The sequence below is a fragment of the Salvia splendens genome, chromosome 5, assembly GCF_004379255.2.
Source record: "Salvia splendens isolate huo1 chromosome 5, SspV2, whole genome shotgun sequence".
NCBI lineage: Eukaryota > Viridiplantae > Streptophyta > Magnoliopsida > Lamiales > Lamiaceae > Salvia > Salvia splendens.
Window position 1 is genome coordinate 31,370,962 of NC_056036.1, and position 72,089 is coordinate 31,443,050.

The 72,089-nt window shown below is 41.3% G+C and overlaps 3 protein-coding genes, 1 non-coding gene and 1 pseudogene across 4 annotated transcripts; 2 read left to right on the plus strand and 3 right to left on the minus strand.

The window, feature by feature from the left end:
* Positions 1 to 14,040: 14,040 nt before the first annotated feature.
* Positions 14,041 to 14,147, minus strand: LOC121806093. Its single transcript, XR_006051626.1, has one exon. It is a non-coding gene; the product is annotated as a small nucleolar RNA R71 (small nucleolar RNA).
* Positions 14,148 to 23,466: 9,319 nt separating this feature from the next.
* On the plus strand, positions 23,467 to 24,800 carry LOC121802305 (mitogen-activated protein kinase kinase kinase 20-like). The gene has a single exon (XM_042201943.1). The coding sequence runs from the start codon at positions 23,590 to 23,592 to the stop codon at positions 24,595 to 24,597; it is 1,008 nt and encodes a 335-aa protein (XP_042057877.1). The 5' UTR covers positions 23,467 to 23,589; the 3' UTR covers positions 24,598 to 24,800.
* Positions 24,801 to 27,246: 2,446 nt separating this feature from the next.
* On the plus strand, positions 27,247 to 37,864 carry LOC121805383 (DNA polymerase alpha catalytic subunit-like). Its single transcript, XM_042205208.1, has 31 exons — positions 27,247 to 28,500; positions 29,889 to 30,083; positions 30,154 to 30,237; positions 30,407 to 30,481; positions 30,646 to 30,710; positions 31,083 to 31,173; positions 31,263 to 31,451; positions 31,663 to 31,826; positions 31,949 to 32,063; positions 32,363 to 32,545; positions 32,619 to 32,732; positions 32,924 to 33,043; positions 33,138 to 33,449; positions 33,582 to 33,674; positions 33,951 to 34,069; positions 34,156 to 34,228; positions 34,301 to 34,357; positions 34,457 to 34,549; positions 34,764 to 34,886; positions 35,019 to 35,116; positions 35,207 to 35,252; positions 35,390 to 35,503; positions 35,577 to 35,660; positions 35,776 to 35,889; positions 35,987 to 36,076; positions 36,182 to 36,258; positions 36,535 to 36,745; positions 37,079 to 37,132; positions 37,208 to 37,327; positions 37,416 to 37,490; positions 37,559 to 37,864. Exons 1-31 carry the CDS (start codon positions 27,373 to 27,375, stop codon positions 37,703 to 37,705), a joined length of 4,623 nt encoding a protein of 1,540 aa, XP_042061142.1. The 5' UTR covers positions 27,247 to 27,372; the 3' UTR covers positions 37,706 to 37,864.
* Positions 37,865 to 65,153: 27,289 nt separating this feature from the next.
* Positions 65,154 to 67,553, minus strand: LOC121804108. The gene has a single exon (XM_042203650.1). The coding sequence runs from the start codon at positions 67,551 to 67,553 to the stop codon at positions 65,154 to 65,156; it is 2,400 nt and encodes a 799-aa protein (XP_042059584.1).
* Positions 67,554 to 68,494: 941 nt separating this feature from the next.
* Positions 68,495 to 72,089, minus strand: part of LOC121804109 — a 21,578-nt pseudogene continuing 17,983 nt past the window's right edge.

The window sequence follows — 72,089 nt, forward strand, 5'->3', positions numbered from 1 at the left end:
AAGGATGGTAATCGAGAGATAGGCGATTCATACTACAATTCTAGGCAATAGGAGAGCTTTTAGAGGAATATGATTGTTGTATATTTGATATGTGATGTTCTCGGCTCTTCCCTCATAATATAGGGAAGATGTACAATGTAAATTAGGTAATAGATCAATCTATTCCTAGACTATGTACTACACATTTATTCCATATCAATTTAATATCCTTTCCTCTAATCATGCTTCTATATTTGGTAATTCTTTGATTTGTGATCTTTGACACTCCCCCTCAAGTTGAGCAAGGGTATCTCCAATGCTTAACTTGGACAATACTTCTTTGAACACAGTTGGGTGGACAGCTTTGGTCAGGATGTCGGCCAGTTGTTCCTCTGAACGGACAAACGGGAATTCAATGATGCCTCCTTCTAGCTTCTCCTTGATGAAGTGTCGATCAACTTCCACATGTTTAGTTCTGTCGTGTTGAACTGGATTTTCTGAGATACTGATGGCGGCCTTGTTGTCACAGTACAACTTACTCTTTCGAGTAGGTGGAAAACCAAGTTCTGCGAGTAGTCTTCTTAGCCATAGGATTTCCATAAGGCCACTTTTCATTCCTCGGAACTCGGCCTCGGCGCTAGATAGAGCAACCACTTTCTGCTTCTTACTTCTCCAGGAGACCAGGTTTCCTCCTATGAACATAAAGTATCCCCATGTAGATTTTCTATCCACCGGATTACTTGCCCAATCGGCATCGGTGTAGCCATCAATCTCCAAATCTTCCCTCTTGGCTAGGAATACACCATATCCTATAGTCCCTTTCAAATAGCGCACGATTCTCAAGGCAGCCTCCATGTGATTAGTCTGAGGTTGGTGCATGAACTGACTTACAATGCCAACGGCGTATGCAATGTCGGGTCTCGTATGAGAGAGATAGATGAGTTTTCCGACAAGTCGTTGGTACCTGTCTTTGTCTGCGAGTTCTGCTCCTTCCTCTAGTTTCAAACCATGGTTGGCAACCATTGGAGTTTCTGCCGGTTTACATTCAAGGAGACCAGTTTCAGCCAACAGATCTAGGACATATTTTTTCTGTCTTAGGAATATTCCGTGTTTGGACCTTAACACTTCTATCCCCAAGAAGTACTTTAGTGCTCCAAGATCCTTCATCTCGAATTCCTTAAACAAATTCTCCTTCAACCTCTGTATCTCTTCTACATCGTCTCCGGTGATAATCATGTCGTCAACATATATGATTAAACATGTTATCTTGTCGCCTCTCCGTTTCGTGAAGAGCGTGTGGTCGGAGTGACTTTGCTTGAATCCGTGTTTGAACATAGCTTGACAAAATCTGCCGAACCATACTCGTGGAGACTGTTTCAGGCCGTATAGAGTTTTTCGTAATCGACACACTTCTCCTTTTCCAAATTCAGCGGAGAAGCCTGGTGGGACTTCCATGTAAACTTCCTTGTTCTGCTCTAGTTCCCCATGGAGAAAGGCGTTGGTCACATCAAACTGGTGCAAATTCCAGTCCCTGCTTGCCGCTACGGATAATAGTGTCCGCACGGTTTCCATCTTTGCCACTGGTGAGAATGTTTCTTCATAATCCACTCCGTAGACTTGGGTGTATCCCTTTGCCACAAGTCTTGCCTTGTACCTCTCGATTGAACCATCTGCTCGTCTTTTTATGGTGAATATCCATCGACATCCAACTGGCTTCTTTCCCTCTGGTAGTGTACATTTCTCCCATGTACCATTCTTCACCAATGCATCGATTTCCTTCTTCATGGCTTCTCGCCAGTGTTTATGTTTGCTTGCCTCTTCAAACGATTGTGGAATGTCTTCTTCCTCATACAGAGCAGTTTCAAAAGCCCGTGCCATTTCTGACAAGTGACTCTGTGTGAGGTTGGATATAGCGTATTTAGCCTTTCTTCCTTTCCATTCTGGTGAGTACCGTCGAGGAGGCACCCCTCTTGTTCTCCTCGGGGGCAATGGGCTTCTTTGGCCACTGATTTCACATTCTTCATCATTTCCCCTATTAAGGTTAGTTTCTTCCAAAGGGATATTATCAAGATTGGAACTATGTACCTCAGGAATCGAAGACGGGGATGACGGTAGGATGATGTCACGTTGCTCGTCGTTCTGTACTATTGGATTTGACGGCCCGGCGGTGTTGCTAACTTCCTCAGGTGGACCAACCTCTGTGACAAGGCTTGGCTCGGACTCTCCCCCTGTCTGTGGTTCCCCTGGTGATTCTTCCTCTAAGTGGTGGTTTTGAATATCGGGTAGCCAATCTAGGAGGTCACTATTTTGACTATTGTCTAAGGTTTGTGTCTCCCCCTGACCGCTAGATTGGTAGTAGTACTCCCCTTCCACAAAATCACAGTTCATGGTTGTGTGTATTCTCCTGGTTTTTGGGTCATAACAACGGTATCCCTTTTGGTTTTTTCCATAGCCAATAAAGACACACTTGAGGGCACATGGATCAAATTTCGAGCGTTCATGTTTAGGAATGTGGACAAAAACAGAGCATCCGAAAATTCTGGGCTCGAGGGACAAAGAGGATGGTATTTCAAAGTGTTTGGAAAAGGTGTCTAAGGGGGTCTTAAAGCTAAGAATGCCTGTGGGTAGGCGATTTATGAGGTAAACGGCTGTGGCTACGGCTTCTGGCCAAAAAGATTTTGGTACTTTGGATTCAATTAGGAGGGCTCGGGTGATTTCCAGGATATAACGATTTTTTCGTTCGGCTACCCCGTTTTGTTCCGGGTTATAGGAACACGTGGTTTGGTGGACTAGCCCTTTTATTCTAAAAAATTCTTGCATTTTTTGGTTGACAAATTCCCCCCATTATCGGATCTAAGTGTCTGAATGGTATGTTTATATTGAGTGTGAATAAGGTTATAAAAATCTACGAACTTGTCAAACACATCATTTTTATTTTTCAAAAAATAGATCCAAGTCATGCGGGAATAGTCATCTATAAAAAGCACAAAATATCGAAAGCCTTGGCCCCCTGTGATAGGAGCGGGTCCCCAAACATCCGAGTGTATTAATGCAAAAGGAGATTTGACTCTTGTATTGTTTAACTTAAAAGAATGTCTATGGTTTTTGGCCAAAACACAAGTATCACAATGAAAAGAGTTCAGAGTTCTAGCTAGTTCAGGATAAAGTAAACGAAAATATCCCAAGGATGGGTGCCCTAACCGACGATGCCAAAGCCAAGCCTGTCTGTCAGTCAGTCCGGGAGTCAGGATCATTGCAGCACTCTGTTGAGCTATCTCGTCCACATAGTACAGTCCGCTTCGCTCAGTGCCACGCCCAACTATCGTCCCCGTCCTGATATCCTGTAATAAGCAAAATCGGGGCTGCATTAGTAATTTGCAGTTTAGTTCCTTAGTCACATGACTAATTGATAACAATTTATGAGATAATGACGGAACAAAAAGGCAATTAGATAGACGTAGAGTTGGCGAGATATTTATGGTGCCTGCCCCCATAACTTGTGCTAGGTCCCCACTGGCAGTTTGGACATAGGATTTTTTTGAAGTGGTGAGGGTAACAAAGTCGGAGGCTTCAAATGAGATTGTATCGGTCGCCCCACAGTAAAAAATCCAGTGGGTGTCCTTGGGTCCTGAAATTGAGGTAGATGAACAGGCTAGTGCTTCGAATGAGTTACGACATGCTATGGCTGGCTGATAGGTAGGAATATCGGGCCTCGGGGGAGCAATCTGCAAATTTTTCGCAATTGGGGGGTAATTTTGCAAGAAGTGTACACTTTGGGGTGAGTTCGGGAATATATGCATTTATGGGGGTAGGCGTGCGATATTTGACAACTGTTGGGGTCAATTTGAGGGGTATTTTCTGCTCGGGGGTCCATGTGGGATTTAGGATATCTTTGGGGTGAGAAATCGGTAAATCCGGAAGTAGTGGGGTGATTTGGTAGTTTGGACAAAAGGTTTGGTATATTTGGTATATTTGGGTTTTGTGCAACCCTAGCCGCCTCGTCTGTGGGAACCCTAATGCCTCCTTCGTCCCTCCGATTACTGCATCTGCCGGCGATTTCGCCTGTGCGGTCACCAATTGGTGATACATTACCTTCAGTCCAGGTCCGAGCCATTGAAGCTGATGCGATTGAGGGTGCGATTGGTGACTTTTCTCCGGTTCGGACCTCGCCACTACTGCTTCCGGAGACACCACTGCCACCGCTGCCACCCGTCGAATTGTCGGCGTAGGAGGCGCGGTCGGTGGTCCTGAGGTCGCGGTCGTGAGCTATGGTGACCGAGGCCCTTCCGCCTCCCCTGCCTCCTCCGGCTCGTCCTGCGTTCCGGGCTTGCCTCGCCTTTTTCATCTCCTCCCACCACTCCGGGAACCCGTGGATGTGGAAACATGTTTCTCTGGTATGCTTCTTGCCTCCACAATGACTGCAGACCAATTTGCTTTTGTCTTCGTCCCTTGAGTAGTTTGGGTTCCTGGATGGGTGATGGAGGTGTTGAGGCGGTCGACTTCGGTCGTGTATTGCGAGCCCTAATCCGATTCCCGATTCTTTTCCTTCTGGGTTGAGCAGCTTCTCGTTGACCGATTCTCTTCGGACTAACCCGTATGCTTTTCTTGCCGTTGGTATAGGATTCATATTCAGGATCTCTCTCTTTATCTTGCTGTATCTTTGATCGTCTAGTGCCCATACGAACTGGTATAATCGATGCCTCTGTGTGTTTTGATAGTACTTTTCAATACTTGAGGCATCCTCCATGGGATTTGGATCCCTGGTATCGATTGATATCCAGAGATCCTGTAGTTTCTGCCAGAGACTCTCTAGTGATGATTCTCCTTGTTTGATGCTATATGCCTGTCTATGCAGGTCTGAGATCTGGAATTGATCGGCGCCGCTCCCGTACGTCGTGGCTAGACTATCCCATAAGTCATACGCTGTTTCGTATTGGGACACCTCATTCACGAGGCTGGCGTCGATGTTGTTGATTATCCAATTGAAGCAACAATCATCCCGTTGCTGCCATCGGTTGTAATTCGGGTCTGTCTGAGGAAGGGGATCTGTAACTCCATTTATGTGAGATGCCAGCCCCTTCCCTCGGATTGCTCGGCTCATTAGCTTCGCCCATAACGGGTAGTTATCCCAGTTAAGTTTCTCCGCCAGGCGCAACTCGCCTAGTGATTCGATTGATGAAGGCTGTTGGGGTTGAGGTTTCTGAGACATGCTTAGTCTCATTAGTTCAGCAAATTGATCTGCTGAGAGGGTAACGGCTGTATTGGTTTTTTGTGGGTCGGAATCTGACATATTGGTTGTGTTTTTGCAGGTTCAAAGGGTCGGGAAAGGTATAATGAGACTATGATGAAATTTTTCTGAGTCTCACCCTAATCACCTGCTCTGATACCATCTTAAGGATGGTAATCAAGAGATAGACGATTCATACTACAATTCTAGGCAATATGAGAGCTTTTAGAGGAATATGATTGTTGTATATTTGATATGTGATGTTCTCGGCTCTTCCCTCATAATATAGGGAAGATGTACAATGTAAATTAGGTAATAGATCAATCTATTCCTAGACTATGTACTACACATTTATTCTATATCAATTTAATATCCTTTCCTCTAATCATGCTTCTATATTTGGTAATTCTTTGATTTGTGATCTTTGACAATATAGATATAAAATTCAGACCACACATATTGGCTGGGTCTACCCAAACATAGCAACGCAACTTATATACTTGTATTACACACTGTCAACCCAAAAATAAGAGCATTCTTTAATGACTACATAAACGTAAGCATAAATTAAAATAGAAACTAGGAAAGTAAAAATTTTACAAAAACTAAACTATTTTAATTTATGCTTAAATTTACACACTGGATCTAACTGAAGCGCACGAAGCATACGGCGAGTGGCCAATACTCGTCTGGTGGTGACACCGCTGAGGGCATCAGCCAACCTGAGGCTGAATCCCAGGAGTTTGCGGGTACGGTCGGCGATGCTGGAGGATCCGCGAGTGGGCGCCGTCGGCCGCAAGGGACGAAGGCGGCGAAAGAGGCTAGAGCAAGGAACGGCCGAGGCGAATCAAGCCAGCCGGCCTCGGGATCGGCTCGCGGGGAGGCTCGGACACACTTATGGTGGCGTACATGACCGCCACAATGGCGGACACTTCCCGCTTCTCGTACGCCCAATTCACGGCCTGGTGGAATGGAATTGTGCATATGGCAGCACAACTTGGCCTTCCGACTCCCCCTCAACCTCGACCGCCTCCGGAGGATGATTAGCCGGCGGAGTAGTTTTTTTATTTTTCTTTAAATTTGTATTTTAAATTATGTTGTGTGTGTTTTTATGTTGTATGTTTTTTAATAAAGTGTGTTTTTTTAATAAAGTGTGTTTGTTTTAATTGAATTGAGTTGAGAAAAAAAATAAAAAATGAAATTGAATGAATAGTAATTAAGGGACGGTTAAGGGACAGAGCGTTGTAGGTTCTGTCCCTTAGTTAAGGGATGGAGGACAAAAGGACAGTGAGGCCCTCAAATAGTGGTCAAATAGTAGTTAAGGGACGGTATAGTGGATGACCTTAAGCATCAAGGAAGAAAAAAATTGCTCAAAAGAAAAGAAAGAAATACTAAAATAAAATTGTGCGTGAATGTGAATGTCTCCAATAATTATGTGTTATACTATTGCATTTTTTAATCTCACTCAAAATCGTTAGACATCCAACAACTCAATTAATTAATTACGTGATGCATCTTTCCTTTTCTATTGCACATCTCAGTAGTTTATACGGATGCACGATCTCACACTTAACACATATTGAGAATAATATATACACGTGCCTATATACAAATTATCACAATATATGTATATATAGAGAGAGTTCTATGAGATTGCTAACTACGCATTAAACTAACTATTACCATATCAAGTTCACTCTATCCAAAAACAAACGGCCTAACATCAATTTCCACGCAACGTCAACTAGTTGTTGTACAATATCAATAAGAGGTATTAATTGAAAGAGAAATGTTTTAGAGACCTGATGGCAATGCCATAATGAGGATTATATAGTAAGTATACACTATAATTTTATTTTTAATTAAATTTATATTTTGTATATATACTTAAATAGCCTTATGATGTATTAAAGACACCTATTTATGGACATAATTCTAACTTAGGCGTGTACAATTTTTTTGGCATCATAGTAACCACAAATTTAAGATTAACAATTTTTTCTCTCCCCTTTTTATTGCATCTATTTAATGACTTATCTTTAAAATTTTAAAATATTGTAATTTTATTAATTTTATATATATGGTGCACATTTGTCTACAAATAAATAATGTTTATTACCAAACAAATAATGATGGATTTTTCTTATTAAACTAGTCTTTACAAATTTAAATTTAAATAATGCAATATAAAAATAATTAGCTATATTAAGTATTAAAAATTTATTATCTATTTTTAATAAAATGTAGTAATAACTAAGATTTATACAAAATACGGCAAAAAAATACTTTATAATTGAATTGTAATTTTCAATATTGAAAAACTTATTTATTTTGTCACTTTTGATTCACAAGATTCTTTATAAATATCAAGAGTTCTTAGCCCAATTCAATATTTATTTTCTTAGCTCAATTCAATATACTATCATGTAGTACTAACAGATAAAAATAAAAATAAAATAAAATAATAATTAAAAAATGCTTCATCATATAACTATATTATTTTATCATACAATTCAAATTAGAATAAGAAAAATATTTTATTTTTTTAGTACTATATTTTTTCGTATTATATGATTTCATTGTTTTGTACTCCATTTTAAAATATTTGACAAAAATGAACAAGCTATGAAAGAATAATACAAAAGAAAAAGGAAAAAATTAAACTTAAAATATCAAATAATTAATAAATTTTTTTTTGAAAAAACACATAAGTTATCAAATTATTTTATAATTAAATATAATAATTTGGTTATATAGTGTGTTAATTAATACTACTATAATAATATTTATAATAGAAATTAATGATTTTTTAATCTAAGTGTTACGTACATTACACTAAAAAATTTTGGAATCCATTTATGACTTTGAACCATGATTCAAGTTTATCTCTAATTACTAAACATGCAGTTAGGTATAGGTATTTAATTTGATTTAATTTTCCTAAACTAGATATATAGCCATTTAATATGACATTAAGGTAAATTAGTCATAATATGAAATAAAAGTATGCCAAAAAAACATAAGGGTGTCATGACATACAGACATTACGTCTCTAAATCACTACCCTAATTGAAAATGAAATTTATTAATTATAACTAACTTTTAAAAAATATATATCTCTCACTTCGAACTCATATAATTATCTCGATTTAAACTATTTTATTCACAAAAATATCAAGTTAAAGATAATTTTATAAGGATTCTAACAAGATCTTTAAAACTATATCTCAAAACTTTGAACTCATATATCCCAACACAAACATGGGTCATTCAGGGCCCAACCTAAGCCACCTCGGCTCTGATACCACTTGTTGGGAGAGTTAACTACACATTAATTCGATATTATCCACTTTGGGTCATTACCTTTGCACAAATTTGTTTTCCCTTTTCAAGGAAATATAGAATAACAGGAACATTTAAATAAGTTTGATTCTTCATTGGATCATAAAGGCCCACTTTTCTAAGATCTTTTCCTTCTCTTCGGGATCGAACATCAATTGCAACGATTCGATAGACGGCTCATTGGGATAGATATAGATGAACAATACCCCCCCTGGAACCGTATAGGAAGTTTTCTCCTCGTACGGCTCGAGAAAAAACGATTTAATTCGAAGTTTTGTCTATGTATTCAATTCTAATTGGGTAACATCCAAAAGGCTTATATATAGCCTACAACTTCCCTCATTCATCCGATGTGGGATGAATCTGTAAACCAACAAACCTTCCGAGACCACATCGAGAACACAGTCGACATCGAGACATTATGAGCTTGACTCGAACTTGAGTCATCCTAGGCCCAACTCGAACGTGGGTAATCTAGGGCTGACCCAAGCCACCTTGGCTCTGATACCACTTGTTAGAACTGTCAACTGCACATTAATTTAGTATTGCCCGCTTTCGATCAAGCCCACTGCACAGATTTATTTATGGGTCACTCCTAAAAGACCTCAAACTAATTGGAGTTGAACAACAATTATACATAACTTCCAAATTCCCTCGTTCATCTGATGTGGGATGGGTCTACCTCCCTTCGAACCGATACCACATCGGGAACGCAGTCAATATATTGAGACATTATGGGCCCAACCCAAGCCTCATCGACTTTGATACAATTGTTAGAACTGTCGACTGCACATTTGTTTGTTATTATATGTTATAAGCCACGCCCAATCCGCACAAATTTATTTTTAAGTCATTCCCAAAAGCCTCAAACTAATTAGAATTAGACAACACTTTTTTATCCAATTATCGAAAATAATTCATAGTTTATACGTTATATAGCTGAATGCATATGATCCAGCCATAGTTTTTATAATGATATATTATTACATGTTAGTTATTTTTATATGACAATGGTAGACCATATGAAGATAAATGATTCAAATTCGTTCTTAATTCGTAATTTAAGTATCTACAGTAGGAAAAGTTCTATTTAATCCGCCTTTTATAGATCTGTGGTCATAACATATTTTTCCTCTTTTAATTTTGCAATAATTTTCTAAGTTAAACTTTGATAAGTAAGGAAAAAAACATTTTCTAAGTGAAATAATTTTAGAGAGAATTGAAATGAATTTTATTATCATATCATCCAATTAAACATGATTCATAAAGATAATAAATTTATTAGAATCATTAAAATAAATAAATAAATAAATAAAACCCATATTAGTATATGATATCTATGCATGTCTAAAAGTCTTAAACAGCTGTTTGAGAATGAGAAGGCCCGACATAGAAGAGTTTGCAAGTGGAATTGGTTTTCATGTGATTCTCATATTATAACATTTTCTTTACTGAGATTTTCATATTATAAATTGAATTCCTCAATCTTACACAAGACTCCTAAAAACAGGGTTCCTAGTTCCCATATGGTGCTGATCTATACTTCAAGATTTCTAGTAACTAGTTCTTTACAACATTTATTATATTGACTAAAATTAATAATATCATGAATATCCGAATTAATCTATACATTATTTCTATTATATTATTTCTTTTTTCCTTTGGAACTTTATAATATTATTTCTATCTGTCTATAGTTGGCGTAATGGGCTTGTTTTAATGATATGCATGCATTCTATTCTATTTTATCATTATGAACAAATTCGAATCATGGGGTTTGTTGTGAAATTCAAATTAATTAGAGTTACTTTTACTCCAAAGCGCTGTAAAAAGGGTTAATTTCGTTTATATAGAATTTTTAGTTTGTATATTTATATTGTACTTAATACACTTTGTTAGGTACGAATTATTCATTTAAAAAGAAGACAATTTTTTAGAAGAATACAAAATAATACACTCTTCTTAATAGAAAATTAATGCACTAAAAAGCGGGCTTGAAATAACAACCGATTGCTCGACAATCAATGGAAAGCACTCGGTAATGTACGATTAGCAAGCCACTGCGTACCGAGCAACACATATGCTATTTGGTAATCAAGTAGGTAATTCTCCTAGCATTTGCTGAGTAAATGACCATGGAATTACTGAGTGCAAGGCCGTACTCGTCAAATAGCCAGCTCCTTGTCGGCGACAAACTTGAATGATTTTCGACCAACACGTACAATTGCTCGATATTCTAGGAAATTATTTTTATAATTAATATATAATGAGATACGCACTAGGCAGGTTTGTCATTGTTTTACCGGGAACATAACAGTCCTCGGAATGCAAGAATATTTGAAGGATAAACTTTCCGAGTAAAATATGTTCTTATAAACATGATATTGGAAAAAATATGTCGAACAAAAGTAGTGTTCTGTAACGAAAGATTATTATCCCATACCATATATACCAAGTAACGCATTTCCAGAAGTATTTTTAAAAAAAAAAAGATTATGCAACAAGCACACAACTACTAGCCTACTAGACTAGGTAAAGGAAAATAGTAAAATAATCCTCCAGCTGAGCTGACCCAACAAAATAACTAGTGAATAATTTTATTGAGCTCGAACCTGAATTATCCAGTAAAAATATTTACTCTGGTAATTGTAATCGGTATTCTTTACATTTTTAAAAAAATGAATAAACGTCAACTTGCAGCAAATTGTACAAGGAGTATATTATTTGTATAAAAATGAATAAACGTCACCTTGTAGCAAATCGAGTAATAAATAGCCTAAATTTTAACCTTTCTTTGGAATTGGGCATTGATACCATCTTTTATAATGAAATGTTCAAATGTGCAATCAAATTGGTAAGAATTTTTTGAATAAAAGAATGAAACAAATAATAAAATCTAATTTTTGGAATTTGTATACTTTTTACATAAGAACTATAGTTTAGTATACCATTTTATGCATTTATTTTATTGGAAGTAGTGTATTATAGCAAAGGTAATTAATACTACTATGATTTTATCGGAAGAGACTTGCTTTGATAGATGGAGATGATCGCATATATAGGGGTGGCACGGTACGGTATACCGCACTCAAAATGTCATACCGGATACCGTACCGCAATTGCGGTATGGGAAAATATCATACCTATACCATACCGAATTTTTCGGTATACCTCATTGCGGTATACCGCAAAATTCGGTATGATTATTTTCGATACCGTTACCATACTGTCTATACGGTATACCATACCGTTGATGCGAATCAAATTGTACATTTTTATTCACCTAAATTTACATGATTTATAAAGTTTGATACTACCAAAAGTATATTTTATGGTGTAGGAAGAGGAATGAATGGTGAAACGAAACAAGGAATGAAGCTCGAATGGTGAAAAAGTTCGATAGACTGCCCATAAGGCTCTCAAAATGAGTCACCCGGTCAGGTGTATTTTAGGCCGAATAATCCCACCCGGTCGGGTGATATTTATAGTGCATGAGGAGTCCAGAGGCATTTCACCCGACCGGGTGATATTTTCAGTTGCAAATATCCACCCGGCCGGGTGGATCAATTCAAACTGCAATTTTGCAGTTTCGTGGCGGTTTTGGGGAAATTAGAGAGAAAAGAAGGAAAGGAGAAGAGAAAGGGGGGGGGGGGGGAGGAAAATAGAGACGAATTGAGGGAGAATATTGAGAAGAGAAGTCGGACGGTGGAAGAAATCAATTTGAAGAAATAAGTGCCGATTGGTGCTTGGGAGATTATTCAAACAATTCATCATCCTCAACTTCTCTGAAATTGATCCATGGTTTCATTCAATGTTGTTGTTCCTAGTTTAATTATGATAGGCTAAGAACTCCATTGTTGCTCCAAACATGTTGTTAGACAAGTTAATTTCATGATTTATCATATGTTCGTTTCTATCTCGTGTTCGTCTTTGCTACTAGTTTGTTGAATGTTTTTATTACTGAAGGTGCATCTTTGGTGATAATTCCTTAATCTTAATTTAATGTCTTTTTAGCTTGAATTAAGATGGACCAAGGTAGTGTTGGATTATCAATTGAATTCGTTTAGATGACAAATTGATTTTGGATGTTGAGCATAATTGAACCCGTTCTTTGAATCTCGCGCTTCCGTAGGATTTTTAGAATTATGGAACTTGGTTTTAAGGATATGCGTTTAGCTATTCTTTGACCGTTTGGGTTTAGCATGTTTAGTGCCTACACCTTAGTTTGCTCTTAATTGTCCCGAATGTTATGAGATAGAATTGAATATATAAGATAAATCCTCTTGTTGTCTATAATTGTTTGGAGTAACAATCTCATCTCTAGATTCACCTTGTTCGTTTTATTTGTTTTAATTGTTTTTGCATAATTTTGAAATCAAACTCTTCAAATCAAAATACCTTTTATAATGTGTTTTCGTTGTTTTGGAGTTAAATAATCTTTACCTTCACTGTGGATCGACACTCTTTTACTACACACGAAGCTGTAATCTTGCAGTGAAGTGGTAATATTTGGGTAATTTAATTGAACTTGAGTGCAAGACTATCTTGTTTTAATAGACCTAAAATTACACATCAAGTTTTGGCGTCGTTGCCGGGGAAGGCAATAGATTGTTTAATTTCTAGATTGTTTATTTGTGTTTTATTTTATTTGATCTTTCTTTTTATTTTGAAGGTACTTACTTCGTGTTCTTGGGGGTGATAGCCATCTACCACGTCTGGACTTGAAGACGAAGGAGTATATTTTTGTAGGTGATATTTTCCTAACTCTTAGTTTAGGTAGTTTAGTTTTCACTCAAGCATACATGTTTTATAGGACTTACCCCGAAGTTGTCGAGAGGTCTCGCTTTCGGTAGTAGGAAATATACTGTGTTTGTGCTTGGTGTCTTTTCTGTTGCGCAGGTTTTAAAAAATAAAAAAATAAAAAATAGTGAATGCACACACGATCACATGGTACACCACCGTTTGGATTACTCTGTTATCAAAGAAGGAGAAGGTTTAGAGGTTCAGCGTTTGAGATTTATCCGGACTATCTGAGTCCAATTAGAAGTAACTCACTCTTTGGGTTAAGTGAAGAAAGGGATCAAGAGTCGGACGTTGAATCAATGGCAGAGAACAACAATGAGATTCCACCACCCGTGAGAAGGTTTGGCGACACTCTTAGGTCGGGAATTGAGTACCCGGGGGAGTTTTCCTACCCAAATGACAACGTCAATATTCCACCTCACTACATTAGTTTGGTGAATGGAGGAAATCTTTTCCACGGTCGGGATGATGAAGATCCGGTGAGCCACTTGAATGCCTTTTATGAATTGACAAATTCTCATAGACCTCCAAATGTGGAGCATTATCGGATTAAGAGGGCACTATTTTCGTTCTCATTGAAGGAGAAAGCAAGAGGGTGGTATGATTCATTACCGGGCTACAACATAGCAACATTCCAAGAGTTGAAGTCGTTGTTTCTTTTGGAATACAACTCTCCGATGAAGATTGAGAAGTTGAGAGATGAGATCACTTCATTTCGACAGAAATATGATGAGTCCTTCGCAGAAGCATGGAAAAGATTCACAGAAATGCTTAGGAAATGCCCAAGTCATGGTTTAGCTCCGGGGCATGACCTCCTGAAATTCTACAAGGAGCTCAATAATGAAGGCACGGGATTAGTCACTGCAGGGTCGAATGGAAAATTGGATGATCTAACTCATGATGAGGTTAGAGCCCTATTCCAAAGATTGGCGAATAATCAGAGGAATTGGCATAATCCAAGAAGAGCGGCTGAGAAGGCAAGAGATACATTTGGTGCTACAAAAGATGCAGAAAGAGTGACAGCAATAGAAGTACAATTGGCGGATATAAGCACCCAAATGCCGTCAATGACAAAAGAAGTGAAATCTCTTCAACTGACTCCTCAACCTCAAGCAGTAACTGTGATGAAGTGTGGGTTGTGCCAAGGAGGACATCATATGGATCAATGTCCAAGTCTTCAAGGACCACCAGTGGAGGACGTGAACTACATTGGTAACAATCGTCAAGGGTTCAACCAAGGCAATCAGTACAACAATCAGCAGAATTGGAGGCCTCATCAAACAAATTGGAATCAAGCTGGTCCTAGCAACACTTCAGGTACTCAATGGAGGAACAACACTCTACCCCCAGGTTTAGAGAAGAAGTCATCAGTTGAGGATCAATTGGGTCAGATTTTCTCTTTTATGACTAAAAGTCAAAAGGAGAATGAGAACTTCAAAGAGAATACGGTGGAAAAGTTTGGGCAGATCGAGGCTACAATGAGGAATCTTGAGACTCAGATTGGGCAGCTTGCTACGACATCTCATACAAGAATCCCTAATACCATCCCGAGTAATACAGTGCCCAATCTGAAAGGCAATGAACAGTGTAAGGTAGTAACTTTGAGAAGCGGTCGTGAGTTGGATTCGACACCTTTAATGGACGGCCAAGGTACTTCCGGCATCTCACACTCAGGGGCGGATGAGATGTTAGGCTTGCATTCCTCGCACGCAGGGGCGGACGAGGCATGTAAGGGAAGTCCCGCATTGGTGCATGGGGCCCAACATGGTCAAGAACAGGCTGCATCCGGCAGCAAGGAACATGGTGAAGAATCCGAGTCAAGTGGAAAGTTCTCTGCGGAAGAGAAAGGAAAGAAGATAGTGGAAATGGAATCAAAGAGAAAAATGATGACAAGTCCGGCACAAGATCCTAAGAACAAGTTCAACTTCCCCGATCATATTCCTCCTCCACCATATCCACCCAAGAGGAAAAAGAGGGTTCCAAAAGAGAAAAGCTTTGAGTGGATGATGAATGTGATCCGAAAAAGTGAATGTGGATGTATCATTAGTGGACCTCTTCACTAATTTTTCCAAGTTCTCCAAGTTCTTTAAAGATATGATAGCAAACAAGGAGAAACTACAAGATGAGGGAATAGTGGCTTTGAGCATGAATTGCTCACAACTGATTTCTGGATTGATGCCAATGAAGAAGAGGGACCCCGGAAGTTGTGTGATTCCTTGTGAGATCGGCAATACAATCTTTCACAAAATGCTTATTAGATCAAGGATCAGGGATCTCACTGATGGCTCTGAAAACTGCACGTGCCATTGGTCTAGAGGATAGAATGGAGCCTATTGACATTGTTCTACAATTGGCTGATCATTAAATAGTGAAGCCCACTGGAATAGTAGAGGATGTCCTGGTCAAAGTCTACAAATTCGTCATCCCTGTTGATTTCATAGTCTTGGACATGCCCGAGGACAAAGAGGTACCAATTCTGTTTGGTAGACCATTTCTTGCCACAGGAGATGTGTTGCTTGGAGCAAAAGACAACTCTGTCACGTTCATGATTAATGGTGATCAAGTGACCATTAATGTAGAGAAGGCAATGAAGCACCCTAGTGATGCAAAAGCGTGTTTTAGAGCTGATGTCCTCGATAAATGCATATTTGACAAGATGTGTTGCTCGGTAAGAATAGAAGGAAGTGTATATAACAAAGGGAGTTTAAAGAGAGACTTAGGTTCGACAATCAAAGTAAATTTTGATGAAATAGAAGATTCTCAAGTTGATCAACCAAGTCTCGAAAATGAATGTGTGGTGGATACTTTCGTGGCAGATGTAAAACCTTCAATCGAAGTACCACCAAAGCTAGAATTGAAGCCACTCCCAACAAATCTGAAATACGTCTTTCTTGGTGATGATGAAACTTTACCGGTTGTGGTATCAGCTATGTTGAATAATGAAGAGGAATCCAAATTAATAGAGCTACTGAAGTCTCACAAGCAAGCTCTAGGATGGTCCATTGCCGTTATCAAAGGAATTAGCCCTGCAATATGTATGCATAAAATTCTGATGGAAGTTGGAGCTAAACCGGTAAGAGAGACACAAAGAAGGTTGAACCCACTTATGCAAGAAGTGGTGGAAAAAGAAGTTAAGAAATTGTTGAAGTTTGGGATGATCTATCTCATATCCGATAGTGAGTGGGTTAGCCCGGTGCAATGTGTACCAAAGAAAGGAGGAATAACCGTGACAGTCAATGAAAAGAATGAAGTCTTAGCAACTCGATTGGTAAATTCATGGAGAGTTTGCATGGACTATAGAAGATTGAACAAGGCGACAAGAAAATATCACTTTCCGTTGCCATTTTTAGATCAGTTGCTTGATAGAATTACGGGTTATTCTCATTACTGCTTCTTAGATGGATACTCGGGGTATAATCAGATTGCAATTGCCCCGGAAGATCAAGAAAAGACGACATTCACTTGTCCTATCGGTACTTATGCCTTCCGCCGGATACCTTTTGGTTTGTGCAATGCACCGGCTACATTTCAACGTTGCATGATGGCAATATTTTCTGACATGAATGAAGACATCATGGAGACCTTTATGGATGATTTCTCTGTCTTTGGATCCTCATTTGACCTCTGTTTAGAAAATTTGAGATGGGTCTTGCAAAGATGTGAAGAATCTAACCTCGTGCTTAATTGGGAAAAATGTCAATTCATGGTTAAAGAAGGAATAGTGTTGGGACACAAGGTGTCGGAGTTGGGATTGGAGATGGATAAGGCTAAGATTGATGTGATTTCTAAGTTACCTCCCCCAACGAATGTGAAGGGCATCCGTAGTTTCCTTGGTTATGCGGGATTCTACCGAAGATTCATAAAAGATTTTTCAAAGATTGCAAAGCCACTTTGCAACTTACTTGAGAAGGATGCAAAGTTCGTCTTTGATGATAAATGCCTTGAGGCATTTGAATTGCTTAAGAAAAAGCTAGTCGAAGCTCCGATTATTATCACACCTGATTGGTCGAAACCATTTGAGTTGATGTGTGATGCTTCGGACTATGCTGTGGGGGCCGTTTTAGGCCAAATGAGAGACAAGGTCCTACATGCTATCTACTATGCTAGCAAAGTACTCAATGAAGCTCAATTGAACTACACCACGACAGAGAAGGAAATGTTAGCAGTAGTGTATGCTAAAGTATGGTGTCCAACACAATGATGCCAAAGTGGTGTTGAAGTTTATCAAGAATCACATCTTTAACCGCTTTGGGACACCACGAGCTATTATCAATGATGGAGGAACTCATTTTTGTAACAAGTTGTTTGAAAACCTTCTAGGAAAGTATGGTGTCCAACACAAGGTTGCTACCCCTTATCATCCCCAAACAAGTGGTCAAGTTGAAGTCTCCAATCGAGAGATTAAGCGGGTGCTTGAGAAAGTTGTAAAGCCGTCTCGAAAGGATTGGGCTCAAAAGTTAGATGATGCTTTGTGGGCATATCGAACGGCATATAAGACCCCGATTGGAACTTCGCCATACAAGTTGGTCTTCGGAAAAGCTTGTCATTTGCCGGTAGAGCTTGAGCATAAAGCTTATTGAGCTTTGCAAAAGCTAAATTTGGATTATGATGCCGCAGCCGAGAAGAGAATGTTTGACAAGAATGAAATGGATGAATTTAGGCTTTATGCATATGAGAGTGTTGATCTCTCCAAGGAGCGTGCTAAGAGGATACATGATGCATCCATTAAGCCTCGTCAGTTTCATGATGGACAACTGGTCCTTTTATACAATTCTCGGCTCAAACTGTTTCTGGGTAAGCTCAAGTCAAGATGGTGGGGTCCTTATGTTGTGCACAAGGTGTACCCCTATGGTGCTGTTGATATTCGAGATCAGAAAAATGACACTCTTTGGAAGGTGAATGGCCAACGCTTGAAGGCCTATGTTGGAGTTGAAAGTGGCTTGGAGGCAAGAGAAGTGGCTACACTAGTGGATCCAAAATTGTAGATCAAGGATGAAGAAAGTCGAGCCAACGACTATAAACAAAGGCGCTGATTGGGAGGCAACCCAAGTTTTTATGTTTCTTTTATTTCTGATTTCTTATGTTGGAGGTTTTGTTTGCTCAATTCTTTCCTCTAACATTTATTTTGAATTGAGTGTTCTTTTTGTAGGTTTTGTTTTTTTTTTGTAGGAGTAACATGGAGATTTGACCTATATTGGAGCCTATAAGGAATATACACCCACCCGCCCACCCGATGTACTATGGACTTCATGTCAAGTTTGGGGGAGTTTTCTTACCCTTTACTTTTTATGTTCTTCTTTGCATACATTGAGGACAATGAAGCATTCAAGTTCGGGGGGGTTTTCAATGATTTTTATGCATGATGCATGTTTTTTGGGTGTATTGTATGCTAAACGTGTTTTGAATCATGTATTTGACGGGTGCATGCTAGATCTTCGGCTTTCTAGTTGGGAAATCTTGCTTGATTTTACGTGATCTTTGAAGCTTAGGATGGATGGAATTTGTGTATGAATTTATTTGAAAGAGCATGTTGTGATTACAACCGATTTCTTGAGTTGAGGAGAGTATGAAATCACATGTCTTGTGGAAATTATCTTGGATTGATTTACTTTATCGAGTGAAGTGCTTGTATTCATTTGTGTCAATGATATGGGAGGATAAGGCACTAGGATGAACTCCATGGCCAAATGATCACATGCCTAGTCCATTAAATGATCCCCTAGAAGCCACTTTGAGCTTAATTCACTATTGTTTGTGTAAACACGTAGCCGGTCACTTAGCTACTTAAATAAGCCTCATTTTAGCCCCATCAATAGACCTTGCTACTCTTAGGGTGCTAAATACAAGTTTGAACTTTGTGGTTTGAGTTTTGAGTGTTAGGTGGTGTCTTGTGAAAGTGTAGACATTTTTAGATTTAATGTAATGCATAAGTCAAAAGAATGAAGTTCTTAGAAAAAAAGAAAAAAGAAGAAGAAAAAGATGACCTCCAAATTTGCAAAAGTCGAGGTCTTTTCGGAAAAAAAAAAGTTTGATGAAATAAAGATAGAGCTTCTATTTTTAAGATGTAATCTTGTCTAGAATGGATCTCAAGTTTGGGGGAGTGAAAGTTTGGTTGTAATTTGAAGATCTTATTGTTTGATTCTTTGGAAGGAAGTCGTAGGAGGAAAGAATTTGGCACTCAAATGTGTAGCTTTTGAGCTCACTATCCATATTTATCCTACCTCATCCCTAGCCCCATTACAACCTTGAATTAAAACCTTGGACCTTATTGTTGATACATTGTGGATGTTTTGTAAATAGCTCAGTAGAGTTAAAGAAGTTTGATTTGAAATCCGCGAGTCTATGTGATTAGTAATGCTTGACGAGTCAATGACGACGGTTTGAGTTGTATGATCTTATGCTTGGACTTACTTTAACATGCACCTTGACTTGAAGTTCTAGGTTGATGAGTGATTGTTCTTGAGAGTGAGAAATCTTGATTGGAAATGTTGGGGGTTTAGATTTTGTCATTCACGTCCCTACGTGATTCGCTCTTTTGAAAACTTTTGAAAAACTTTTGTGAGTTGAGCTTTTAAGTTTTGTGTTTTATGTGATCTTGCTCGAGGACGAGCAAGCAAATAAGTTTGGGGGTATTTGATGCGAATCAAATTATACATTTTTATTCCCCTAACTTTACATGATTTATATAGTTTGATGCTTGCAAAAGTATGTTTTATGGTGTAGGAAGAGGAATGAATGGTGAAACGAAACAAGGAATGAAGCTCGGATGGTGAAAAGGTTTGATAGACTGCCCAGAAGGCTCTCAAAATGAGTCACCCGGTCGGGTGTATTTTAGGCCGAATAATCCCACCCGGCCGGGTGATATTTATAGTGCATGAGGAGTCCAGAGGCATTTCACCCGACCGGGTGATATTTTCAGTTGCAAATATCCACTCGGCCGGGTGGATCAATTCAAACTGCAATTTTGCAGTTTCGTGACGGTTTTGGGGAAATTAGAGAGAAAAGAAGGAAAGGAGAAGAGAAAGGGTGAGAGGAAAATAGAGACGAATTGAGGGAGAATATTGAGAAGAGAAGTCGGACGGTGGAAGAAATCAATTAGAAGAAATAAGTGCCGATTGGTGCTTGGGAGATTATTCAAACAATTCATCATCCTCAACTTCTCTGAAATTGATCCATGGTTTCATTCAATGTTGTTGTTCCTAGTTTAATTATGATAGGCTAAGAACTCCATTGTTGCTCCAAACAAATTGTTAGACAAGTTAATTTCATGATTTATCCTATGTTCGTTTCTATCTCGTGTCCGTCTTTGCTACTAGTTTGTTGAATGTTTTTATTACTAAAGGTGCATCTTTGGTGATAATTCCTTAATCTTAATTTAATGTCTTTTTAGCTTGAATTAAAATGGACCAAGGTAGTGTTGGATTATCAATTGAATTCGTTTAGATGACAAATTGATTTTGGATGTTGAGCATAATTGAACCCGTTCTTTGAATCTCGCGCTTCCGTAGGATTTTTAGAATTATGGAACTTGGTTTTAAGGATATGCGTTGAGCTATTCTTTGACCTTTTGGGTTTAGCATGTTTAGTACCTACACCTTAGTTTGCTCTTAATTGTCCCGAATGTTATGAGATAGAATTGAATATATAAGATAAATCCTCTTGTTGTCTACAATTGTTTGGAGTAACAATCTCATCTCTAGATTCATCTTGCTCGTTTTATTTGTTTTAATTGTTTTTGCATAATTTTGAAATCAAACTCTTCAAATCAAAATACCTTTTATAATGTGTTTTCGTTGTTTTGGAGTTAAATAATCTTTACCTTCCCTGTGGATCGACGCTCTTTTACTACACATGAAGCTGTAATCTTGTAGTGAAGTGGTAATATTTGGGTAATTTAATTGAACTGGAGTGCAAGACTATCTTGTTTTAATAGACCTAAAATTACACATCAGCGGTATACCGTACTTTTATATTATATCGAAATAAGGTATGGCATATCGAGTACGGTATACCGAAATAAGGTATGACATACCGTAATACTTGTGTTTCATACCGAAAAAAATTCAATTATAGCCAAATATTTAAAATAAAATTTCACTTATTTAAATAATTTCCAAAAGATTAAAACTACACCATAATCAAATCTATACAGTGGACTTGATTTGCATCTTTGCATATGTATGTTTGGGGTTGGGGGCGGTTGAACTAAAATATGAAAGTATGGTTAGGGATTTTAACATATTAACTATTTTTTATATAAATTTTAAATACAACATATACATCAAATTTTTGGCAAATATCGTAAATGTGGTATATTGAGGTATACCGCGGTATAGGAAAATCTATACCTTTATCGGTACGGTATCATACCGTACCGCAACTTGCGGTATACCGCAAATTCGGTATTTTTCAGTACGATAAGTGCGGTATTTCGGTATATTTTGCCAGCCCTACGCATATGGAATGAATTATGTCTTGTTTAAATAAGAACTATCCCATAAATTGACATGAGCACAATTAAAATTCCACCGCCTAATTAGTTTTTACAATTGAACTTTTTTAGGATTATAAATTGAATAAGAATGAATACACATAAAAATATGTTTAAAATGAAGGGGGCTAACTAATTGAGTAAAGTAAATGGGTTGATGAAACTCGTTGAAATTTGACGTAGGAGACTTCAACTTCAAGAGATCCTCATAATTTGGACCATATATATTTGCTATTATTATGTTATAAAGTGAAAGTTGCGTGTAAGTATAATTTGACTCGACAATCCTAATAATGCAAGTCATGCTCACCATCATTAACCACATTTCTAAGTTAATAACTATAAAATTAGTCAAGATGCAATGGATCACTCTTTTAGGAAACCAGCTACCAATAATACTTGTCACAACAAAGTAGCATGACGCCATGCATATATCTCTTAAAAATAGAAATTCCGTTTTCTATATTTTTGGAAATAATTAGTGTCATGCTTGTTCGAATATTAGTGACACCAACTTAAAATCCTACTACATTCAATGGCTGAACTTCATATTTACAAATAGTAGTATGATTTTTGTCATCGTGAAACATTAGACTGAGATTTTTTTAGTAAAAATTGATCCTTCATGTATCTACTCTACATCCAATGCATCCACACGTATAGTATAATTAGTTATCTCATTAATATGTTCAAATAGCATAAATGGAGATTATATGAATTAATTAGTAATAAATGTACACGTACATTGCATGTCGACACCAATATATTTTTAACAAGATTAGGATAAAAATGTTTATAATTAATTGTAGTACTAGGATTAGCATTACCTCCTTAAATCAATTTCAACTCTCAAGTTGGAAATAGAAAATTCCCAAAATGCCCTTGCAAAGGTTGACAAATCCAAATATCCAATAGTAAACTCCACCAGCCACCACGCCTTTTCAAGACTGGTTTGAGTCTTGGTTTTTCCAAATTACCTCATTAATTATCTTCTTAAAAGGACACTTTACTTCAATAGGCATTTCTAAGCGGATCATCATCGCCAAAAGGTGTAGTGTAGTCTCCTTCCAAATATAAACACCTCCAAGTTTATCCAATCGAAAAGTAATTATACCTTTTTTTTCGAATACAAAAACAATTTCAATTAAAATCCTAAATGAGAGGACAATTTTGAGTTTGGGATTTTGAAGACAATTTGTATACTATTATGATCGAATAATGATGATGGTTCATATAAAATTTAACAATTTTAAAAGGAAATATACAAATGAAAAATTATGGTTAGTTTGAGATTTTTGATGATTTGAGTTGTAAAATATATATTGAAGCGATAAATACAATTAAATAGAAACTATAGTCAATTGGCGTAATCTTGAATGTGGAAAAGCACAATTAGTTATTGATTTACAAGTCATGCCTAACAAATCACCATCCATAAATCGGAAGATTTTTATTTCACTACTACTATTATTAATAATAATTACCACGTTTTCGTTATTTGAGATTCCCGCGAAATATCCTTCCCCACCACGTGCGCTTTTTTATTTTTAGCAACCCAAATGTTTGCGTCACCTATACATACGTACAATTACTTAACATTCCCATTCAATGAATTTCGCTCCAACAAATCCCCCTATAAATACCTCCACCTTCTTCACACGCTTACTAGTTCTATTCATTCCTACAAACTCACATCAAAATCTCAAAATTGAAAAATCGAACAAGCTAAAATTGAAATTCCGCTGAAATGGATTGGTTTCGCGGCGAGAAATTAGGGCGCGGAAGCTTCGCGCAGGTGAATCTAGCGATTCCGAGGAGCCAGAGCTCGTTTCTTCATCCATTAATGGCGGTGAAATCCTGCGGCGCTTCTCTCTCTTCGTCGCTGCTGAACGAGAAATCGATACTGGAGGAGCTCAAGGATTGCCCGCAGATCATCCGCTACTACGGCGACAGCTATTCCTTCGAAAACGGCGAGAAATTGTACAATGTGCTGCTGGAGTACGCCTCCGGCGGCTCCCTCGCCGATTGCCTCAAATCAGCCGGCGATCGGACGATTCCGGAGCCTCAAGTCCGGCGATACACAAAGGCTTTGCTGAAAGGACTTCACTATATCCACAAATTCGGCTACGTTCACTGCGATTTGAAGCCGCAAAACATCCTATTAACCTCCGATGGCGGCGTGAGGATCGCCGATTTCGGATTGGCGAAGCGCGCGGGAGGCGGCGGCGAGCTGCGCGGAACGCCGTTGTATATGTCGCCGGAGATGGTGGCCGGAAGCGAGCAGGGGGCGGCGGCGGATGTTTGGGCGCTTGGATGCGTGGTGGCGGAGATGGCGTCGGGATCTCCAGCGTGGAGGTGCTCCGATTTAGCAGCGCTTCTGATGAGGATCGGCGTGGGCGAGGAGGTGCCTGAGATCCCCGGGGATTTATCGGCGGAGGGGAGAGATTTTGCGGAGAAGTGTTTCGTGAAAGATCCGAGAGGGAGATGGACGGCTGAGATGCTTCTGAATCATCCGTTTGTGTGCGGTGAGGAAGAAATGAACGGTTCTGAAGAGTTGAGAAGCGGTGATTGGAAAATGGCGTCGGCTTCACCTAGATGCCCCTTTGATTTCGAGGAGTGGTCGTGCTCTTTGACCTCGCCGGCGGAGTCGTGGTCCGTTTCAAAGGCGGAGGAGCGGCTGAGGGGATTGGTCAATGTCGGCGCCGAGATTGCTCCTAATTGGTCTTCCACAGATGATTGGCTCACAATTAGGTGATGGGTCAAGAGATTTTATTTTATTTTTAATTTTTTTAATTTTAGGGTAGGGAAAATTCGAAACCGGCTATCCAATTTTCGGTTTAATTTAATTTATTATTAATGTAAATAGTAGAAACAGAAGTAGTGATAGATTGATGAAGCCGCAAAACAGAAATGATGCTTTTAGATTGAGTAAAATGATATTGCAATTTGCAACCGTTATATTCTGAATTTTAATGGATTCGTCACAATTAATTTTTGTTGATATTATAATGGACGTTGGGAAATGGCACATTGAAATCCTCCTGATATTTATACACAATTTACACAAGTTGCTAGATTGCAACTTGGAATCAATAATTTATACTGTTTCATTATCTTATGGACCTTATCAACAACTGTGATTAGTTTCTTCTAGATGCACGTTTTCATGTCTCTCAATACAAATCATAGTATAATATTTATGTCCATCTATAAATTATTTTTAAAAGAACTAGGTAGTTATATCAATTTTCAAAATATAGTGCGTTTGGTTTGTCATTTAGGAATAGTTAGTGGGTGATTTATGGGGGGTATTCTAATGTTTAGTTTGAAATTTATCATTTCTAAAAGGCATGAGTTATGAGTTGTGTTATTGGTGATTTGTGTATCGGGTAAATCCTTCATGATACTTATCATCACGCAATTTCTGCACTATGTTTAGCAGACACAATTACAACTTTGTCCTTATACACTCTACTCAAGATGAAATACATGCCCAATATTCATGAGGGAGATGAACTAGGCTACTTTTGAAGATAGAGAATATCTATTTTTTTAGCACGAAGCATTCATTTTATAATTAATGATCTCAACCTCAAGAGTTGATATTTTGTTCAGCAATAATCAACCTAACAAGCCAATCAAAAATATGAAATCAATCGTGCTATTTCGGCACTTTAATCCCCATGAAAATGGCGGTTTCAATAATCGACTTGGAGATGGACTTGAGCGACATGTACTAGTAATAAGGGTCAGTCTGCTTGATCTTCGTACAAGTGCTTCACTGTAACAATCGATGCACTAATGTGGCTTGATCGCTCGTGGACTTGAACGTGATGTCGGTAAAAGTTGTCAATCTGTTATCATCGTCGCTATTAGGTTTTGGCATTGTATTTCAACGTTGAAATCATTGCAAAATGCCATCAGATTTAGCCGGTATTGACCGAGAGCAGGTCCCAGTGGAGGTGCCAACTTTGAGGTAACTGCTGGCAGTGTCAGCCCAAGACATAGAAGATTGATTGGGAGGTGCTCTGTTGTAGGTCTCAAATGACACATTTCACAATATGTGAGTGCTTCCTTCCTTAATCTTTGGAAATTTAAATTACCTTCGTAATATACCCAGCCAAATTGGGTAAGCCTTAACTTGTCTCAAATTCTATATTGTGCCATAAAGTTGTACTTCAGGTAGTTTGATTAGTTGGGTGTGATGTGAATGGGGTCATTTGAATGCTCTTGCTAATAATAATGGAATCTCTCATGGTAGTCTAGTTCAAAAGCTGAAAATCTTTTTATTTTGCACGACGGATGTCAGCAAATTTAGATAGGTTTTGGGCCACAAACCAAACAAGTGCAATAAAAAGTAGCTAAAACAAGTGTCAATCCAAACATGGGTCCAAGAAAAGAACGCTCAAGATAGGTCAATCCATAACATAATTACAAACTTATTTTAGAAATGGTTATGAGTTGAATAAACTTAGGGGCTTTATTTTTTTTATCAATCAACTGAAAATCAGAGTTGATGTAGAAAATTACCAATTTCAGGCTCAAAATATTTGGATCTATGATCGGTCCATTTAGTTCGGTGTTTTAGTCCTGTCTATTGGCTGTGATTCTAGTTATGAACCATTAACTATCTATCTATCTATCTATTTTTATATTGAACCCCTTAGGGCATCATTAACGCTTGGGGTCGGGCCGCAAAAAGCGAGTCCCGGCCCTGGCGTTGCGTTGGATGAGCGGAAGTTGCGGCCTGAGGACGCTCCCGGGGTCCGGCCCGGCCTAGGTTTAATTGCTTTGGGACGGGCCGCAAACACCCCAAAAAAATTATTTTTCTTTTTTATATATATATATTTTTGCCTATTTTTACCCATTTCTTCAACATTCTTCCACCAATTTCTCCATTTCTATCCTCTAAATTATTTCAATATTTTTTCTAGGAATTGTAATTTTTATTTTCTAAGGCTTAATAATTTTTTTTCTAGGATTTGTACTTTTCTTTTTTCGACTGAACAATGTATTTTCCCAACTTGAATTGTTCAACGTATTGCATTTACAAGTAAAATATGTTGAAGTTGTGAATATTGTCATTTATTAGTTGAGGCCCAGGTTGGGACCTGCAGAATTAGAGCAGTTGTGGCCTGTGACTCAAATTTAGGGGAATGATGACGTGGACGGGACTTGGAGCCTAATTCCGGGTCAGGATTAATGATGCTCTAAGCCTCATGTACCACCTGGGGCCTGATTCTGGGCCAGGGTTAATGATGGTTTTAGCCACATGTACCACCATTCCAAAACTTTAAAATCGCAAAATTAAATTTTTATTTAAATAGATTTAAATGACTAACATTTCTACGCATATTGAGATTCTAGATTAGGGAAATGAAGCATTTTGGCGCCAAAAAATACACTCCCGCCACTTCGTTGTAACCCTTTTTCTCTCTCTCTTTAAACACCAGACCAGATCTAGTAAGCAGAAAGCGCCGCGGCCGCCCAGCTGAGCCTACTGAACCCAAACCGACTCTACGAAACAACCATGTCCGACGAGGAGCCATCAGTATCCGGACGGCGACGCGCACGGGGCGCCGTCGCATCGGCCCGCTCAGAAGCGCTCGAGCGTCTCAAGGCACTCCGCCGCGGCGGCCGCCGCGATCAGGACGCCGCCGGATTCCAGATCAAGATGGAGCAGCCGATCTACGACACCGTCGATGAAGACGAGTACGAGGCATTAGTCGCCAAGCGCCGCGAGGAATCCAAGGGTTTCATCGTCGACGACAACGGCTTAGGGTACGGCGACGAAGGCCAGGAGGAGGACTGGTCAATTGCCGGCGCCGCCTTGTCCTCCGAAGAATCCGAGGGGGAATCGGAGAGGTCGAAGAAGAAGAAGAGCAAAAAGGCTCTCAATTCGGATAAGGAAGCGGCGAAGAAACCTTCTCCGTTGGCCTCTGCTGCGGCGTTGATGGGTAAGCAGAGGATTTCTAATATGTTCACTTCGTCTGTGTTTAAGAAGGATATACAGAAGAATGTTTCGTGTGATAGCATTGTTGATGATTTGATTGCGGAGTTTGCGCCTGATGAGAGTGATAGGGAGAGGAGAAGGAGAGCCAATTCTACCAATTTAGGTTCGAATAAATCCAGTAATATGCCTGTGAAAATTGAGAAGCCTTCTGTAAGTAGTTACACTGGTACGATTAAGGAATTTCACGAGACTAGCACCGGCCTCGGTGATGTGGATTTTGATCCTTCTGAAAAATGTAACAGTATCATAGATGAGGGTAGTAGCCCCATTGATGCCGAGAAAGCACTGGATGCAGCTGATATGATGAGAAATGAGGGAACGGAGGAAAGAATTGAAACCGTGAAAAATAAGTTATTGGTTAGTGACTGTGAAGGGGAGAAGGTAGAGAAAAAGGTGTATTCTCTCAATGCAAAACTTGAAGAGGCAAAGGATCCAGCTCTGAGTGCTAATGTAGAGTGGCAAGCACTAAGTGCTGGTATTGTTGATTGCAAGGGGACTGGGACTGGGCTCGGAGGGAATCAGGGAAGCAGTGAGGAGAAATTGGACTTTGAAGTGGAGTCCGATGGATCTTTGTCTTTTTATATACTTGATGCTCATGAGGAGATCTATGGTGCTAATGCTGGGAATGTTTATCTCTTTGGAAAGGTATTCTATACTTTACACTGTCCTGATCGTGTGTATTCTTACCAATGTGGGCTAATTTACGTATGGTGTTAGATGGTATTTGAGTTTGAATTGTCTTTATGATGATTGATGATACGTGGACTCTCTTTGACTATTAGACAACATTTAGAGGGTGTTTGGCCAAGTTATAAGCTCCTGAACCCCAACCTACTTTTTTATGGTAAGCAACGAGTCTTTTTATAAAAATAACTCTACCATGATCTGTTATTTTGAATATGTTTACTTCCAATTTCATATCTTTTCCATTTTTTGGCTAAAATTGGTCCCATACATTTGTTCAGAAAAACTTTTTGGTCCTTTAAATAATATGTTATCTTTTGGTCCTAAATAATATGTTTTGGTCCATATTTAACAATTCAACAAAAACTTAACGACCAACAGTGTGTTAAAGTCCAAAATTAGTCCAGTACATTTGCACAAAAAAACCTATTTGGTCCTACACACTTTAAACGTGTTAACTTTTGGTCCTAGACAATATGTTTTTGTCTATATTTAACTCATCAATTAGGTCAAAATATGGTTGACCGTTAATTTTTTATGGAACCTTTAAATATGGACCAAACATATTGTTTAGGACCAAAAGGCGACACACTTAATGTGTAGGACCAAAAAGTTTTCTTTAGGCAAATGTAAGGGGCCAATTTTGGACTTTAGTCTAAGCTCAATTATCCAAAACGCTTCCACAACTTATAAGCTCTGAAGACATTCTATCTTATAAGCTCTTGAAACATCGTATAAGCTCTATAAAATAAGCTGAGCCAAACACCCCTTATATAGGCTTCGACAAAGTTGTCAATGCTGTGTTAATCTTAATGTGGTTATTCTCCTTCTCTTTATGTTTGTACAGTTTTATTGCTGGTCTTTTAGATGACAGATATCTTCAAATGAATTGTAATATATCAACATTTGCTTTTCATATCTGGTTGATTCCATTCTTTTATTTTCTTTAACATTTAAGGGTAGAAACCAGTCCGACAATTAACTAGGGATGAATATATTTATTTATTTAACAATTGATAACTTTTAGAACAGAGTATATGTACTTCTGATTTTTGCAAGCTCTCCTGTTAAGCTCTATGTATTTTCATGGTGAACCTGTTATATGTTATTGGTTTCATGTCAGTCTTTGTGAATGCTTGACATAGTCTCCTTCTGAAATGTGCTAGCCTCTACAAAATTTTATCTGGCAAACTTTTCCCTTCATCATCATATCTTGGTTACGGCAAAATACTCATGTGCACTCAAATAGCTGGTTTCATTTGCGCTACTTATCATATATCAATTTTTTAAAAAGATATTGACAACTGGAATTAATAAGTTGACATCTTATGATGGTTATGCTGATCAAGGTCAAATCAGGAGGTACATACCATAGCTGTTGCGCAGTTGTGAGGAATATGCAGAGATGCGTGTATGCAGTCCCGTTTGTTTCTTTAATTCACAAGGATGAAATTATTGAGCGTGAAAAGGAAGTTGAAGAGTCACGAAAATCCACAGAGAAAGATCTAGAAGAGTCTCAAGCCGCTCTACGAGCTCAACTACATGTACTACCACTCCATGTAACTGTCATATTTTTTTGTATTTGTACTCATGCTGATTATATTTCTTTTTTAGAAGTTGGCGTCAGATCTGAAGGCTGAAATAACAAAGGAGTTATTGCAACGGAATGTCTCAACATTCAGAATGGCGCTTGTCAAGGTTTGTAAAATAGCAAACATGGTGCTAAAGACCATTTGCTGAACTTGAACTCTGAAGGTTACGAAAATGATATCTTGTTCTGTCATTTAGTACTAGGTAATAGAATAGTACTGCTATTATGCTTAGTTCTCAAATTCTAATATTATGTGGTTATTTACTCCTTTCTCAGAGAAACTATGCATTTGAACGAACAGACATACCCCACGGAGAGAATTATTTTCTAAAGATCAATTATCCGTTCAAGGTATAGTAAAACTCATTTGGTGTAATCTATTATTTCTTGAATTTAAATTCTCTATGCTGTATCTTGTTGTTTTCGGAGATTGAGTTGCAACCATTTTTGCGCATATCCTCGTCATACATTATTGGGTTATATGTAATTTTCGTCAATGGTATTTGTCCTTTCAGGATACCCCACTTCCATCAGATCTCAAAGGGAACAACTTCCACGCTTTGCTTGGAACTCATAATAGGTATTCAAAAAGATGTCTCATTCTGGGTGCTGCAATACCTTGATGATCCTGTTTTAGTAGTGCTTACGCATATCTGTTGATAACCATATTTGATCATATAGTGGCAAGACTTGCATTAATAGTTTTCTATCACACCTGGCGCGCAGTATTTATCTTCATACTCTTTTGTTTGCTCATAATTTAGTAAGTCGGCCACTCCCTAACAATGTTTGCGTCTGTGATCTTACTGGAAATAAATTTCCCAAAATTATGTTCGAATTCAGTTTTGCGGTAAATTTATTTGTGATAAAGCTTATGTGGATACTAAATATACATGGTCATCTCAGCCTCTCTTACTGAAGAAAGTGTTCTAATAGTTGATGTTGTTTGCAGTGGGCTGGAAATGTTTCTAATTAAAAGGAAAATAAAGGGACCATTGTGGCTATCAATCTCAAAATTCTCCCGCCGCACAACTTCTCAACGAGTGAGCCTTTTAACTCTTATAAATGTTGCATAATCTGACCCTGCTGTGCTCATTATGTGATTTTCTGTTTGTTTATCTGATTTGAACAGGTGAGCTGGTGTAAGTTTGAGGTTACTATTGATTTCGCAAAGGATATTCACGTTTCAACTTCATCAAAGACTGTCTCAGAGATTCCTCCAGTAGTGGTTACAGCTATAAATTTGAAAACTATTATCAATGAGAAGCAGAATGTAAATGAAATTGTCTCTGCATCTGTCATTTGTTGCCACAGGGCTAAGGTATGTTACATGCAGTCTATCAGTATAGAAGTTTGCTTGGCTTCAGTGATTTCCACAATCCACACCATAAGATACAGTCTATTATAGCTGAATAAAGTAGATGTAGTGCTGCTGGCTGATTAGGCTGCTTTTGAAAAAAACTGGTTGAACAAGCAATTAATTTACAATAATCATAAAAGCACATCTAATAAATGATTGTTGAATCCTCCAGATTGATACTCCTATGGATATCTCAGACTGGACCCGTCCAGGTATGCTTAGCCGTTTTACTGTCGTGCGCAAACTTGACGGAGGCATATTTCCTATGGGTTTTACTAAGGAGGCAGCTGACAGAAATACAAAGGCACGGTCAAATGTTATTTGCTATGAGAGCAGGTAAGTTATGTTGACAATTGTACCTGAGGTTTCACTTTACTATCCATAGATCAACTTTTAACGTTTTGTCATGGTATTTACATTTATTGATCTTCCACTCACTCCTCTATAATTTGGCACAGTGAAAGGGCTCTATTAAATCGTTTGATGATTGAGTTGCACACATTAGATAGTGATGTTCTAGTTGGGCACAATATATCTGGATTTGACCTGGATGTTCTTCTCCACAGAGTTCAGGTATTTATGCATCCTTAAGCATATGTTTTTGAACTTGTAAAATACAATTAAAATTATCTAGTTCCTGGCCTCTTGTACTTCGAACCTTCTTTTCTGTTGTTCATTGTCGCAGGGTATTTTTTTTAAAGAACCGGATACTATTTAACTTTTTAATAGAAAATAAACTACTTTGCTCCTAAAAATTGCTATTCTTAGTTTTTTTTAAGTTAGACTATATTGTCTTACCTTTATCACTGGTCTCATCATTTGCATTTTCTATGAGATAATTCATGGAGACTGTCACATGTTTCATCTCGTAGGCTTGCAGGGTTCCCAGCAACATGTGGTCTAAAATAGGCCGTCTTAAACGCTCTGCCATGCCCAAACTTCAGAAAAAGGGGAGTTCAGTATTCGGTTCAGGAGCAAGTCCAGGAATCATGTCCTGCATTGCTGGGCGTCTCTTATGTGATACATACATTTGTTCGCGGGACCTATTAAAAGAGGTGTGTTCATTTATTGTCTTTAGTTAGTGAATCTATTGTCTCTTACAGTTTATTTTGCTTTTGCTTATTCCAGGTGAGCTACTCCCTGTCACAACTAGCAAAAACACAGCTAGATAAGGTCCGTAAGGAAATTAATCCACATGATATCCCAAAGATGTTTCAAAGTTCTGGATCACTTATGGAACTTGTAAGTACATGCTCTGTTTGAAATCTTGACCTTATTTCTTTTAGCTTTTAGTGTGTACCATGGTTTAAAAAATGCAATGATTCCAGAATTTAGGTCTGCATCGGCAAAAGATGATCCAAATTAACTTGTCTCAGAATGTATTAATTACAACTGTTAATCTAATACTGCAGTTTATATTACACATTTTTCAGATTGAGTACGGGGAAACAGATGCATGGTTATCGATGGCACTCATGTTCCATCTGAGTGTTCTTCCCTTGACACGTCAATTGACTAACATTAGTGGAAATCTTTGGCATAAAACTCTTCAGGTGAAATTTGTTGTGAATTAAGAATAAATATCATCATAGTATATTATTCATTTTACTAAAAACTTCACAAATTGAACTGCTTGTCAAATTTCAGGGGGCAAGGGCTCAAAGAGTCGAATATCTTTTGCTGCATTCATTTCATGCCAGGAAGTTTATTGTTCCAGACAAGTTTTCTGCTCAATCCAAAGATACGAAGACTATAAAGCGTAAAACTAGTGCTGGCATCGAGAGCAATGAGAATGATCCTGATGACACAAATTTTGATGAGGCTCCAGAAGATTCTCATGGAAAGACCAAGAAGGGACCTTCCTATTCAGGTGGATTAGTGCTGGAGCCAAAGAAAGGACTCTATGACAAATATATATTACTTCTGGATTTCAACAGTCTCTACCCTTCTATTATTCAGGTCAGTGGCATTTCTTTGCTCCTATACACCCATCTAAACCATGAACCCTGCTTTATAAATAAAACCATCTTCCTCAATTTCCATTTACTGGATGTTGAAGCGTCTTTCCAAATTTCTTTCTCTTTTTTTCAGGAATACAATATTTGCTTTACTACTGTTGAAAGATCTCCTGATGGATCGCTTCCCCACCTGCCCTCTAGTAACAAAATTGGAGTACTACCAGAGGTAAAAGACATTATAAATATAGTAACATAGACTTTAGGCCACATTAAAATTTGTTGGGCACACAAAATAAAAATAAAAAATAACAATATCCCACATCGGTGTATAGAAAGAACTGAGACTACTAAATAAGTTTCATGGGTCATTCCTCCTATCACCAATTGGTTTTAGGATGGGACCCTATGGATTTCTATCAATATTCATCTAACACCTTATGTATTTATTCATTAGCATTAATTTATGCACATAATCTTGTACTGAATTACTGCACTTGTGCAGTTGCTTAGGAATTTGGTCGAGAGAAGAAGAATGGTAAAATCATGGTTAAAAACAGCAACCGGTCCCAAAGTTAAACAACTCGACATACAGCAGCAAGCTCTAAAGCTGACTGCCAACAGGTTTTTTCTTCTTTACTTTATTCTTAATTTTATTTGTGTCTCTAATCGTTTCTACCTATTCATTTTTTCAACTAATTTTTGCACAGCATGTACGGGTGTCTGGGATTCTCCAACTCAAGATTCTATGCAAAACCCTTAGCAGAACTAACAACATTTCAAGTAAGAAGTTTGTTAACTGAAAACTGATAGGAAATGGAAATGCTATTTTCTGACTTACGTGTCTTTTTGCAGGGAAGGGAGATTTTACAGAGCACTGTTGATCTTGTACAAAATACTCTAAACTTAGAGGTCAATACTTGCACAAGATTGCTTGGTTTTCTACTTATTGGGTTGTCACTTTTAATCTATTGCACACTGCGACCCTTAATATTTGTTTCATCTAAGCAGGTTATTTATGGAGACACGGATTCAATTATGATATATAGTGGACTTGATGATATTGGAAAAGCTAAATCGATAGCGGGGAAGGTCATTCAGGAGGTATGTTTTGGTTACCTGTTTCGTGGGAGTCTAGGACCAAACTCATGAATTACTGTATAACTGATTCATATAAATAGTGTTTACTGGATTTTACTTTTTGTTCTCATGAAACATTTTAAAACTTAAACCTTGAATTAGGAATAACCAGGAATCTTGATCAACAGGATGTTTATCATCTATTTCTCTGCTGAACTGCATAAACTTGAATTGATAGGTGAACAAGAAATATAAGTGCCTTGAGATTGATCTTGATGGCTTGTACAAAAGAATGCTTTTGCTCAAGAAGAAGAAATATGCAGCCGTCAAAATGCAATTGAAGGATGGTGCATTGGTTGAGGTATCCTTCTATATAGTTTTCTGGGCTTTTTTTCACCTAGAGCATCCTGCTCTTTCTTTCATTATAAAATTGCTATGGCTCATCATGACTGGAGTTAACCTAGAGCGTCCTGTTCTTCTGGTTTTAATGCAGGTCATTGAGCGTAAAGGTCTTGATATGGTTCGCCGTGACTGGAGTGTGCTGTCTAAGGAATTAGGAGATTTTTGTCTCAGTCAGATATTATCTGGCGGGTCAGTTGCTTGCCACTTTCTCTTACTTGGGCGCATGAGTCTGAATTCGCTTGTTTAATTGTCCCTGAATGTCTGCTTCTAATTTTGCAGTTCCTGTGATGATGTTGTTGAAGTTATACACAACTCCCTCATGAAGGTACTTCCTGTGAAGTGTGAACTTGTTTGTATGTTCTCACCTAATATCAAGGTCTTAGGTGCTGAGCTCTATTATCAGAGAAAGTTTTGGAGGTTTATATGAAAGCCTTGAGCAATGCTGGTTGTATGAAACTGCAGATACAAGAGGAAATGAGGAATGGACAAATACCACTCGAAAAATATGTGATCACAAAGACACTAACCAAACCACCTGAAGCATATCCTGATTCCAGAAGTCAGCCTCATGTAGAGGTAAGTTGAAAGCATACTATTAATTCAAATCATTCAGTATCATCATGTGAAATATCTCTTCCATGGTTTTCAGGTAGCACTTAGACTGAAGAGAAGTGGTTACGCGACTGGTTGTTCTGCTGGAGATGCTGTACCTTATGTCATTTGCTGTGAGCAGGTCTGGCATATAGGCTTTATCAGTTTTTCTTTCTATTCACTAACACGTGTATATTTTAACTGAACTTCTGCACATTAACACAGTAAGACATAACTTATCGCATGTGTACTTGTAGGGAACTGGTTCTACTTCGTCAGTTGGAATCGCCCAGCGGGCAAGACATCCTGACGAACTGAAAAAGGACAATGGAAACTGGATAGTTGACATTGATTATTACCTAGCCCAGCAGGTATTGCTCTGCCTGTGCTAGTATTAGATGCTATTACTGGTTCTTTTAGAATGCTGCATATCTTATATTGCCTAAAATATTCAACAAAATGTTGCAGATTCACCCCGTAATATCTCGTCTATGTGCATCGATTCAAGGTACAAGTCCAGCGCGTTTGGCTGATTGTTTGGGGCTTGACTCATCAAAGGTTAATGACATCTCCATATCTCGCTTCATGATATACACATGTATGCATATGCATCTTTTTAATTTGGTTATATCCTGCTAAACTGTGTTTCATCTAAATTTTCAGTTCCAGAATAAATCAATTGATTCTTCCAGCAACGATCCATCCAGCTTGCTATCATTTGTATTGGATGATGAAGAGAGGTGCGTGTCTTGATATGAAGTTAGTTCTGTCTGTGATATGCTCTAGATGCTCAGTGATCAGATAGAGATCGTCCTTTATTAAGATCTGCTACATATGTGGTGATGCAAATTTAAATAGATGTAATATTTCCTTCCTTTCCAATTATTCATGGCTTTCGAACCGACGATTGAAATTAGAGCAAAGGTTATTTTTCTGCTGTTTAATAGTATATATCTTCAGTGAAAAGTGAGTATTACCAGAATCATATTGGATTCTATTGATTGTCTAAATTGCAGATATCGTGGTTGTGAACCTTTGGTTTTATCGTGCCCAAGCTGCTCGGGCACCTTTGGATGCTCGCCAATATTGACCTCAGTTTGTACATATATCAATACCAAGCCAGAAGATGTGCAAGCAGGATCTGATAATTTCTGGCACAAATTGTGCTGTCCAAAGTGCCCAGAAGGAGATGCTGGGAAAATAACTCCTGCCAACATAGCTAACCAGGTATGGTTTTTATTATTTTTTTTGTGTTTGTTTAGGTCAGTATATGTGACAATGGGAACTACAAAGATTTACTAGTTTTTAAGGCTTCAATCTAGTGGAAGCTAGAAATTCTTTTACTAAAACTACATAAAATTATACTACTAAACCATGTATACATAGAAAGTTTTACTGTCATTTGTGAACCTAGAGTTCTGTATAACTAGGCTTAGAGAGTTATATTCGGGCTTACCTGTGAGTTAAATATTGAAAGCTGATTATCATCAGAAGGCTCTTGAGTAAGGATTTGTTAGGTTTCACTCCCTCCCAGCTAGCTGACTCTCCTATTTTTATCAGGTGAAACGACAAGCCGAAAGATTTGTCTCGATATATTACAAGGGCCTGATGATGGTATTTACTTGAACTACTATATGAAATTTGCTGAAAATCGACATATTCTTGTCTGCTAAACTTTGTTTTTTATAGTGTGATGATGAAACTTGCAACTACACTACACGCGGTGTGAACCTTCGTGCACAAGGGGATTCCGAGAGAGGAACGACTTGTCCAAACTATCCTCGCTGTAATGGACACCTCATCAGAAAGGTTTTTTACCTTTAAACTTTTAAGACTCTTCTTCTTCACACTAGTTAAGAGAAACTGAAATTTTGGTCTTTTATTTTACATCAACCAGTACACGGAAGCAGATCTATATAGACAGCTGACATACTTTTGCTACACGTTAGACACGGTGCGCTGCATTAGCAAGGTATGATTTTTGACTTGTCTTTGCATCTGCATTTGTAGTACCAAGATTGAAACATGTTGTGTTTGTAGATGGAGGCGGATAAGAGATTGGCCGTGGAGAAAGAAGTAGCAAGAATCCGGCCTCTGGTTGAAATGGCAGCGTCGACAGTTGAGAAGATGCGCGATAGATGCGCTTACGGATGGCTTCAGCTCAAAGACTTTGTTGTTTTAGTTTAGTTTAGTTTAGCTTTCAAAGTAATGGTTTTGTTCATTGTATTTGTGATCTGATCTGTGTATGCCAAAATGTTGCAATTAAAAACTACTCTTATTAAGAGTATAGATTATAGGGCTGATTAATTATTTTGGAGCTCTTTAGTTGATTTACTTCCCCTTCCATATTGTAAGTTTTTTTTTTTGTTTGTGAACACAATAAAGCAGCAGTAACAAATTAGATTTAGCTAGCAGGATAAATTAATGAGAAAAACAAATACTCCTATCAAAGGAACATATGTTTCTATCAGTTGAAAGGTCACCATCCATCTCAGCCCGTAATTCATTTATTTATTTTACATCAGTTTTATTATTAATACTTTTCTAGGATTGCATTTGTTATTGCTTTGATTTATATAGCATTTTATTACTTTATTTTAATTGTATTCTTAATGCTTTGATATTTATTTTGATATGTATGCATTTTTTCTTATTTTATTTGTATCTTACTTTCATAATTATATTCTTAATGCTATTTTTATTGTTTTGATTTGTGGCTATATCACAACATTTTTTATGTAATACGAATAGCTAGCTTAGTTGTGCTATAAATAATGGTAGTACTAGTATTTTGTATTTTACGTCGTGTTACTTTAAAATTTAACAATTTTGTTATTTGTCGTGCTTAAAACTTGCTCACCCAAATTCAAAATCCTAGATACGCTCCATTGTTTAAAACCCCTCTTCTTTTTTTCTTTTAAAAGTTATGATTAATAACTATTCTTTTTTTTTTTTGGCATGGTGACCTCCTTTTAATAGTAATCCTCTTTTTTTATTTCTTCTATTAAGAATCCAAGTAGTATTTATTATGAGCGGTAGTGACTTTGGTCCAAAGAATGGTTGACCGCAATGACGATCAAGTGTGTCCAAATCTTATGGTAGTGGTTCAATCATAGTAGGCATGCACGAGTCGGAAACCGCCGGTTCCGGTTCATGAACCGGCGGTTCACGGTTCATCATTACCATGAACCGGAATCGGCCCGCCAAGGGTCCCGGCGGTTCCGGTTCCAGTTCCAGTTCCGGTTCAAAAAGCCGCCGGTTCACGAGGCGGTTCAAAACCGTCGTTTTTTGGCCTGAATCGCCGGTTCCAGGCCAGTTCGGCAGTTCGTAATTTTTTTTTTTGCATTTTTTATTTGTTTATCTATGAAATGTGCGTAAATAAAATTCAAAAAAACACGATGAAAGTTGCAATTTTATTGAGATTACAAATTACAACAATTACAAATCACAAAAAACTTGAAGTCTTGAAGTCTTAAACAAAAATTTAAATACAACGAGACTACTAGTCTACAACTACAACGAAGCTAATTACAAATTACAAATTACAAAAAAGATTTGAACTTCTGAACAATAAATTTATAAGTATATATACTCTTAGTCGGCGAATGAGATCTTTCTACATAATTACATTGAGGACACCTTTAGCAATTCAACCTAAAATGTTGAGTTTAGTCTAACAATCAACAATTATAGTAGAATTGTCAAAAGTTTCCTGAATTTAGTCTTATAGAGAAATCTACTTCATCGACTAGAGTATATACAAACACAATTATTTAATTGTATTTGCATATTTTTAAACTAGAAACAAATGGGGAAAAAAAGAAATAAAGGAAAAAGGACTTGAGCTCAACTTAAATTTAAAATTTAAGTTGAGGTGCCTACGTATCCCCAATGCTCATTTGCATTAGAGAATCAAAGCCCACGTAGTTCTCTTACCTTACTTACCTATTTGGCTTGGCCGGCGGATGACGGTTGGCCTAGGATTCATTCCCGGTGAATTCTTCTTGTGATCCCTCCTAACGATCATCCAAATCATTTTCTTGTTCTCTGACGTCAGCTTTGGCCCAATCATCGATTAACATCACAGCTTCCATATTTTTCGTGGAGAGCTTACTTCTTGATTCATCCAACTCATGTGAGCCAACACTAAAAGCAGACTCGACGGCGACAGTGGAAGCCGAAACAGAAAAAATTTCCTTGGCCATTGACGCAAGTATGAGAAAATCTTTCTCGTGTATTCCCTACCAATCGAGGACGTCGATTTGGGCGGGACGAATAGGACCTTCATCACCAAAGGAAAAGAGTGAATCGAAATATAAATCTAACTTACTTACCATGCCTGAGGTCGACCTTCCGCCGGTGCTGTAGCTGTATAGGTCGGCTAATTGGGATTGCGCTTCGGGGTCATCATAATCGGCTTGAAATGCGAAGCCAAATTTATGTTGTTGAGGAGGGGGAGGTCTTCTGACTTGGTGGGTACTGTTATATTTGGTTTCATATTCGGTGTAGAGAGCACACAAGTTAAACTCGAAGGTCTGTTGGATAATTGACCAGTCCGGGAGGTTTATTTGAAATGTTTCTGAGAGGTCTACTCCGAATTCGTCACTGGTATCCGATTGCAATGCTTTAAGTGGACCAAGATCAATAGAACTCAAATTGTTATAATAAAAATCTAAAATCCTGGAGGTACCGGCTAATTTCCATTTTGGATATAAGACATTTGCAATAAAAAACACCGTTGGAATCTCACTGAAATACTTAAGACATTTCTCAATCATATAATATAAAACACACATCAATTCAGGTGAAGAGTAAGCATTTTTCATCGCAGTTTTAAAACCAAGTGATATATACATGCAATGCTCTAAAACACGAACAACAGTGCAATAACAAACACCCGATAATTCAACAGTTGCATTTTTGAAATATTTGAACAATTTAAATAAAGCCACGCTATGATCCCAACAAATATGCAAAAGATATAAATCAGAAACGGGATAGGTTCTAAAAAAATCACACAAAGAATCTTTATGCGTCAAAGTAGAATTCAGACAATCATATGTCGAATTCCATCTATGAGACACATCCATGGTAAAATTCGTATATCTTACATTCTTTTGATGGCAATACTTCTTACAAGCTTTGCCAATAGGTGTCTTTTGATGAATTAATCTAACTGCAGTTCTAATAGGACTAACATGTTTTTTCCATAATTCAAGCGCATCTTGTACACATAAATTTAAAATATGACATGCACATCTTTGATGAAAATACTTACCTCCAATAACCGGAGCACAAGCCGCAATCAAGTCATTAATACTTGCAGTGTTAGCAGTTGCATTATCAAAACCAACAGAAAATATCTTATTGCATAATTGAAATTCATTCAAAACTTGAATAATTAAAGAAGCAATTTCGGGTGCAGTGTGGTGTGTCTCAAATTCTCTAAAACCAATTAAACGTTTGTTCAAAGTCCAACTATTGTCCACAAAGTGAACGGTAATGCCCATGTATGAATGCCGGTTAAAAAATTCAGTCCATACATCTGAGAAAATGTTTACTTTGTGTCCCAAGTTTAGTAAATAACGTGATAATTCAACTTTTTTCTCCAAACATTGTCTAACGGTAGATCGTTGAACGGTCATTCGACCTACTCTTTTGATAGCTATGTTCAAACCACTTTGCATAGTAACCTCATATTTTTTGTCATCATAAACATTAGAAGTCCCCAAACCGAACCGAACCGAACCGGCCCGGAACCGTCACCGGTGGTTCCGAACCAGAACCAGAACTAGAACCGGAACCGGAACCGTCAGCGACGGTTCGAACCGTGACCGGAACCGTCAGCGACGGTTCGAACCGTGACCGGAACCGCCGGTTCCCCCAGGTCGGTTCAGTTTTCAATTTCATGCAAATCGTAACCTGCGGTTCCGAACCGGCTGTTCGGCGGTTCCCGATAACTTTTCAAGCCTATTTCCGACCTACACCCTAGCCTTTTCAGAAACCGGTTCAAAAACCGCCAGTTTTCGTCAGAAACCGTTGACGAAACCGTCAGTTCCGACCCAAAAACCACCGGTCCCGGCGGTAAACCAGCGGTTCCGCCGGATTTTCAAAAATTTAAAAATTTGAATTTTTTTAATTTAATTTAATCACATTTTCCCCCCTATAAATATCTCATTCCTCTTCATTTCTACTCACCCCATTCTTGTGTTAACAAGTCTTTCTCTTCTCAATCTCAATTTCTCTATTCTCAAGCCACCATTCTCTCTAATTGCTCAAGTTGTTTACGTTATTTGTGCTCATAATTTACTCACGTTGTTTACGTTATCATATTCACACAATCACACTACTCTCTAGTCTCTATTCTCCACTTTCAATTTCCATAAATATCATGTCTTCATCTCGTCGTGGTGGTGATCGGGGCAAGGGAATTGCCAAAGATCAAAGTGATACTCGTCGTCGACGTGCCCCTACTAGAGCACAAGTTGCGGAGGAGGTGGGAAGGCGAGCCGCTCTTCGAGCGCAAGTAAGTTCTAATATGTTTTTGTTTTTTTAATTCATTTTTATTAAATTCATAATTTCATTTTCTAACATTTATGTGTCTATGTGTTTTATTTTGGTTAGTATTTTTACTTAATTGTATAATTTTCGTAGGAGGAAGAAGATCGAAATGCGGCCTTGTTACTTGCCCTCGCCGACACCGACCAAGAAGGGGGCATTCACATTCGGCTTCGCATTTCGAATACGATGTGAACCTATCATCGGAAGAAGGCGATGATGTATCGCATCAATTCCCCCCTTCTAGCGCCGACCAAGTTAGCGAAAATGATAAGGAGGCCGATGCTCCTCCTCCTTCAGGACGACAAAAGAAGAAGATGCCTCCAAAGTTGAAATCTGATATTTTCACCAAACATTACAAGAAGGTCTCGGTGGTAATTTCAAATCCTAATGATCCTACCACTACCATAGAGACAAGTGAGTTCAAAGCATATTGTAACTATTGTGAGAAAGTCTATCGATATGGAACCGGTGGGGGATATTGTACTTTCCATCGCCATTTGAAGGTAAAACATCCCGTGGAATATGGGCATACTAAGTCTCAAAGCCAAATAAACTTCTCTGCCTGCTCATCGTCTCAAATAAGTACGCCTCTATTTAAATATGATCCCAAAAATGTTACCGATGCTATGGTAAGATGGGCGGCAATGAAGCATTTGCCGTTTAATTTTTTTAATGACAAAAAATATGAAGTTACTATGCAAACTGCATTTAATGTTGCTACAAAAAGAATTTCCCCCCAACTGCTCAAAGATCTAACAACCGGCAGTTTTTTGATAAAAAAAGAGAAGTAGGAAAATTTTTATCTAACTTGGGACACAAAGTTAATATTTGCTCTGATGTGTGGACAGATTCTTTCCAGAGAAATTCTTACATGGGAATTTCATGTCATTTTATAGATAAGAGTTGGACTTTAAATAAACGTTTAATTGGTTTTAGACAATTTCCTTCACCACACACCGCACAAGCAATTGCATCTTTAATTATTTAAGTTTTGAATGATTATGATTTCTGCAACAAAATATTTTCGGTTGGTTTTGATAACGCAACCACTAACACTGCAAGCATACCCGAATTAATTGCGGCTTGCTCCCCGGTGATAAGTGGTAAGTATTTTCACCAACGATGCATATGTCATATTTTAAATTTATGTGTACAAGATGCTTTGTCTTTATGGCAAAGACATATTCAACCTATTACAACAGCTGTATCCTTGATCCACTGGAAGCCTCATATTGGCAAGGTGTGGAAGAAGTATTGCCATTCGAAGAAAATAAGGTACACAACTTTTACTTTAGATGTGTCTACTAGAAGGAACTCTACATATGATATGTTGCATTCTACATTAGATCATATAGAATATTTGGTTGATTTTTATAGAACTTTCCCTGTAAATGATTTATATCTAACCTCTTCTTGTTGGGATCAAAGCATGAGTTTATTTAAATTATTCAAAGGTTTTAGAAATGCCACCGTTGAGTTATCAGGTGTGTATTATTGCACATCCGTTCGTGTTTTAGAACATTGCATGTATATATCATTTGGTTTTAAAACTGCAATGAAAAATTACGCAAATAATCCTGAATTAATGTGTGTTTTATATTATATGGTTGAAAAATGACTTAAGTATTTCAATGAGATCCCAACGGTTTTTTTGCTTGCAAAAGTTTTGGATCCAAAATGGAGACTAGTTGGTACTTTAAAAATTTTAGAATTTTATTACAACAATTTGGCTTCTTTTGATCTTGGACCACTCCGAGCTTTGCAATCGAATGACGAGGACAACGACAACTACATAAACCTAGCCCAAACATTCCAAATAAACCTCCCCCACATCCCAACCCTGCAAATAAGTTTTGAGTTCGACTTGCGGGCTCTCTTTCACGATTACGAAGCCAAGTACAACAGCACACACCAAGTGAGACCTAGACGCCCCCGTCCAACACATAACTTTGGCTTCTTCCAAGTTGATGACCCCGACGCCCAATCCCAATTGGCGGACCTATACGGCTACAGCAGCGGAGGAAGGACGGCAAATTCGGCAAGTGAGTTAGATTTATATTTTGACTCACACTTTTCCATCAATGATGAAGAAGGATGTCCCGTTCCCCAATAAATCGACGTCCAAAATTGGTGGGGATCACACGAGAAAGATTTTCCCATCCTTGCATCAATGGCCAAGGAGATCTTTTCTGTTCCGGCTTCCACTGTTGCCGTCGAGTCCGCCTTTAGTATTGGATGCAACGTCTTGGACGACAGAAGAAGTAGACTCACCGGGCAAAACATGGAAGCCACCATGTTACTTGATGATTGGTGCTCCGCCGAAATTAGAGACCAAGAACCGGATTGGGACAATCAAGTAGTACAACCCGACCAAGACTACTTCCCCGATGAAGAAGAGTAGGCCAATTCCTCCGATCAAGCCAAATAGGTAAGCAAGGTAAGAGAACTACGTGGACTTTGATTCCAAAATGCAATTGAGCATTGAGGATACGTAGGCATCTCAACTTAAATTTTAAATTTAAGTTGAGCTCAAGTTCTTTTCCTTTATTTCTTTTTTCTCCCATTTGTTTCGAATATGTAATTTGTAAATTGTAGTCAAGACTTTAAGTCTTTTGTAATTTATAATTTTTAAGTTGTAATTTGTAAATTTTAAGTTGTAATTTGTAATTTTAAAGTTGTAATTTGTATCAATGAAATTGAATTTGTACATCGCATTATTCTAATTTTATTTATGCAAATATATTTATATTTTTTACTTGAATTACAATGTTAACAAAAAAAATACATGAACCGCCGAACCGGCCCAGAACCGGACAGGAACCGGCGGTTCCGGACCGTGACATGAACCGCCGGTTCACGGTTCACGAACAGGAACCGTGGAACCTAGGACCCGGTTCAGGTTCAAGATTTTCTTGAACCGAAACCGGCGGTTCCGAACCGTGGTGACGTCTAATAAACATTAAAAGGAAAATGCTTCATTGCAGCTCATCTAGTAATAACGTCAGCAAATTATTTTTGATCATATTTAAAAAGAGGCGTACCTGACGAACCTGAGCCACCGGGTTGGAAGTTTAGTTGGGTTTGGGTAGAGGTAGTGCCACATTCTACCAGATGCTTTGTCACCAACTAACGACGGAGGGAGCCATATCCCCCACCACTAGCAAATTTGTAGACTTTATCACAATAGTTACAATATGCATGAAACGCCGATGTCTCTTCTTGAGAGTACGGATCATGAGGACTTTGAATCACCACCGGGACCTTCTTGTAGTGTTTAACAAAAACGTCAGATTTTAAAGCTTTTGTAGTGTTAGTGGGTGGAGGGGGAGGAGGCATGTCCTCATTTCCGCCGGTGCTAGACGGAATACGAGAATGTGATCTATCATCATTGTTGTCCGAGTCCGATGATATAAACACGTCGTACTCGTCATCTTGTTGTTGGGAACTACCACCACCCCTCCCCCAACCTTGATGCATTTCAGCGAGTAGCATGGTCATCCTATGATATTCTTCTATCTATAAATATTATATAAGTTGAAGTTTTAATTAGGAACACAAAAAAAATTAAAAAAACTCAATCTTATGAAATTATGAATTGTAAATATAATTTTATTTTTTAGAACTTACTTGCATGCGTTCAGCCGCCACTCGGGAAACCTCTTCCATAACTTCTCGACGACAAGGTCGCTTTGATATTTGGGGACGACTACTTTGATCTTGGGCAATTCCTTTGCCCCGATCACCACGTCCCGGTCACCACGAAAAGAAGACATAATGCAAAATGAAAGTAGTATGGAATATAGAGTATTGAATAAATGGTAAATTACGAACACAACAACAAATATAGTAGTAAATAGTAACTAGTAAACAAACATCGACACTGGAGGTGGGGGAGGGAGGATTGTTTCGTGGCTCGAATGGAGGCCTTCTGCGGGCCTTCTGTGCTCTGGTAGCTGCATCATCGAGCTTTGAAGCAGAGCTTTTGACTTTGATTCGGGGTTTGGAGATGGCTATGGAGCTTTCTACTCATATTTGGATAGAGTTGGACTCAGCAGCTCTGGTTAGTTTGTTGTCATCTGGACATCTTGGTGCTGCAAATTTTAGACATCATATGGCTTTGATCCGGAACATGATATCTCAGCGGCAGGTTCGATTCTCACACATATACAGGCAAGGGAACCGGGCTGCTGACTTTCTGGCAGGTAGGGGGTCCAGACCCCTGCCCTTACATACTTCGATCCAATCTTTGCGTCTCTGTACCTGAAGGCGCTAGTTAGGATGGACCAGCTGGGATATCCTAACTTCCGTTTCCGACGTAGAGATGTGGGTTGATTTTGCTCCCTTGGTTGTGGGTTTTGTTCTATTTTTGTTTTTCCCTTTTGTGTATTTAGTCTTCTTTTTTCCTCTTGATAGCATGGAGGATCCCGACTTGTGGGACCTCTACTTTATTTTTTCATGTCTTAGTCACTTTTGGGCTAAGATCATGCTTTTGGAACATTACATTCTGATCTTATTTACGGGTTGGAGGTCTGCCTAAACCTCCCGCCCGCAAAGGGCGTCTTTGATTAAAAAATAGTAACTAGTAAACAACTTGAACAATTAGAGAGAATGAGGACAGAATAGAGAAATTGAGATTGAGAGAAGGAAATCATTGTTAACACAAGAATGTGGTGAGTAAAAATGATGGGGGAAGTAAGGTATTTATAGGAGTAAAATTGGAAGAAATAAAAAATAAAAAAAATCAAATTTCAAATTCGGCCGGTTCAGTCCAAAACTGGCGGTTCAGTCCACGGTTTCTGACCGGTTTTCAGGCCTATACACTGCCACCTATGCTCTGCCACCTGAAAAAGCACCTGAACCGGCGGTTTACGTCAGAAACCTCCGATTTTTCTGCACACCTAGCCGGAATCCCGCCGTTGGAACCGTTTAACCGCCGGTTTGAACCGACCAACTGCCGGTTTTGAACCGCCGGTTACGGTTCACGATATTCCCGAACCTGAACCGGCCCGCTTGAACCGCCGAACCGCCAGCCGGTTTGAAACCCCGATGCCGGTGCCGATTCCGCTTCATGAACCGGCGGTTCCGAACCGCCGGTTAACTGGCGGTCCGGTTCGGTTTGTGCAGGTCTAAATCATAGTAATAAATTAATAATAAATGAATATTATAAAGTTAGAAATGAGTTACTGTGACACGTGTATGTATCATGTATCTTTGTACTTATTTCAAATTTTGATTTTTACTATTTTTTATTGTCTCAAACCCATATAACGTTATAAATAAACTAATTATTATATTTTTTTAAATCTAAATCATCATTCACAATATCCGCATCACAAACAATATTTCTTGAATAATTTTACTTCTAGATGTATTTGCCAACGCCTGCGCATACATACATAATACACTAATAATTTGATCCAAATAAAATATTCATGTGTAATTTTTGAAATTTTTACACATGGTCCTACATAAGTATTTGTGAGTATAATTTATACCTCCAGATAAGTTTAAAGTGTTTTTGGACTAAAGAAAAGTTGCAAAATACACAAAAATACGATGAAAGTGTATAACTTAAATTTGGCAAAATAATTTAACGCATAGTCAAGTTTAGTGTACAAATCAACGAAATTCTTTTTAGAAGTGAAAATAATTTAATAGAAGTGTCTAAAACTTGATGCCTTCTCATATAATTGTGTTTTAAAAAATTGTTGTCTCTACCGGAAAAGATATCGATTTTTGCATTATTTTGTTCATGCATAGAACTCTCATTAAATGATATAGAGTAAAAGAGCAAAATTGGTCTTTAATATATGTCTATTTTATGATTTTCGTCCTAAACTTTATCTTTTGAATTTTTACATCCTAAAAATTTTAAATCGGATCATAATTGGTTAGGGACTAAATGTTACGTTAAAAATTAACGGTCAACGAGTTTAATCCCGATTTTGACAAAATTAGACTGTTAATTATGATTTTTTACTCCCTAATTATTACCTTAATTATTTTAAATGATTTTTACTACTTCACCAGCGGGGCCGATGGCCGATGTGCCAAATCTCAGAAGCTTCACATTTTTGTTTCTGGGAATGGATCCTTCGTTGAAGACGACAACCCGGCTTCTGCGCCCTCCTATCCCAGGGTTTTCGGCGCCATTCCGGTCCAGGCCGCTTCTGCATCGCCGTCGCTTCAGATCTCGGCTTTCATGGCTGTGGTTTTGTTGGCTGCCCTTGCGCTTGTTATGTAGAAGGATAATTTTAGAGTATTGATTCTTCCATTTTGTTTGTTGATAATTCATTTTTGGCTGTAAATTGATTCTATTTTTAGTTTTTACTCTACGAAAAACGGAGCAATTTTTTGAAAAAGGTTTTAGAGATTTGTCGGCATGACACTTTTTTGTGTGTGCAACCTAAAAGCTCCATAACTAGTACTACCATCTGGGGGTGGTATGCCGGGATGGCAGGGGATGCCGGGGGATCCGGGCGGGCAGGGTGGACCGAGGATGCAACCCCCTATGCCGATGATGCCGGGGTGGACACCCGGGATGCAGATGATGCCAAGGTACCCGGGGATGCAAGGGACGCTGGGGTACCCGGGGATGCAGGGGACACCCCGGGGGACAACGTCTATCGCCCCAGTTTTGATTTTGTTACTGCTTCTTCGCACACATCGACCCCAGCGGAGACGCAGTTCACTGGGATTGAGACTTTCTCCCTAGAGGAGTTGGGGATAGATCTCGGGGATGCGGACACTCCCGTTCAAACGGGGGGAGTAGGGCGGGGTCGGGGCGCGCCCAAGAAGAAGAAGGGGAAGAGGGTGGTCGGCGAGTCGTCGCAGCCAGCTGGTGACGATAGCTCGGCACGGAGGAAGTGGACGGACGCGGAGAACGTCGCGTTATCCAAGGCGTGGGTGAGTGTTTGTGATAATCCCCTCGCCTCGAACAATCAGAGGATCGTCAAGTTGTGGGCTAAGATAGTAGCAGCCTACAAGGCATTTTGCCCGGAGGGCGGGGAGGAGTACCGGAAGGGGTGGGACCGAATCCGGCAAGGGGTCTCCCGATTTTCGGGCTTGTACACCAACGCCCTCCGAATGCAGTCCAGTGGCCAAACTGACTAGGACTGCAGGAGGATGGTGGAGAAAGAGTTCCCCATGCCCGGGCTTTACAAGGAGTTTACCTACTGGAACTGCTACCTGGTGCTAATGGACTCCGAGAAGTTTTGGGCAGGAGTCGATGCTGGATGGCCGAAGAAGCAGCGCCTGAACTATACCGGTGATTACGCCGGCGGCAGCAGCGGCGGTTCCCACGACCTCCCCAAAGATGCTCAGGATACCCCGTGCCCTTCCGCGTTTACTCGTCGCACTCGCCCGGTTGGTCAAAGGCGGGCGCAACGGGCTCGCCAGAGGTCCGAGGAGGTCCAGTCGCCATCCCCCACTGTTCGCAGCCCGACAGCCGACCTCGTCTTTTTGGCGCGTCAACAAACGCGGGCTCAGATGTACAAGGTCAACTCTGACTGGAAGAATGCCACTGATCCCGAGGAGAAGAGTTTTTATCATGCACTGCTCGTGAGTATGCGAGCCGATTTGACGGCCGCCACGGCATAGGTGGGGGGCTTAGACGCGGGCTCAGATGCCGCAGATTTGGGGGTCCCGAATAGCGGCGACAATGGCGAAGATGGTGACGATGGCGGCGACGACGGCGAGGCGTGAGGCAGAGGTGGGGGGCTCGTGCGTGGAGTAGGAGTTTTTTTAAAAATTAATGTACTTTTTAAATTTTTAATATTATTATTGAATTTTCCCGTATATGTGTCGTAAATTTAATTCCGTATTTTGTGTGATTGTTAATTATTTGTTTTAATAATTTTGTTTATTGTGGCTGGGCTATGGCTGGGTGATAAGGCTCATTTCATGCATCGGTTTGTGGGTAAAATGTATGCTACTTGATCGGTTTATCGCGCAAAACAAGTGTTAAATGTGCAGAAATGCCACTTGACCAAGGCAGCAAGGCCGAACTGATCAAGCAAGTATAAAAGGCGATAAAAGGCCAAGAATCGGGGGAGTTGATTAAGGGGGAGTGATCAAGCAGTTAGGCGGGGACCGCTGGCTTCTAGAAGAAGAACACATGAGGAAATGAGCTGGATATGACGCACCATTATGTTATCAATGACAACGTTCAAGAAGGAGACACGTGCTAGCTTATGAGACGCAAGGACGGAGCTGAGTCAGGAATCTGTTACTCAAAAGCGTCGTCATTCTAGAAGAAAGGGCACATAACAATCAATGAGTCGCTCATTCTCAACTTTAGCGAATATTCCCTGTCAAGATCGTTATCCAGCTGGAGGCCGAATCGAGCTTATAAATAGAGGGTGTGCCACCACAAGAGAAGCAGATCCGACACTTTACTTTCCGTCTAGTTTAGCTTAGCTTAGTTATCTAGTTTAGTTCAGCTCTCTAGCTTAGTTTAGATAGCTTAGTTAAAAGGGCGACCGAAGGGAGCGCTGCAGAATACTTATTTCTGTTAGCGTTATCTTAAATTTCCCTCTGAGATTCTTCTCAGTTTTTACCTCTTTCTTAGTTTCCGAAGTGTTAGCTTAGTTTAAATTCACGCTGTACTCAGTTTTTAGTTTAATCGAAGTTATTTTTCGTTTACATCCTCGCATTTACTTTTCCGCTGTTACCTGCAATTTACTTGACACAGTAGTTAAAGTTCCATTGATCAAGCTAGCTAGTTTAATTCTGCCTAGATTAAAAACAGTAGTAAAAAACTCTCAAGTTAAAGCGTGGCAGCAACTAACCCCCCTCTGTTCACTACTCACACACTCGACACACCATCTTCTCTGTGGGATCGACCCCGAACTTGCCGCTTTACTGTTAAAGTTGTGCAAAATTGGGAGTTATAAATATTTTTCTTGCGTGAGTTGGTTTGAGGATTGATTTGATTAAGTGGCAACGATAATTTGCTAACTGATCCGAACGGTTCGGTTATCTTCCATAACTTGATCCAATTCCAATCCGTCGATCTCGACCTCACCAAAATGGCGCCGTTGCCGGGGAAGCATGGTGTTATTTTATGTGTGTGTGTAGTGCGTAGGAGTAAATAGTTTTATTTCTTTCTTTTCTCATTTGTTTTTCCTGCTGTTGATGAGAAGGTACCACAAAGGCGATTATTGGAATCATCCCTTGATATACAAAAGAACTAACACTTAGTGGATAATCCAGGAAGCCGGCGTAGTTACCACTCGTTACAGAGCCGCACAAGCAGCAGCAGCCACCGAGCAGAACACAAACCCACCACCACCTGAACAAGCAGAAGTAAAAATGGCCCTTGTCCCTGACGACTCGGGAATCGGCTCTCTACACGCTCATGATGAGAGAGAGCCCACACATGCCATCGCCGCTACTCCTGGGATGCGGACCATCGCAATCAAATCAGTAGTACTGGCCGTTTTGTCCCACTTCTACGGCCTTTCGAAGGAGTGTCCTTATGCTTTTCTAGAGGAATTCTGCCGATACTGTGATATTCAGCCCGTGCCAGCTGGATCCACATCCGAAGATTACAGGCTTAAGGCTATTCCCTTCGTTTTGAAGGGCGACGCGGGTGTCTGGCTGTCTAGGCTGCCAGAAGGATCCATCAGGACTTGGGCCGAATTCCGCATGATATTCCTCCATCGCTTTTTTCCAGCATCGAAAACAAGTGCACTGAAAAGGGAAATTACAGAAGCCAGACAGGAGTATGACGAACCCCTCGGCCAGTACTGGGATAGGTTCCAAGGGCTGCTTCAAGCATGCCCTAACCACACGCTGAGAGAGAAAGAGATCAACTCGATCTTCTATGGCGGACTCACTGTGGAGAGCAAGAACGACCTCAACCTCGCAGCACAAGGGGATTTCTCAAAAACCCTTTTTAGCAAGCTAAGAATATTTTGGAGAGGCTGATTGAGGCTAAGCGTTCGTACGAAACATCTCGAGGGCAGTACAGGAGAGGAGCAGTGCACTCAGCAGAGGCGCGCAACGATGAAAAGCTGGAGGCTCGATTCGAGCAGATGGAGAAGAAGCTGCTGGAGGCAGTAGAAAAGGCCAGACCTCTGCCACCACCTGCACCGAAGGAGACACAGTATGTGCCGCAGCCACCACCGCCAGAAGAACATCACTACTATTACTGCGAGTTTCCCCCTGAGGTAGAGCAAGTAAATGTCGTAGGCCACTGGAACACAAATGGCAACTGGATCCAAGGGAGACAGAGAGATGCTCCATGGAGGGACCACCCCAACTTCAGATGGACCGATCAGAATCAAAGCTAACCACAACTAACTGCGACACATCATGTACAATCCTCTGACGGGCAGTCCAACTGGCCTGCTCGAATCTTGGATAGACCAAACACTGGAGGGAATAGAATGCAGGGAGGTCAGACAGGTTGGTCAAGTGGACTTCAAGGGAACTGGTCAAGTGGAGGACAACCTAACTGGTCAAGCCGACAACAGGAAGGAGAATGAGGGTTCCAACACTAAGGCCCTCAGTATAGCAACCAAGGAAGGCAACCAAGTAATCAAATGGTGAGTTATGTCCCGCAGTACCAAAGAGGAAACCAACAAGGGAACTCACAGTATTTCCAAGGGAACGAGCAAAATTATTTCCCCCAGAACCAGCCAGAGCAGTATGGATCTTCCGGCTACTACCAGCAAGGTCATGGTTAATCAGAGGAATAACAGACAACAAAATGAAGGCCCAGGAGATGCGATGATCCCGCATCAGCCACAAGATGCAATGCGAGAAATACAAGAGACTCAGAAAGAACAGAGGGCTGCACTCGAGATGCTTACAAAGCAGTTATCTCAGGTAGCCATGTCTTTGGGCTAACTGCTTCCAGCCACAGTGCAGCAACCTACAGGACGAGAGATTGTCAATACAGTCTCTCTGAAATCGGAAACAGTTTGTCAAAGTTCATCTGTGAGTTTTCCAGCACCTAAACTCGATCATAACGGAAGCTTTGAGCCCATCACCTTCAATCAAGTCGGAAAAAAAGAGGAGACGAGTGAACGGGTTACTGAGAAGGGGAGGATGGTCGAAGAGACCAGTGTAATCCAACCTAGTGATCTCCCACCAAAGAAGACTGACCCAGGGGTATTCACGCTCCCAATTTCTGTCAGAAACGTTCAAGTGGGGCACGCACTGTGCGACCTAGGAGCTTCTATAAATATTATGTCATATTCTATATACGAAAAACTGGGGGACGCCAAGCTTGTCCATACTGATCTAATCATACAACTAGCAGATGGGTCTTCTATCTACCCAGAGGGAATTCTGGAAAATGAAATCGTCAAGGTGAACAAATTTGTGTACCTCGCCGACTTCTTCATTATCAAGATGACAGACCCAACAGCGGAGGAGTCCCCTGGAGTTATTTTGGGAAGGCCCTTTCTATCTACAGCCAGCACAGTCATCGACGTCGGCAATGGGACGATGCATCTAGATTTTAATGGAGAACGACTTACATTCGGCATCAATGAAAATGTAAGAAAGCCATAAAACGGTGAGAGCATGCAGTCGGTGGATACAGCCAAGCCTAGGGTGCAGAAGAATTTGGGAAAGGAATTCCCGGGCTTTAACAAGAGGGCATCCACTGGCCCAAAGGGACAGCTTAAAAAGGAGGTGGATGAATAGTTCGATCAAAGGATAACTGAAGGAATGAATGATGAAGCCATAGAAAAAGCAATCATGGATTTCTATAAGCCACCACAGTCAGTTGAGCCGAACTGGACAGCTAAACCAGCGGGGGTCGAAAAACCACCTGATCAAGGCACCCTAGTGGGAAGAGTGCTGAAGGAGATCCCTGCACCTGCAGAACAATTACTGTCATTACCAGCATTACCGGGTACCCTCACGAACCTGTCCACCCTGAGGCATAAAGAACCAAACCACCCAGACCTGCAAGGCCAGAAGAGAAAATTGTTGGATGAGCTGGGGCTGAATCAAAAGGCAATTGAAGGAAAAGTATCAGACTTGATGGGGATCGATCCAGGTCCATGCTTGAGTTCCACCATGTCTAAAGAAGAAGTGACGCCCCACTGTGATCAGCAGCGCAGACTCGACCCCACTATGAGAAACTGAGAGCTCACGGTAGGGCAGAAGGAGTTACTTTTCCAGTATCAACCCAAGCTGATGCTCGAGAGGAGGAAATCAAAATGGGTGGACCCTCATATCACCGCCGAATCAAATGAAGAAATCAGACTCAAGGGGGGCGATCATGATTCGCCACCCTTATTGATGAACAAGCATGAGGTGAAACCTTATCGAGATAAACCTAGGGTGGGCAAGGTGGAAGATATTCCACCACTCATGCCTAATTATCACCAGTAAGCAGGTAAATGGAGTGATCGAGTACCCATGGGTAGTCTACTTGATCAAACAACAACTTCTTTATCTAATCAAGTGACAACCTAGGGGAACCCGGTCAAGTCCTTATAGTTAGTGTAAATAGTCTTTCTTGTGTTAGTTTTTTTTTTATTTCTTAGAAAGTTAAAGGACGGAAATAGAGGCGAGAAACTGATCAAGTGGAATTATTGAGTCTTCATCTGGATATAATTGACCACTTGATCAGTGCAACGAGGGCTAACCGATGGCCACAACGATTCAATTAATCAGGGACATGTGGTGAGAGGACATATGCAGTCATTGGAGAGGTGTCAGGCTGCGCCAACTGTCTCAATAAAAGGACGTCCTAGGGAGAAGGAGAAAGCGTATCAAAGAAGCTAAGCCAACTGGCACTCTGAAAAGGCGCGCTCGTACGTGAACAGTCGCAGGGATCTCGACAGTCGGAGATCCCAACAGTCGTAGCATCAATACAAAAGGCAGATCCCAGAGCCTAAGTTCACGTTCAACCAAAAGCGACTACAGTGCATTCTTCTTTTTCTTCCCATACCACTTCAAGTTTTGAAACTTTGCTTTCTCCACCAGCACTCGTCACTATTACCAACAAAGATGTTAATCAAGTAAATTTCCACCCCTTCATCATCCCCAACGCCGGAGCTGACGGTGGCGATAAGGAAACTTCATCCCAGGTTCGTTAAGAAAATCCTAAATTGTGTACGTCAAACACCGCACCACCACAAACCAGCACCGCAACTCCAAGTCCCGAAATAGATGAAGAGACCCTCCAGCACCTCAATAAAGTCCTCCTGAGTATACCTCGCGAGTTGGACGATGCAGCAGCATACGCCGAACTCAAAGCTAGACTTGGGATTTCTCGGTCTAAAAATCCTGCTTTGTCCCCTAAACCAAAGATCCCACCTAGCTCTCCCGCATCACCTAAACCTTCGTCCCCAACCCAACCAATGCAATGTAGCGCATACACTGCCGATGAAGAAGGGTTGGGGGAGGATTATGGGCAGCCGTTCGCACTTTCGTCGCCATCAGGCGGTGGCGGCTCCACTTCGCTCCATACGCTGCATTCGACTGAGGGCGATGACATCAACAATGAAGAGGAAGAGGAATTCCGCCCATTGTTCGACTATGGGGAGACGAAGGAAGAGGAACCGCTACGTCATCACACGCGGAGTATGACAACGAATCGGCTCCTGGAGGTAGCTGAAAACCTGAAAACGCGAGGTGAGGAGGGAACGGTGGTGCAGAGGCCACGCACAGTACGGAGGCTGGTGGATGAAGAGGAACCAGAAGAGCCTCAGATTCCGGAGGCTGGAGAGGAGGAAGAAGCTACCGAGGGCAGTCTGGCGAGGGAAAGGAGAGAAAGAAAGAGGAAGGGGAAGGAGAGTATTCTCCCTACCCCAAGAGAAGCCGCCCCGCTGACACAGAGGTCACCATTGCAGATGCTTCTGCACCCGCTTCTCCACAACCAGGAGATTCGACTGGAGAGGAATTGCGTTGGACCAGAACGACCAGGAAACAACAAGGGAAGCTTGCAATCTCTACTTCCATCGCCTACTCTCCTCAGCATGTGGTGTTGACCCCAGCCCTTCGCCAACAGATGTTAGATTTCGATGATCCTAAGATGCAAAATGAGGTGCACCAAAGGGTGACCTCCAAGAAGAAGTTAAAGGCGGGAAAGATGCTGCACCAGCCATCCCTGGAAAAGATAGAAATGAAGGAGACGTTTTTTACCTACAATGCCGGCATCGGATTTGAATGGTTGCTAGAGGTCGATGAGGCCCCTGTGCCTGAGGACCTAGCCAAGGAGTTTTTCACATCTTTCCGCTTTACCAGATGTTCAGACCTGAACGAAGAGAGTGTTTCCTTCAGGGTCTTTGGCCAGGAACAACTAATGAGTCTAAACGACTTCTCTATCCAGATGGGCCTCTACACGAAACAACATGTGGCTGACGGGGTCTGGGTTGGGCGAGATATCGGTCTCCCGTAGAGGAAACCCGAATTCGATCAACAAGCCGTCTAGAAGGCAATATGCGGAGGACGCGCCCCTACTTTCAGAACTTCTGAATCCAGAGGATATCTTATTGCTGATCCTGCCCTCCGCCTAGCCCAGGTTTACCTGGCCTCCAATCTCCTCGGACAAGCAAACACACTGGCGATCCTCACTCTGGCTGAGCTCTATTTCATGTGGAGTATGAGAGAACAGAGGAAAGTCCACCTGGGGTTCTGGCTGGCGTATTCCATGAACCAGATGGCTACCCATGCTGCCCGCCATTTGAACATCTGCCACCTCCTCGGGGCCTATCTGAGGAGGAACTGGATCGTAAAAAGAGTCGGACGCCCCGTCCTTTGCCCTAGTCCTGAAATGTTTGACCTTGACTTCTTTGTTAGAATTCAGGTTTTAGAAAAGACGAAGGGAGGGAATATTCAGCTTTACGCAGCAGGCCGGCGGGAGCAGCAAAGAAGTCAGTCCCAGATGAGAAGAAGGCTAGAGGAGGCCTCAGCAAACCCTGCCGATGGAGAAGAAGAAGATACCCACCAGGCGCCCACTCCAAGGATGGAGCAAGAGGAGGCTGCAAGCACTGACAATGCATGGAAGCTCCAAGTGGAGCAGACATTGATGCAGCTGGTAGAGAATTCAAATGCTCAACTGGTTCTGCTGGCTAGGATGGTGGGAAATACCCAAGTCTAGACCCCTGCCAAACGACCACCACCTCCCTCAACAAGCTCTCCTCCGTCTCAGCGCCCGTTTTCCTTCAAGCACACCTCAGCCTTTCCCAGTAATCCTCCCGAAAAGCATTGAGTACAACCCCCCATCTCAGATCACGTTAATTTCAAAACAATTTTAGTTTTAGTTTGTTTATGGCATGTATAACTGTCATTCTATTCCATATCACACTTAGACCTGTATTGGGTCTAAGTGTGAGAAGTATGCATGCCATTTTTCTTTGCTTAACTGTCTTATTTGTTAGCATGCGTTGATCGCTGGCACTGTCTCACACTTAGCCCATTGTCTGGTCTAAGTGTGAGAAGTTTCCCTTGTTTGATGTGCTGTTATCTGTGCCTAACCCTTTTTCCACTGCATCCAGTCCCTCGAGGACGAGTTCATATGCAGTGGGGAGGGGGGACGGGTTAGTTACAGTAGAATCATACATGCTAAAATTTTTCAAAAATAACAAATTCCAGTTAGTAATTAATTAGGCAATATGCATGAAATTGGATAAATGGAAGACTTGATTACCTTTTGGAATAGTTAGAAAAAGGATTCAGTATGCTCACATGTAAAAACTTGATTGCAAAAACTTGATCAATTTGAACGACGCAAGTATGATGGAAACGCTCAATTTCTAAACCAACTGTGAAGCCTCTCTATATGTGAGTTATAAGCCAAAAGTAGAACACTTTCTACTATTTTTACAAAAGATATTTTTACGAGAGGCTGACTTTTAGTATTGAGATGAAAATTGCACAAGTAGTAAGGACTAACGGCATTATGACTTAACCACTTGAGCCGTTTTTTTTTCCTTCATTCTATAAACCCGCCTCACTAATCAAGGCACCCCTTAGTTAACCATGTTGAGCCCATACACTTTTACCCATTCTTTGAAGCCTTAAAACCAAATTTTACGTTTTACATCACGTGAGAAAAAAGGGTCAAAGAAATGAAATATAACAAAAGGGGATGACAATAGAATGTTCAAAATAAAGGGTAGCCGGGTTGATCAAGTTAGACAATCGGGTTAATCATATAAAAAATTAGGAATGAAGAAAAGGTTTGAGAAAAAGAAAGGGGCAGGAAATAGTTGTAACCTGACCCAGAAAATCAAAAGTAAAAAAAAAAAGCCGAAAGTTATAAGGCTAAAAGTCGAAAATTGACCGAGAGAGAGCATCAAGAAGAGGAAGAATAAATATCCCAAATCTGGTCCAGCGAGTTTAGTCAAATCTTTGGCTTTTTGACTCGTGTGATTTTTCTTTTTAAATTTTAGTTTTTGAACTTAGAACCCCTAGGACCCTACCCTAATACGTTACTACCCTTGAGCCCCATTACAACCCAAAACAAAGACCTTAAGGAACTATCTTGTGTAGTCCAATTCAAAGTATTAAATTTATGGCAACACCGAGTTAACAGTCCTAACATCTCTGGTGAGAAATGAGTGACTGAGTGAATCCAACAGTGGTTTTTAAATTGAGCAATCTTGACAAGCTGACACCTTGATCAAGCAAAAGCGAAAGAGAAGGAACACAAGCTACTGGCAAATGGATTGACCTCGACCTCGGGTATGATTGTCGAAAAATTATCCGGTCTAATGCATGCATGTGAATACGTGTTTTTATCTTAAGGTCTTGTTTTTCTTTTCGTTTTTTCTTTTACTTGTGAAATAAGTAAACCATGCCTGAAATTTGCCTTATCTTTTTCTTTTTATTTTCTTTATACTTGAGGACAAGTATGTTTTAAGTGTGAGCAGTCTGATAAGGCTCATTTCATGCATCGGTTTGAGGGTAAAATGTATGCTACTTGATTGGTTTATCGCGCAAAACAAGTGTTAAATGTGCAGAAATGCCACTTGACCAAGGCAGCAAGGCCAAACTGATCAAGCAAGTACAAAAGGCGATAAAAGGCCAAGAATCGGGGGAGTTGATCAAGGGGGAGTGATCAAGCAGTTAGGCGGGGACCGCTGGCTTCTAGAAGAAGAACACGTGAGGAAATGAGCTGGATAAGGCGCACCATTTTGTTATCAAGGACAACGTTCTAGAAGGGGACACATGCTAGCTTATGAGACGCAAGGACGAAGCTGAGTCAGGAATCTGTTACTCAAAAGTGTCGTCATTCTAGAAGAAAGGGCACGTAACAATCAATGAGTCGCTCATTCTCAGCATTAGCGAATATTCCCTGTCAAGATCGTTATCCAGCTGGAGGCCGAATAGAGCTTATAAATAGAGGGTGTGCCACCACTAGAGAAGCAGATCCGACACTTTACTTTCCGTCTAGTTTAGCTTAGCTTAGTTATCTAGTTTAGTTCAGCTCTCTAGCTTAGTTTAGTTCAGTTCTCTAGCTTAGTTTAGATAGCTTAGTTAAAAGGGCGACCGAAGGGAGCGCTGCAGAATACTCATTTCTGTAAGCATTATCTTAAGTTTTCCGCTGAGATTCTTCTCAGTTTTTACCGCTTTATTAGTTTCCGAAGTGTTAGCTTAGTTTAAATTCACGTTGTACTCAGTTTTTAGTTTAATCGAAGTTATTTTTCGTTTACATCCTCGCATTTACTTTTCCGCTGTTACCTGCAATTTACTTGACCCAGTAGTTAAAGTTCCATTGATCAAGCTAGCTAGTTTAATTCTGCCTAGATTAAAAACAGTAGTTAAAAACTCCCAAGTTAAAGCGTGGCAGCAGCCAACCCCCCCTGTTCACTACTCACACACTCGACACACCATCTTCTCTGTGGGATCAACCCCGAACTTGCCGCTTTACTGTTAAAGTTGTGCAAAATTGGGAGTTATAAATATTTTTCTTGCGTGAGTCGGTTTGAGGATTGATTTGATTATGTGGCAACGACAATTTGCTAACTGATCCAAACGGTTTGGTTATCTTCCATATAACTTGATCCAATTCCAATCTGTCGATCTCAACCTCATCACTGGGCTATTGCTTGTCCAGTTGCTTGTCCTGAAGATGTGGCAGGAGGAGTTTTAGTGCTGATGATGTGGCAGGAGGAGTTTGTGGCTGAGCTATGACTGGGCTATTCTTATTGGAGATGCTCTAAGAATAGGCTAGCCACAACTCCTCCTGCCACATCATCAGCACTTAATAACTCATCTTGCCACATCATCAGGACAAGCAACTAGACAAGCAATAGGCTAGCCAATAAACAAAATTATAAAAACAAATAATTAACAATCACACAAAATACGGAATTAAATTTACGATACAGATACGGGAAAATTCAATAATAATATTAAAATTAAAAAAAAGTACATTAATTAAAAAAAATTACATTAATTTAAAAAATAACTCCTCTTCCACACACGAGCCTCCCCCTGCCTCCGCTTCACTCCTCGTTGTCGCCGCCGCCGTCTAAGCCCCCTAACTGTGCCGCGGCGGCATCCAAATCGACCCGCATACTCACGAGCATTGAGTGAAGAAAACTCTTATCCTCGGTGTCAGTTGCCGCCTTCCAGTCAGCTAAGATCTTGTACATCTGAGCCTGCGTTTGTTGATGCGCCAAGAAGGTGAGCTCGGCTGTCGACTTGCCAACAGGGGGGATGCCGACTGGACCTCCTGGGACCTCTGGCAAGCCAGTTGCGCCTGCCTTTGACCAACAGAGCGAGTGCGGCGAGTAAACGCGGGAGGGGATGGGAACTCCTGAACATCCTCGGGGAGGTCGTGGGAACCGCTGCTGCTGCCGCCGCTGTAATCATCGGTATAATTCAGTCGTTGCTTTTCGGCCAGCCAGCATCGACACGTGCCCGAAACTTCTCGGAGTCCATCAGCACCTCATAGCAATTCCAGTAGGTGAACTCCTTATAAAGCCCGGGCACGGGGAAGGCTTTCTCCGCTATCCTCCTGCAGTCCTCATCAGTTTGGCCACTGGTCTGCATGCGGAGCGCGTTGGTGTACAAGCCCGAAAATCGGGAGACCGCCGCCCTGATTCGGTCCCACCCCTTCCGGCACTCCTCCCCACTGTGTGGCCTCCCCTCTGGGAAAAATGCATTGTAGGCTGCTGATATTTAGCCCACAAGTTGACGATCCTCTAATTCTTCGAATCGAGGGGATCATCGCAAACACTCACCCACGCCTTGGACAGCGTGACGTTCTCCGCATCCGTCCACTTCCTCCGTGTCGGGATGTCATCATCAGCCGGCTGCGACGACTCGCCGACCACCCTCTTGCCCTTCCCCTTGCCCTTCTTCTTCTTTGGTGCGCCCCGACCCCGCCCTACTCCCCCGTCTGAACGGGAGTTTCCGCATCCCCGAGATCGATCCCCAACTCCTCTAAGGAGAAAGTATCACACCAGTGAACTGCGTCTCCGATGGGGTCAATGTGTGCGAAGAAGCAATCAAAAAATCAAAACTGGGGCGATAGACGTTGTCCCCCCTCCGACGTCCCCTGCATCCCCGGCTGCCACCCCGGCATCATCTGCATCCCGGGTACCCCCTGCCATCCCGGCATACTACCCCCGGATGCCATCCCAGGCATCATCTGCTGCCAAGGGTACACGTTGTAGTACCCGGCCATCAGACCCCATCCACTTCCCACGGGTACCGTGGGAGATTGAGACCCGCTCGTCACTGGAGTAGACTCGCTGTTGTGCTCCATTTCGCGTTGTTGCTCTTGTACAGAAATTAAGATAGAGAGAAAACTCGTTAAAACAAGTGGTGCAAATGAAAATGACGTGCAAATCACGTATATATAGTGCTTCAAAAATTAAATAAAAAATAAAATAAAAAAATCGGCTGGCCGATCGCTCGCTGATCGGGAGCCTGCAATGGCGGCCAGCTGATCGAAGAGCGCATCGGCCAGCGTCGGGAATCGGCTAGCCGGTCCGCTCGCCGCCATTGTGGATGCTCTAAAAAATCATAATTAAGAGTGTAATTTGGTCAACATCGGGATTAAACCCGTTAACCGTTAGTTTTTAACGGAAGAGTTAGTCTAGGACCAATTGTGATCCAATTTGAAATGTTAATGATGAAAAATTCAAAAGATAAAGTTTAGTCAGGACTAATTTTGACCTTTACTCAATGATCTAACTATTTTTGTCACATGAAACAATTCACCAAATACGTCGTTGGAAACTATTTTTTGTACGAATCCAAAATACTACTTGCAAAACATAATTTTTGTTCATATCGAATCAAATTAACATTGATTAAAATAAAAACCATGACATTAAATCTTAATTACTCATACCATAAAATATATCTAGGCTTCTATTAAGGTTATTCCCCCTTAACGTTCGAATTCCTCGCGAACAAGAAACGCTGGCCGAAGCCTTCGAGCGCCCACGATAGCGGGTCGGCGAAGTCGACGACGGAAGAGTGCTGGGCGCGAGATTAAACCTCGTCGGCAGCGTGTTTGTGTGTTTCTTGTTGGGCAATCAATTGAGCCAATGTCGTATATTTCATAGATAATCTCAAAGATGACATGTTGGCTCTATTTATACTAAAACCCTAGGGTTGGTTCGACCTATCCTAATACGTTCGGGAAAGAACCAACTAAGAAAACCCGAACGGGGCTTATAATTCGCCCGACGCAATTATAAATAAAATAACAAGAATAATTCCAAAAATAGAAATAAAGAAAAACAAAACCGAAAATAAAACAACTAATTAACTTGAGAACTTTGTCGGTGCCTTGATCCGATCCCGCGGTCGCAGCGTCCTCGTCGCGGCTGCTTCCTTCCTCTCGTGACGCGGCGCCGGTGACGCTTCACGGTTAGCCCTGCGCTCCTCCATCTCCGGAAGAACCTCCGTGCTGGGGCTACTCGTATCAACTCCCCCGGGCTTAACAACCTCCTTGACCGCAAGGGGAAGGTCGGGAAAACGCTTGTGAATCCCATCCAGCGGTTCCCACGAAGGGGAGTCCGTGCCATCAGACCATCTCAACCGCCTTACCATCATGCCACATTACACGAGAGTCCACCAAGGCTACTGGGTGTACCACCGGTCGACCCCCCACAAAGTCCGACGGTAAGGGAACATGGACATCGGAGTTCTCTCCTGCCACGAATTCCTTAAGGAGGCTGACGTGAAAGACTTCGTGGATCCGGCTTCCCTCTGGGAGACGCAGCCGATAGGCCACCGGGCCCACCCGTTCCACGACTTCAAACGGCCCGTAGTAGCGCTTTGCCAACTTGGTCGACAGCGGCTTCACCACAGAATGTTGTCGGTACGGCTGCAGTTTAAGCCACACCAAGTCCCCTTCCTCGAACTCTACATGCCGTCGCCGTTTATTGGCCGAGGCGCTCATCCTTTGCCGTGCGCGCTCCAAATTACTGCGCAGGTCGCGTAGGAGTGTCCCACGCTGGCGAATCACCTTAGGGGGAGTGGCTGCCGATGGAGACGTGGCCACCAGCAGTGGCGGTTCGCGACCATATAGGGCCCTAAAGGGCGAAGTGCTAGCGCGGCGTGATGGAAGCAGTTAAGGATAGTTCAGGCCAAGGCAATAGATTACACCATTTTGATGGGCGATCCGCCGTGAATGCTCGCAGATATTGCTCCAACCCCCTGTTTCGAACCTCCGTTTGGCCGTCCGTTTTCGGATGGTACGCCGTGGAAAAATGAAGTTTGGTGCAGCTAAGGCGTAGCATCTCCTCCCATGTAGCATTCAAGAATACCGAGTCTCTATCCGATACCAACGTCTTCGGGAATCCATGGTGGCGCACCACAGTATTAATAAATAAATGTTCCACTCGCAAGGCGTCGAACTTAGGTTGTAAGGGCGCAAAATGGGCATACTTGGAAAGCCGGTCAACCACTACCATGATCGTCGTGTATCCCCTCGATGGGGGCAGTCCCGTGATGAAGTCCATGGACACATCTTCCCATACATGTGACGGAATCGGCAGTGGCTGCAATAACCCCGCCGGCTTCTGAGTTGAGTATTTGGTCGATTGACACACCCACATGAATCGACAAATCTCCTCACATCCTTCCGCATATTCGGCCAATAGAAACCAGCCGACAACAGACGAAACGTTCTCTCGTGGCCGGGGTGGCCAGCAATAGGCGAGCAATGATGTTCCGTCAAGAGCGGAAGCTTGAGCTTGGAATTGGCACTGAGGAGGATACGGCGCTTGAAATAAACAAGGCCATCAACATAGGATAGGTACGCCGGAGCGGTCCCTGCCGTGATTTGTGCTACCAGCTCGCGCAATTTAGATAACTGCGCTGTCTCCTCGCGGAGTCGTTCCATCAGCTGAGGAATCGGGTGGGAACTGGCGGCGAAGAATGCCGCGGTGTCCGAGTCCGCCGGCGGAGGCCCCGCCGCGGCATTTCCTGAACCATCGTCACCGTTGTCATCATCCCGACGTGACAACGCATTGGCCGCCTTGTTCGTGCTGCCCTTTTTATACTCGATACTGAACCGGAACCCCATTAATTTCCACACATAGAGTTGCTGGTCCGAGGTCTGGACTATCTGTTGCAAGAGATCTTTCAAGCTCTTTTGATCACTGCGAATGACAAATTCTCGGCCTAGAAGATATTGTCGCCACTTCTGGACGGCCTCCACTATGGCGTACAGTTCTTTGTGGTAGGTCGAGGCCACACGGCGACGCGGCCCCAACTTCTTGCTAAAGTAAGCAATGGGGTGCCTATCCTGGATTAGAACCGCACCGATGCCAATATCCGACGCGTCCGTCTCGAGGCAAAACCTTTTGTCAAAATCTGGCAGGCTAAGGACAGGGGCTGTGGTCATCGCCGTCTTGGCCGGAGACCACGCAAAGGCCTCCTTCTTGAGTAAATCCGTTAGGGGGGCCGCTATCATGGCGTAGTTAGCCACGAAGCGGCGATAGTACCCTATCAAGCCCAAAAATCCTCGCAACTGCTTGACCGATTTGGGTTGAGGCCACGACATCATAGCCGCAATCTTCGTCGGGTCGGCCTTCAAGCATCCGTCGGTCACCAAATGGCCCAAATACTCGACTGTGGACCCGCAAAAAGAGCACTTGGAGAGCTTGACAAAGAACTGATGTTTCTGTAGTTACGTCAGCACTTCTAGCAAATGAGAGCAGTGCTCCTCTAACGTTGGGCTGTAAATAAGAATGTCGTCGAAGAAGACGATAACACACTTCCGTAGTAGAGGCTCGAATATTTTGTTCATTGCTGCCTGAAAAGTCGAAGGGGCATTAGTGAGGCCAAACGGCATAACCAAGAACTCAAAATGGCCGTCGTGGGTTCTAAAAGCCGTCTTGAAGACATCCGCGTCATGCATGCGGATCTGATGGTAGCCCGAACGCAAATCCAATTTAGTAAAAAATTGAGCTTTGCCGAGCTCGTCAAACAGTTCGTCCGCAGTCGGGATGGGAAAATGATCCGGGACCGTTGCCAGGTTCAGAGCCCGGTAATCAATGCAGAATCTGAAAGTCCCATCCTTCTTCCGTATAAGGAGCACCATGGAAGAAAATGGACTGTGGCTTCGCTGAATTATCCCCTGCTCGAGCATCTCCCGCACCTGTCGCTCAATCTCGTTCTTCTGAAAGTAGGGATAACGGTAAGGCCGCACATTGACTGGTTTAGAGTCAGGAAGGAGATGAATGCGGTGATCAAAATCTCGCCGCGGGGGCATTCTCATCGGTACAACGAAGACCGGCCTGAACTGCTCCAAAACCAGTCGGACATCAGGGGAAGTATCCGGCGGAAAATCCTCAACCGTCGTCGTCCCCGCACCAACTGCCTCTGCGTCTATCTGAATAATCTCGTAAAACTCATGAGACGATGAATGGGCCGTTAGCAGGGCCAAAGACTGCAGGGAGATGAGACGCGGTGAGGGCTGGACCCCGCGCAACATCACGCGACCCCCATTCTTGCTAAACTCTAGCGTCTTTCCTACAAAATCGGCCGAGACTTTGCCCAATGACTCGAGCCAATCCATTCCCAGGACAATATCAGGTCCGTGGATCTCCATAACATGTAAATCAATGAGGAAATCGACTCCTTGAATGGAAAGCTTGATTCGACGCGCAATGTATGAGCACACCAAAGACGCACCGTTGCCCACATAAACACGAAACGGCCGTATAGGAGTCAGTGGTAAGTGTAATTGGCTCGCCACCCTGGGGTGAAGAAAATCATGTGTGCTACCCGTGTCAATGAGAATGCTGGTCGTTGTCTCCGCGATATTTCCCACAACATTAAATGGGCGACCCTTACTGCCTCCCGCCAAGGTATGAAGATGCGACAAGTCGGCGGTGATAAGGGTTTCACATTCCTCACTGCCATCCGAGTCGTCAACCACATTGTCACCATCCTCCTCGCCCACATAAGATAGCATTTTCTGTTTGCACACATGTCCCGGGACCCACCGTTCTGGGCAGTGGTAACACAATCCCTTTCGTGAACGTTCTGCCTTCTCCGCGTTGGAGACTCGAATTGGCCTGAAGCTGGGGCGTGGGGGATCCCGTGCCGATTGGTCAGGTTGGCCAGGCTGGGCGATCGGGGTCACGGTCGACGCCCTGTGATCACGGCCATTCCACTTGCCGCGGGAATGTGGGGGATGTCTCTCCTCATGAGACACAGCCAGCCGCAAGGCCAAAGCCATCGCCTCCGCCAGCGAACCCGGCTGTTGTAACTCCACCTTCTCCTGTATCGGCTCCTTGAGGCCCGTTATGAAAATCGGAATCAACGCCTCCTCAGATAGGCCCCGTACCCGATTTAGATACCGTTCAAACGCGTCGTGATATTCTGCGACTGAACCTGTCTGCACCAATTTAGACAACGGCCCGATACAATTGCGTAAGCTCTGTGGATCAAACCTGTGTCGCACATCCTCCAAAAACTCCCGCCACGTCACCACAGGGTTATTCTCCCGGTAGTTAAAGATCCACTCGGCCGCTGGTGGTTGAAAAAGCATCACCACGTAGTGAAGGCGTTCATAATCCGGCATCTGCAAATGGTCGAAATAATACTCAACCCTGGAAATCCAATTTGTCGCGTCAGACCCGTCGAAACGAGGCGCCTTCATGGAGAGGTCCTTTGGTCTGTCAGTTCTGCCTCCCGTCGTATTCGTGCGAAGCAAAGGAGAATCCCACGATGTCGGGTGGCGGTATTCCCGGAAACACCTCTCTAGTTCCGTTGCCCCGCGATCCGCCGGTCTATCCCAGCTCGTACGAGGCCGTGGGGCAGTGTATGTATGATAAGCCCCCGTGCCAGAGGCAGCCTCGCGCCTGGGTAAGTCGCGACCAGCTCCCCTACGCCGGCGGAAAACCCCACCACGGACACGCCTGTCGTGGTTGAAAACCGGGGGTCCCTCCTCGTCCGCCGGCCAAACATCTCCTTGCGAATAATATCCCTCACCGTCCCCCTCGTCGGAAAAATATGTAGGGTCTCGCTCAGGGCGGCGTGTCGTCTCCCCCCGATCGATCCGTCTGTCCGACGCATCCATTCGAAATTCCATCTGATCCAATCGCGCTAATATTCTGTCCAGCGCTGCCGCGGAAGGGTCGGCTGTTCCAGGAGCGGGGCGCGACGCACTGCTTGTCTCTGGATCGTCGCGCCGAACCCCCTGCTGTCCCTCACCGATGCGGACACCAGCCGTGAAGCGTCGGGGTTGTTCGGACCCCAATTCCTAGGCGTTGCCTCCGGTAAGGAGGCCGGTCGACGGTGCTTGATCGGTCATGGTTGAGATCACAATGAAGGCACCAGTTGTTAAGGTTATTCCCCCTTAACGTTTGAATTCCTCGCGAACAAGAAACGCTGGCCGAAGCCTTCGAGCGCCCACGATAGCGGGTCGGCGAAGTCGACGACGGAAGAGTGCTGGGCGCGAGATTAAACCTCATCGGCAGCGTGTTTGTGTGTTTCTTGTTGGGCAATCAATTGAGCCAATGTCGTATATTTCATAGATAATCTCAAAGATGACATGTTGGCTCTATTTATACTAAAACCCTAGGGTTGGTTCGACCTATCCTAATACGTTCGGGAAAGAACCAACTAAGAAAACCCGAACGGGGCTTATAATTCGCCCGACGCAATTATAAATAAAATAACAAGAATAATTCCAAAAATAGAAATAAAGAAAAACAAAACCGAAAATAAAACAACTAATTAACTTGAGAACTTTGCCAGTGCCTTGATCCGATCCCGCGGTCGCAGCGTCCTCGTCGCGGCTGCTTCCTTCCTCTCGTGACGCGGCGCCGGCGACGCTTCGCGGTTAGCCCTGCGCTCCTCCATCTCCGGAAGAACCTCCGTGCTGGGGCTACTCGTATCAGCTTCTCAACAAAACAATAGCTTTAGCATCCATCACATACATGCTAAAAGGTAGCCATACAAAAAAAAACACCAGTATCAGAAGCTAGCTTTCTATTTCTAATTAACATATCAGACATTCTACTTGTCATGAGATGAGAAGACTGGGTCATTAACATAGCTCGCAAGTAGAATGTCCGATTCTTCCAAAACATCCGCCTTCAAATCGGATATTCGAGTGTCCAAACGGATTGAAGATCCGGCTTGTGCTCCTAATATGATTATCCAGAAGGTGAAAACAATAAATCGAAACAAGTATTTTCTTTCAAACAGATCCTAGATTGAGATCAGATTCCTACCAGTAGAGCTAGTTTGAGGGCAATCCTCCGCCGAAGGCTGACGCAACAACACCTTCTCACTCTTCTGAAAAAAGGTTTTTCGCATTGGTGAAACACTACAATGCACTTGAAAAATCTACATCTTTGAAAGATGTTATGAAGCAAATTAAAACAATGAGTTGAAAAGATCTGGAGAGTTGAAATGTGATACGAGACCTATCACTAGGAATATCCCCACATATTTTTTATTTAGTTTAGTGCTATTTAGCATATCTTTCCCATATATTCTTAGGATCTTTATTTTCTTGTTTAGTAAGTTAGGGCTAGTCTTATAAATTGGAGTCATTCTATTATTCTCATTCAATCAATGAAATAATCGTTTATCGCCTTTCTTGTTTTCTTTATCGTTTTTCTGCAAACCCTAGTTGTCGATGGGATTTCGTCTCCCGGGACTTCTAATCTATCTTCCGGCATCGCGTTAAGGAGATTATCCTTAACAAATTGGTGCTTTCATCCTCGAGCTCATGGCCGAAGTCAATCTTCGTTCATGGCCGGAGATATCGCAAGCATCCGAAGGCTTGCAACTGAATTCAACAACAACGTTGGAGTATATCCACGCTTGGCTCGCCCGACTCGAGACCCGATTGGTTGAGCATGAGCGCAGGGTAGCAGCAACGCACTCTCCGCTTCGGCCCGAACCTGATCCACCCGACACGGCTATGCTGTACACCGCCGCACAACCGCCATTCCAGGCCACCAGCCACCAGCCCTGCTACACCGCCGAACCAAGCCCGACGCTGCATCCCCTGCCACAATACCCCACAACTTGTTGGAACCAACCCATCCAACACCGGCATCTCGGACTTCAGCAATACGGCCAGCCCTCACCGCACCAGCCCTCATGTTGGGATCAACCAGACTACCAACCTGCTCGACAGCCAGATAATGGTTGGGATCCAGTCGTGCAGCCGCGATATTCGACCTTCGGGTACCCCCCATGGCAGCCCGAGCATAAGCCCTCACGCCTGCCTTATAGTGGCACGAATCTTCACATACAACAACGTATCCCCGAAGCTGGTTATCATCCATGGCAGCCGGAATATCGACCACCACAACCGCTGCATTTTTCCAACCATTCGTTGCGCCCACCGCTGCCGCCAACACTGCCACGCTCACCCTTGAGTTGGTGGTCGTCGAGTCACTGCCGCTCAGCAGCAACAGCGACGCTGCTCGCTGCTGCCCAGCCGCCATCACCGCTACCCGCTGATAATACTCCCACGATGGTATTTGGTGAGGATGTTTCCGACGGCATAGTTCCCAACAACGCTACTCACAATGTTGGCGCTACTCTTGATGTTCTAAACGATAAGGTCCTTCAAGAGATCGTCAAGAACGTCGAGGAGTCACCGCAAGTGCTCGTCGAGGCAACGGCCGAGAAAAATATGGTGTATGATGATAAGAATCTGCCGCAGGTTTCTATTTTGCTGCCCTTGTTGAATCGAGGCTTAGGTTCACTACCCATACGAAAGGAAGTCATGGAAATCTTATTCCAGGATGGATTTATCATGTTTGGGTGGATATCTGGTGGGGAGTATATAAAATCAAGCGGCCAAGCTGGTCGCCGAGGAATTGGTGAAGGGAGACGCTTAACCATTCGGTGTGCGTTTGATCCAGGAGGGGAGAGCTCGCCAAATCTTCTGTTCGCGTCGCTCTTCGTTGTGTCGTGGTTCCCACCTTGAGGACAAGGTGGATTTTAACCGTGGGGGAGTTGATACGAGACATATCACTAGGAATATCCCCACATATCTTTTATTTAGTTTAGTGCTGATTTAGCATATATTTCTCATATATTCTTCGGATCTTTATTTTCTTGTTTAGTAAGTTAGGGCTTGTCTTATAAATAGGAGTCATTCTATTATTCTCATTCAATCAATGAAATAATCGTTTATCACCTTTCTTGTTTTCTTTATCGTTTTTCTGCAAACCCTAGTTGTCGACGGGATTTCGTCTCCCGGGACTTCTAATCTATCTTCCGGCATCGCGTTAAGGAGATTATCCTTAACAAAATGCTCCCAAGTGATCCTGCTGCTGCATGATTGATTCGACTTCCATTGAAGATTTTGAACCGAGCATGGTTGAGAAATCGGACACGCGCTCCTGCTTAACAAAATTTTCCGGTAGCCTGAGAAGCGAATCACCTAAGATGTTCTGGTGTAGGATAACCAGTTGTTAGAATTTTTGGGCTTCCACATGACTAATTTAATGTGTATGGCTATCTTTCAGTTGCCCAATTAAAGTGATCTATTAAAGATTAAAGTTTGGGTTAAAGTGTATTTATTTGTTATGGAAATAAGTGTAGATACCATTTTGTGATTTTCTATTTGATGAGGGACTGAATAGAAAATAAAGGTTCTTATATTTATATAAATATAAGATTAGGGTTATGGTCCCCAGACGTTAGAAGAACGTTCAATATCTCTGTATTCTCTCGGCAGACTATTGTGAAGGACGTCTCTGATCGTTTGGAAGATCCATAGCCGCTGCAAAGCAATTCCACCGTTTAATTCGTTATGGATCAAGGTACGCTTCCGCTCTACAGTTTATGCTCCTTCTCCGTCGTTCTTGGTTAATCATCATAGAGAGCTTTATGTAATTGTTCACTCAATTATTTCAACAAGTGGTATCAGAGCCACTCTATTGATGATTCTCTGAGAATTGGGAAAAGGAGAAATACGGCCTTATGTTTGCGTCTGTCTTTTGGATCAAGAAATAAAATTTCTTGATATTAGGGTTTTGCGATTCGTTTTATAATTTGTATATATGGCCGCCGTTCTTCCTTTTAGTGTTTAGAGAAATATGAACGGATTTGTTTCCTTTGTGGAATTGGTTATGCACATCGAAACAATGGAATGTGAATCGTTGATTTCAATAATTCAATTCATAATTGTTCCTATAATATTGTGTATATAATATGGTTTAGGAATGGTTTTCAATTCAAGGTATGTATATACATGGATTATTTTGATGAATTGAACTCGTGCTTACCGTGAAGAAATATATGACTGAATTGATTTCTTGATTCCTTATTTCAAGCGTAAGGTTATTTGGAAACTGATTAATTGAGAATTCCTTTTTTTTACAATCCGTGCTTTTAAAGTATATATGCTGCGGCAGCCGCAACGAAGTCTGATTTGTTCATATAAATTGGGAATTCTGTTAACACGTCTTTGATTAATTCAGTTTATGTTGAGAATTTGCAATTTGTATATTCTTGTCAAGTGATTAAGATTTTCGATCCTGCATATTTTGGTGAACCCATAAAATTTAGAATTCTTCAGTTTTGGGTTTGCATGATTAATTCGGAATGAAACGGTTGTTTCATAATTATGGTAATAATT

Bases quoted from the DNA above. Each gene is read 5' to 3' on its own strand.
- LOC121802305 (XM_042201943.1), top strand. From the start codon at position 23,590: ATGGATTGGTTTCGCGGCGAGAAATTAGGGCGCGGAAGCTTCGCGCAG.
- LOC121805383 (XM_042205208.1), top strand. From the start codon at position 27,373: ATGTCCGACGAGGAGCCATCAGTATCCGGACGGCGACGCGCACGGGGC. The intron at 31,827-31,948 runs GTAAGTTATGTT...AATTTGGCACAG, and splicing joins GTTATTTGCTATGAGAGCAG to TGAAAGGGCTCTATTAAATC. The intron at 37,328-37,415 runs GTTTTTTACCTT...TACATCAACCAG, and splicing joins ATGGACACCTCATCAGAAAG to TACACGGAAGCAGATCTATA.
- LOC121804108 (XM_042203650.1), bottom strand. From the start codon at position 67,553: ATGGATGCGTCGGACAGACGGATCGATCGGGGGGAGACGACACGCCGC.